The 72,089-nt window shown below is 48.4% G+C and overlaps 2 protein-coding genes across 3 annotated transcripts; both read left to right on the top strand.

Moving 5' to 3' along the window:
- Nucleotides 1-19,161: 19,161 nt before the first annotated feature.
- Nucleotides 19,162-25,037, top strand: tekt3 (tektin 3; the record flags this gene model as incomplete). Its single annotated transcript, XM_083688046.1, has 7 exons — nt 19,162-19,728; nt 20,676-20,759; nt 20,891-20,961; nt 21,303-21,446; nt 21,938-22,160; nt 23,707-23,861; nt 24,152-25,037. 7 exons carry the CDS (start codon nt 19,162-19,164, stop codon nt 24,366-24,368), a joined length of 1,461 nt encoding a protein of 486 aa, XP_083544172.1. The 3' UTR covers nt 24,369-25,037.
- Nucleotides 25,038-31,413: 6,376 nt separating this feature from the next.
- On the top strand, nt 31,414-43,995 carry pmp22b (peripheral myelin protein 22b). Of its 2 annotated transcripts, none has more exons than XM_083687996.1 (5): nt 31,414-31,603; nt 35,985-36,075; nt 36,354-36,447; nt 40,358-40,498; nt 41,947-43,995. In XM_083687996.1, the coding sequence occupies exons 2-5, from the start codon at nt 35,998-36,000 to the stop codon at nt 42,105-42,107; spliced, it is 474 nt and encodes a 157-aa protein (XP_083544122.1). In that variant the 5' UTR covers nt 31,414-31,603; nt 35,985-35,997; the 3' UTR covers nt 42,108-43,995. The 2 variants fall into 2 exon arrangements, with proteins under 2 accessions (XP_083544122.1, XP_083544121.1); XM_083687995.1 differs by lacking the exon at nt 31,414-31,603 and adding an exon at nt 35,083-35,187.
- The last annotated feature ends 28,094 nt before the right edge of the window (nt 43,996-72,089 follow it).

Genomic DNA, 72,089 nt, shown 5'->3' on the forward strand with positions numbered 1-72,089 from the left:
TATTCAACATCCACTTCTCCAGACCTTGGAGGTACCAATAGGACCTCTTCTGAAAACACCCCCATCCCCAACACTAACAGGATCCATCCTTCTCTCCACGTTACGGTAACACCACTCCAGACACTACTGTTCCCCTGATCTGCTGAGTGTCCATTGGACGAGATTCAATCCATTCAATACTTATTGATCAAATACTTATTGATCAATTGCTTTTAGTGCAAAGATGTTAACATGTTAAAGGCATGTGCATGCTTCCGATGAGTGGAGGAAGATGTGTTTACTGTACGTGTGTGTGTGTGTGTTGTGAGGAGGGGGAGTCTGTGTGGTGGGGGAGGGGGAGTGTGTATGTGTGCCTGTGTGAGTGCGTGCCTGCGTAATTGTGTGTGTGTGTGTGTGTGTTGAGCGCTGACTGGCATTGGCAGGCATGCCACGGGCCGGGGTGACATACCGTCTGGTCAGAGAGGGTGAGAGGATTGTGGGTCTCTGGGCGTTGTTACAGAAACAAAGCTAACGCTAGCCCCCCCGCCCCTCGCTCTGTCCCCACGACTCTCTCCTGGACCCCCCCTGTCGAGGACTGTCACTGAGTTCACTGTGAGACCCAGACAACTCACATGCAGAAGATGACTCCTGTACACCAACACTAATTCGCCACTGTGGTCCAACATCAAGTGCACGACATTATGATGAATGGAATATGACCTTCTTATGCATATTACTATGTCTAACTCTACTGATATGAGAGTTCAAACTCATTGAGAACTAGTTTTGATTCTGTAACGCATTTCTTCTGCAGGAAAGCGCAAATTGAAACAGCAAGTGACAGAAGTTTCTGACAGAAACTGTTTAAGAAACACAACATCTGCCACATCTTCCTCCGGCTGAACTTCTCCCTCCCCATCTCTCCTGTTCTCTGTTCCAGGCTCCTGCAGCACGGGTCTGGGCCTGCACCCTGGCTGCCTGCCCGTCCTCCAGAGCTGGCCCGCCTATGTCACCTACGTGTCCCCTACCGTCAGAGAGCTACAGGGGGGGAGGAGGAGCAGCAACAGGAGCCTCAGTCCTGGTTCTTCTACTGGCAGTCCCTCCTATCGCCTGCAGGGGGCGAGAGAAGCAACAAGCTCTACCTGCGCCTCTCAGACTGCATGGGCGTCACCGCAACCGGGACTGGAGCCAAGGCAGAGAGACAGGAAACCTTTGCAGAATGTCAAGTCATCCATTGGACGTCAGCTGGTCTCCACAGTGTCTGGTCCGGTGAATCCTGACCAATCAGATCTGATGTATAGCGCATCTCAAGCGTCCTCCGCAGAGGTTGACATTGACAGGCCACGGTCCTTCTCTTCTCCTCCTCCGTCAAGTTTACTGTCCATCCCTCTTTCTCTGAGTCCCTGGTCTCCTCCCCCTCCCTCCCCTCCTCCTCTATCGGATAGTACGGCCCCCTCCTCCTCCCTCCCTTCCCCCACCCCCTCTCCTCCCGTCTGTACAACCTCCCCCTCCCCCTCTCCCCGTTCCTCTCTTCTCCCTGAGAGCACTGTCCATTCCCTGGCTGCAGCCTCCCCCCCTCCCCCTGCAGCCTCCCCCCTTCCCTCTCAGCCCTCCCTAGCGTTGCATGGCTACTCTTTCAGGATGCTGTTCGGCAGGCAGGGCACAGGGAGGAGGAACGCTGGTCCTTGTTACAGAGGGAGCGCCAAGTATGAGTTATAGGTGATATAATGATATTGATATGATACATTATCTCTCACTCTCTCTCTCTGACACACACACACACACACACACAGGCAGGCAGACACACACACACACAGACAGACAGACAGACAAACAAAGCTACCGTGGGACGTTGGTATGATGTCAATGCTGGGGGAGGGAGGACGGTGGGCAGGGTAATAACAGATATTCTCAGTGGTCAGCATTGGCAGATGTCAGTGGAGCAGGAGGGCATGGACTGTGTGTCTGGGTACAGTAGAACAACACAACAGCCTCCTTGTCTGTCCCTACAGACAGGGGGCACTGGGCTGCCATCCTCCCCCCTCTGCCCAGACACACTGCCAAGGAGAGGAGAGGACGAAGAGGGGTGAGAGCTCACACACACGTACGCACGCACACACACACACACAAACAAAAACATACAGTCCCACTGAAACATCAACCCAGGAGATGTACTGTACAGTATGTGTGATTCCACAGAAACAAGCCTCCTGAGTGACTCTGGAGGGGAAGTGGTCTCCATCTGGAGTCCATCTAAGGAGACGCAGAGACAATGAGATGTGTTCCCTGTGGTCATACTGGACCGTGCTGGTTGCTATACACAGGCCTAGTTCACCCTGTGTTCATACTGGACCGTGTTGGTTGCTGTACACAGGCCCAGTTCACATCAGGACTGTTACTGTGGCTTCTCACACCAATCTGTTGCATTCTTTAGCGTCTGGCTGCAATCAGCCCATGCCAAAAGAGGCACGTATTAGGCTCTACGCACATTTGTGTGTCTATGTGTGTGTGTGTGTGTGTGTGCGCGTGTGTTTGAGAGAAGGAGAGAAGTAGTTTGGAGTACAGTGATGTGAAACCCAACAACGTGCCAAACAGGCTAACAGGCCTGTCTGTGACATACAGGAACATCTGTTCCCTCCCCGGCCAATCAGAGCTCAGCACCGCCCTGACACAAAAAGGTTGTGCCTCTACATTATGACCCCACCCATGTGACACGCAGAATACACCCCACAGAACCATCACTTAAGTTCCTATCCCCACACACACACACACACAAGCTGGCATACACACATACGCTAACACAGGGACGCACACAGACACGTTTGTCTCTCACCCCATGAGAAACCAGCAGGTCCTCTCCACAGTTTGGAACCAGATAAGAACAGATCAGACAGTGTTCTCATGCCAACCCAGCAGCACATCGTCTGAGTGCCTACATCAAACACACTGTTTACAATGTTGAGAGAGGACGGTGCAGAGTGTGTGCCAGGGGGGGGGGGGGGGTGTGGTGTGGTGTGGTGGGGGGGATGTGTCTGTAATAAAGCCACGTTGGGTGATGATCATACATCAAGTCTGTGTCATCTCGCATCTGTTCAAATTAGAGTGAAACAGGGAAAAAAAGTTGGCATGGCCAAATATCAAAGGCCACGTGGGATTGGCTGAGCCCTAACCGTTTGTGACAGGGTGGGCACTGTCTCAGGACTGCTGATAGGCTCATAAATGTCACTTTCTACAAAGAGCCGAGTCTGTTTAGCCAACGTTGGCATTTACTTTAACAAGTGCAGCGTCGCTCGCAATGTTTTTCCATGGGTTCTTGAGTCCGAAATCCCTCGTACGTGGTCAAAGTACTGTTCTACAGGACACCCACGCTGCTGTCATACTTAACCACACAGACTACGCGACTGCAGCTGACCCCAGCCCTGGACCCCCGAGTTAGCCCCAGACAGGGGTCCGCAGCTGTCCTGGAGAGAGGGGGAAAGGAGGGGGGAGATGGGAGAAAGGCAGAAGAGAGATGTGTGAGAGAGATGGGTGACAGAGACGGTTGAGAGACAGTTAAGTGGTCTTCGAGCGTCAGGACGGTGAAACCCAGTCCGGGGTGCAGCTGTGCCCTGCTATCCCAAGCAGCCGGAGAACGCAGCGGGGGCATGTGACGCTCTCACAGGGACGGGGAGGGATGTGCGAGGAGGCAGGGAGGCCAGGAGAAGGCCTCCTCTGGTCCCCCCCCCTCCCCGCTCGGCTCACCTCGGCTGGGGACGAGCACGTGGTGTGGTAGGAGGCCCTGGGTGGTCTCTGGCTGGTCTGTCGGTTGGTCGCCCTGAACGCTGCATGGATGGAAAAAGCTACGTTCAACAACTGCGGGCTCACCACAGAGGCTTGTGTTACACACAGGGGGCTAAGCCAGCGAGGGAGAGTCATCTAAGCACTCGCAGCAGGGAGATATGGGACAGAAATAGGGAGAAGTGAAGGGTATTTAGTGAGAAAGAGAGAGTGACTATCAATTGCACCGTCTACACACAAGGTCACAAAGTGTAAACACCATGGCTATACTCACAGCAGGGAAGACAATCCAGCAATCTAAGACAAACTAAATGAGATTTGTTGGTTTAGTTCTGTAGTTTCTATAGGATAAGGGAACGCTTGAGATCCATTTGAGGGCACCACGTAGAGGCTGTTCTCCTGGCTTTTGTGACAGACAGAGGTGTCTACAGTGGCTGTGTGGCCACCAACCCTGGGCAGTGGGAGGTAACCACTGGAGGTCTGACCCATACGGTGTGTTGGTGTTGGCCTCTGAAGTGATGACCTTGCCCACTCCTGGCTGAGGTCAGTCTGCATTCCCAGCTGCTACAGCCCGTCCTGTCCACAGACACACACACACTACGCACACACACTACGCAGACATGCGCGCACATGTGCACACACACACAGGCGCATACACACACACACACCACACCACACACATACACACACCATGAAGCCATGTCTGAGGGGCACCAGGGCCAGCCTGGGGCAACCACTGGAATGTCACACCACACATGGCCCAGGCACCTGACACACGGACATACAAATACACCCCAAATATGATCACCATCACCACTGGAACGCACTCCAATTATGACCAGCGCTTACTCTAAGAAATGTCTTAGGTTCAGAAATACTGCTTCCAAAAAATCTCCTGAGTGTTGATAGGAACGTCTCCAACAGGCGTTGATACCACATCCCTGCCCATCACTGACAAGGATATAAGGAGCACCGGGCCGCATACCTCCGCCCCTATGCCCTGGCACCTCCTGGCAGACGGATAGCATACCAGCGACCCACGGACATTTCCGATAAGCGCCAACCTCCACAACGTCCATTAGAGCCCCCCAAAAAGGAGGGAAAGCGGTTCAACTGGACTGTGACAAAATGGCTGACCTTCCTACTCGGTGTCTCCGTGTGACGTGGGCGTCGGGCTGTGAGGCTGTACAGATGGCCAATTCTCTTACTCCTCTCCTCCCTCCCTTCATCAAAAGGAAGAATGACTCTATTCTACTGGTCTGGACTTTGGGTGATGAGGGAGAACAGTTTGACATCTTGTGAGGGACTTGCTCCTCTGGCAGACACCATTGGCATTTTGGAGAAGATGGAGGGGGCAGGGCCATGGGGTCGGAAAATGCCGGTGAACAAAAAAGGCATGCTTTAGAATTCCCTTTTTCTTTTTTTTCTCTCTTTTTTTTTTCTTTTTTTTTAACCGCCCTTAAAGTTTATATCTGGATGTTGGTTGGTCTTTTGTTTGGGTGCAGAGGGAGTTATTAGAGAGGAATGCAGGGAGGGAAATTCAACAGCAAGACTTTTCGTTTTCTTTTCTTTTTTTTTCTTCTTTTTTTTACAGACAATAACACCCTGTATTCCGATATGGGAAAAATACAACTACAATAGAAAAAAATAGATATAAATATAGAAACTATATAAATGAAATTATAGAATTGGAAAAGTTCATAAGACTGAAGTTGAAGGCGATTCACTTTGGGTCGATTCGAGGGCAAGTCTTTCCAACACAACACCAAACTATTCAAACGCAAGATAGCATAGCATAGCATAGACATTTACATTACATTTATGGCATTTAGCAGACGCCTTTATCCAAAGCGACTTACAATAAATACATTTGTTTAAGTAAGTGAATCATCTATCCAACAGTCATCATAAGACAAAGTAATCAATGCTCATACCAGGGGCCATTGGCAGTCGTAATGCCAGAAACCATTATTATTTTTTTATTTTTTTATTATTATTAACAGGAGAGAACTTGTACAGGGGGGTAGTGGGGGTGAAGAGGTCTTTATGTTCTGATATGCTTAATACGTAGTGCTGGATGATGGCAGCGTTCCATGGCAGGGCGTGTCTGCAGGCCTAACTTGAGAACATGCCTGTGAACTCATCTGACACCATGTGGAATGAACTCTGACCTTTGGGAACGTACAGTATGCATACTGCAGCTATGAGCATACTGGATACAGCATTTGAGGAGTGTGTGTGTGTGTGTGTGTGTGTGTGTGTGTGTGTGTGTTTGTACACGTTTGGATCAGCTTTCCCTCTCTCCATCTCATAATTTGACAGGAGATGACGATCAGCATGCCCTGTTTTCGTTTGCTCTGGGCTAGCTTCCAGGCCTGTGTGTAGATGGTTGACCAAACACAGAGATGAGGGCACTAACACACCCCTTTTTCCCCTCTCTCCCTCCCCAGCTGCCAACCCCAGTCTGGCAGAGCCGTCCACAGCCACTGGGCAGACACACTGGGTGGACCGACCCCACACTCCATAACAACACAGGGCAGAATGCTACAATGCTACGGTGCTAATCCAGATCTACATATAATAATGTACGCCTTTTATCCAAGGCGACTTACATTGCAGTGAGTGCATACATTTAAGTACATACGGTCCCAGCGGGAATCAAACCCACAACCTAAGCATTGTTAGCGTCACGCTCCACCAACTGAGCCACAGAGGACCACGTGATCTATGCTCTCATGGCACCTGCTTTAGCTCCCAGCTCCTCAGCCCTCAGGGGCGACGGCACCCTGAGGCCCCGTTGAGGCACCCTGAGGCCCCGTTGAGGACCTGACAGACAGGTGGGTTTAACACAGATTAAAACATGAATCACTTCATTACAGCAACGACAGACAGGGCTCCACGCGCGCGCACACACACACACACACACACACACAGTGGGTTTCATCACAGCAGGCCTCGCCACTTGAGTGTTGGCTGAGGACAGTATGGTAGTGTGTGTGTGTTTGTAGTTCTGCTGGTGTCCCTGTGTTTGCGCATGTGTGTATGCCAGCTTGTGTTTGAATGTGTGTGTGTGCGTCTGCCTGCGTCCCTGTGTTAGCGCATGTGTGTATGCCAGCTTGTGTTTGAGTGTGTGTGTGTGTGTGTGGAGGAGTCTTGTTAAACACTCTGAGGACAGTGCCACAGTGACTGAGTCCATCTGGCCACAGCCGTCCCAGCAGGCGGCCCCAGCCTCGGCCCAGCTGTGCATAGTCTCTTATTAACACTGACAGACACCTCATTGTGCGGACGGACGGACAGAGGGACACGGCCCGGGCCTGGCTGTGAAGTGGATAGAGAGGGGACTTAGCAAATGGAACATTTAACAAGCCATTGAAGAGAGGGGGAGGAGGCGGAAAGAGGAGAGGGGGGAGATTGAGAGAAGAACGTGTGAGAGAGAAAGAGTAAGGAAAAGAAGAGAGGGAGAGAGAAAGAGGGGGAGGAGAGAAAAGAGAGGGAGAAAGAGAAAGACACACACTTCCCCTTTTTCCTTTCCTTCCTTTGTTTATTTGTCGTGTTACTCAGAGGGCCGGCTGCGGTTCACACATCAGCTTGAGGCCACATGTTAAAAGGTCCTCATGTTCACGCGTACACACCCCTCGCCCCCCCACCCCCAGTGACGAGACGACGCCGAATACGGGGTCCTTCCTCGTGACGAAGGCTGAAGATATTCCACTGACCACAACTTCCATGAGCGTTAGTCACTCTACAATCACATTGTCAAACATCAGTGGGTTTCTAGGATTCTTACTCACTTCCCCCCACCCCCCCCCCCCCCCCCCCCACCCTTCATGCCTGCACGATGTGTTCAGGCTGCCTTTGTCCTAATTTGGGGTGGAGGTCCGTGTTTTTTCGACCACTACGTTACACCACGCCCAGGGTGTAAACCCACTGACTCAGCATTAAGAAGATTGTATAAATACTGTTCGGCCAGAAATAGCCAGACGCAGAGACACCAGCTCTGAGAGAGTATGAAAGGGAAAAAGTCTCAAGGCATACTTCCAGAACAATTGCACGACTGACCCAAGGCATACAATACAACAACAGACAATGACAGACCGTGTCAAGTGAGGACAACTAATGTAGGGGTCTGGGGGGGTGAGTTTCCTAAAAGCTTCGTAGCTAAAGTAGTACTTTGCCTCTATTGACAGTCCAAGCCCACTCCTCCTCTGAGACGACCAGCAAGTTCTTCATTTAACAAATGTCATTAGTTCACGCACAGAAGATTGACTTCCAAACATCGATCTTCGAATTGCCATTCTATCACTGCTATGCTGGCTGAGTTGTCTGGAGAAATTAAGCACTACTTAAGCTACAATGCTTTCAGGAAACTGACCCCTGTGCCATTAAATCAATGCCTTTGAAAGTCAACTGAGACGGAGGAGGAAGGATAATGGGATGGTGGAGAACTTGGACGTTCCACGGTCTGTTCAAGCCGTCCGCTCGTAGAAAGCGAACTGCAGTGAACTGCAGCACTGCATGTAAACGCCTTGTTGAACTCCACCGCCCTGTGTACAACAGACAGACGGACGGATGGAGAGACAGGCAGAAAGACAGAGGAGACAGACAGGCAGAAAAACAGAGGAGACAGACAGGCAGGCAGGCAGAAAGACAGAGGAGGGAGACAGACAGGCAGGCAGGCAGACAGACAGACATAGACAAACAGACAAAGAGACAGACAGGCAGGCAGGCAGACAGACAGACAGACAGACAGACAGACAGACAGGCAGGCAGGCAGACAGAGAGAGAGACAGGCAGACAGACAGACAGAGCCATTCCTCTCCCTCTGTGTCTGCGCAGCGTTCTGTTGATGACTCATACCTTCCACAGCTGGCTGAGACCCAGAGGCAGGCACAGATTAAAACATGAATCACTTCATTACAGCAACGACAGACAGGGCTCCACACACGCACGCACGCACACACACACACACCTAACCCTAAAATCATTCAATGCTATAAGAGGAGAGCTCGTTCCAACTGACATGAAGATGCTTCATCTCAGGTTCACGTTCCTCCTCTGGCAGTCAGTAAATATCACCGTTGATATAGTGAATGTACAGTAAACCCAGAATAGGTGACACCGTTGATGTCCCGACGTCAAACTAGACCACAGTACTAAGATCGCCACCTGCTCCTCGACACTTCAAACCCCTCATAACGAGGGACTGAATTCAATGGCGACATCAGGTCTCCAAAGGCCCGTCAGTGACGTTACCGGACGGGACATCGCTGGATCTTCCAACTGCATTGTGGTTGTGCACTCAGTCAACCAGCCAGCCCTCCCCTCTCCTCCCATTCCTCTCCTCTCCTCTCCTCTCCTCCCCTCTGCCCTTCACCCCTTTCTTCCCATCTCCCCTCCACCTCTTCTCATCTCCCCCTTCTCCTCTCCTCTCCTGTCCTCCCCTCCCCTCTCCCCTCTCCACCATGCTGCTCTCCACACAGTGGCTCCAGTGGAATGTGATGACCATGTGCTGGACAAAGCCCTGCATTCATGCCCCGGGTCCCACTCCTGGAGCCTGCCCTGGTACTCTGCCCTGGTACTCTGCCCTGGGAGTCTGCCCTAGGAGCCTGCCCTGGTAGTCTGCCCTGGTAGCCTGCCCTGGTAGCCTGCCTGCCCTGGTAGTCTGCCTGCCCTGGTAGTCTGCTTGCCCTGGTAGTCTGCCCTGGGAGCCTGCCCTGGGAGCCTGCCCTGGTACTCTGCCCTGGTAGCCTGCCCTGGGAGCCTGCCCTGGGAGCCTGCCCTGGTAGTGCTCAGATGAGAAGTAAGCTGGAGTTCATTTAGGAGAGGGAGGGGGGGGGGAGAGAGAGAGGTAGAGGGAGGGAGAGAGAGAGGGAGAGAGATATAGAGAAAGGGGTTAGAGAGAGAGGGAGAAAGAGAGAGAGGGGAGGAGGAGGAGAGAGTAGACATCAAGTCTGACGCAGCTTCCTCCTCTCATGCCCTAACCCTCAGTCTCCGACAGTCAATCTGCCTCCAGTGATGGGGGTGGGGGGGGGGGGGGGGGAGCTGGTATTACTGGTTACTGTGATGTCATTTTCCTGAAGAGGAAATTAGGAGATAATTATTTGCACACCCTGAAGACTGTGCAGGTGCCAAGACCTGGAGATCATTATCCTTCTATCTGCAGGGCCGCCACCCACTAACATTACAACATCCAACTAACGGTGCAATAAAGGATTTAACCCCGGGGTTAAGGACACGGCTGCTAAGGCCTGCATGGAACACACAACACATATCAGCCAGGACATCTGACTGACATCTGAGGTAGAAATCGGAGAACGGGTTCATTGTAACACATGGAACGGAATGAGGAATGGTATCAAATGTGCACCTCCACCGGGCCTCTACCAGCATCCACCGGGCCTGCACCGGCCTCTACCGGCCTCTACTGGCCTCCACTGCGATGATAAGGACAATCAGAGTATTCAAATACATGAGGAGGCCAGGAGTTGCTAGGAGATACATGCCAAGTCAAAATACCATCACAATTGTTTCTGGTAAGACAAGATGTTGACATGAAGCTGTAATCATACTGTATACATTAGTTATCCCCAGCGTGAGACCAGACAGTATAAACAAATCAATAGACAATCGCCTGCTGTCTGCTGTGGTCTGCTTCCTCTGTGTCTGGTTTGATGAAGAGAGAGAGAGAGAGACAGACAGAGAGAGAGAGAGACAGACAGAGAGAGAGAGAGAGAGACAGACAGAGAGAGAGAGACAGACAGAGAGAGAGAGACACACACACAGAGAGAGACAGAGACAGAGAGAGACAGACAGAGAGAGAGAGACAGAGAGATGGAGATCGGACATTTGGTTCTGCTGTGCGTAATACAATAGAACCACACACATTAAAAACTCAGGCCTCGGAGGCATTTTCCACCAGCAGACCTGCAGACATCAGCCTGACTGGCAGACAAACATACTAGCGTGCAACCACACACCAACATGCATGAAGTCACGCAAACATTCAGTATAGTACAGACACACAGTTCCCTTCCAGAAGCATTTCTTCTTCTTTTGGCTTTGATTTGAAATCAAACAATTGCTATGTTGTTAAAGTAGAGATGTTCAGACAAAATGCTTCCTCTTTCCAATACTTGGAGGGAACTGTATATCCACACACACAGAATCAGAATCAGATTTCTTCTATTTGGCCAAGTATATTTGCACATACAGGAAATTGACTTGGTGAGGTTGGTGCATGGGACATAAAAAAACAATATATAAGCAAAATATGAACAAAAAAAATTAAATGATGGAGGCTGTACGAGGCTAAGAGGCAATGAGGCTAAAGGCTGTGAAATGGGGATGGGGCAGGTACACTATAAATTAGAATAAATGTAAATGAAGATAAATTACACTGTCAGTGCAGTGTGTGTGTCAGTGTAGTGTGTGTGTGTGTGTATGTGTGACAGGGTGGGATTGGGGGGGGGGGGGGGGGGAGTGGAGGTCCCACAGTCAGTGAGAGGCAGGGCACTTCTTTGTGAGCCCCACTGCCATGGGGAAGAAACTGTGGCGCGAGGATTTGGTCTTGATAGACCGGAACCTAGCTAGCCCAGACACAAGGGATTTCTCTCTTTTCTGTTTCACATTTCTGGGAGACAGAGAACATGTGGATGTAGTATGAGACTTATATATACAGATATTACACAGTATGTAAACCACCAAACTCCACATAAACACAGCAGACCGCTGACAACTGGCCAGAAGAGGAGCATTCCTCACTGGTTGCTCAGCAACACACTGCTCCTTAATAAACCCTTCCACAGTCGGTGAACAATTAAAACGCCCGCATCACAGCCGAGTGCCAACCAATGAAATCACCTACTTATCCAATCAAGGTTAGTTATCACAGGGTAGCCTAGCTGCAGCTAGGGGTATCGACCAATCCCTGAGAGTTACACGGCCTAGTGAGGCGACCAAGGGGATTATTTCGGTCTCACTCTCTTGAGAGAGACCCCCCCCCCCCCCAAGTCTGAAAGGTACCGAAACAACCACTGCTGCTTACGTCACATCCACTCCCATTCATTGTTCAACTCTGGCAGAATACATCACCGTCATCATGGTTAACAGCAGACAATACTAAACGCCATACAACACAGGTCACGTGGTACAACTTCCACGGACAAAGACAGAAACACAACTCTGGTACACGCACAACACGAGTCTCCTCCGAGACCCTCTCACCATACCACTCACTACTACTATAGTACCCACTGCTGACGTGGTGTCTTTGAGTACTGAGAAAAGCACTATACAAAATAAATGCATTATTATTATTATTATTATTATTGTTACCTAACAGTAGGGGTCTGACCTGAGATGAGGACAGTGATTTCCCCCTGGGGGGTCCGTGGTGGTGTCAGCAGCTTGGCAGGGGCCCCCCCATGGTGTCATCAGATGTAATGGCTGAGCGCCTCTCGTCTCCTGTGCTGCTCCAGGGGTGGGCCGCCGTGGCCTACCTCACAGGCAGACACCTCACAGGCAGACCCATGCACCTCACAGGCAGACCCATGCACTATTCATCACAGCAGATCGATCCCCTTACAGCGGTAGGAATGTGTGTGTGTGTGCGTGCGTGCGTGTCTGTGTGTGTGTGCATGCTTGTGTGTGTGCGTGTGTGTGTGAGTCTGCCAAGGCTACTGATATGAAGGTGGTAGAGGGAGGAAGCACTGATAGCCTGTGGCCCCTCATTCCGCCAGGCAGGAAGGCCAGTATGTGACTGGTGTGTTGTCAGAGAGGAGAGGAGAGGAGAGGAGAGGAGAGGAGAGGAGAGGAGAGGAGAAAGCATGGGGGCCGGAGAGGAGAGGAGAGGAGAGGAGAGGAGAGGAGAGGAGAAAGCATGGGGGCCGGAGAGGAGAGGAGAGGAGAGGAGAGGAGAGGAGAGGAGAGGAGAAAGCATGGGGCCGGAGAGGAGACAGACTAGGTCTGTTTTCACTGGATCTGAATGGTGTTTAGAGAGCTAATCAGACATCCTTCCCCTGTCTATTCTCACCTGATAACATGGTTGGGGTGAATAATTAAGGCTTAAGGACATGTCAAGACATTTCCAGTGTGTGTGTTCATTCGTGCATCCAACCCCACGCCCAGTGTGTTTAGTCAGTCACCCCAGGTTACTGTCACACACACACACACACACACACACACACACACACACTGCCCCAACGCTGAAATCCAAGCCTCTCCGTGCCGTCACCTGAGAGCACTGGTTTTGGGTTCGGCACCGTTGTCCATCTCTCCTGTCCAAAGGTGATATCGGGTCTCAGCCAGGGCCCAGTCAGACGGTCCAGAAAGGCCCCCCAACACCTCCACACCCAGTCAGACGGTCCAGAAAGGCCTCCAACACCTCCACGCCCTGGCAACACCAACTCACTCACAATCAGAACCACATGACCCACATACCTTGCCGTGCCTAGGCTATGACATCTGCCTGACCAAAACGTTTTAAGGGAGAAGTTATGGACTGTCAAAGGCCGCAAAAGACAGGAAATTCTAAATGACCACCACCATGCATAACTTCACCTATGCACTAAGGAGGTTGTTTTAATTTCGTGCAATGCACGGAGCTCGGGTTGTAAGCATAGGGCAGGGCGGAATGGGAGGAGCATCGAAAGAAGCTCAGGCAAAAACTTTAAGCTGGTGGAGACTTGCTGACAACTTCCTGTCCCCAGAGTTTACTTCCTGAGAACAGCAGCCCCCAGAGACCAGATTCTGGGTTCCGACCAGATTCTGGGTTCCGAGATTCCTTCGAATTTAATCTCACTGATGCCTGTCCCTGATAAGATCTCTGCTTTTTTTCATCTTCATAAATCCAGCTCTGCATCTGGCAGCGAACCAACCAGAGAGAGATACAGAACTCATATCTCTGAGATGGTACCCCATGGGAATACAATGTTTAGTTTACAATTCTTAAGCCCAATAACGTGGCTTCATTTTTCATTTTCATTTCACTGCCTCTTCCATGACCTCCCCTCTGTTCCCGCTCAAATTCCGCCTACTAGCTTAATAAAACAGAAAGGTGGGAAAGGCCTACGCTCGGAGTGGCGTGATCCGTCTCTGTCTGCTCCCTCAGTCATTCCTAGTATGCAGTCGTCCACAACAGACCCTCGTGGAGCGCAAGGCTGAGTATATATAGCGAGGCATGCTATAGCGTTTCACTCACGTTCTCGGCTTGAGGACCACTGGGAGAGCTAGCGAACGCCGCGAGGGAGTGCTAGCTTCTCCAGAGGACGTTCAGAACTCTATCTGAGGGAGGTATTTCATAGGGTGGGGGGGGGGGGGGCGGGGGGGGCTGGCTTTTCATGCCTTTCTAAAGGTGTATTTATAGTGTCTGAGGTCAGGGCAGTGGGAGTAGGAGGCGTGCGCCCGTGGCCTTTTTAAACCTTGCCATGTTAAGTGATGCCGCGGTCATGGCTCAGGGGGGGGGCGGGGCCATGACATGTCATTCCATTCCAAATGGGTCCCGTTTGTGACAATAGTAGCCTTCTCCCGCCAAGCTGCAGACACAGTGTGTGTGTGTGTGTGTGTGTGTGTCTCTGTGTGTCAACCACACTGCGGCCCCTTTGAGGCCACTAGGAGGCCCTGCCCCTTTAATCACTGGACTTAAGCTACACTTTATGAAAAGAAACTTGAACCTGCGAGTCAGTCAGACCTAGGCCTCACTAGCAAGGCATGGCAAGGGGAGGCAAGTTTATTTATATAGCACATTTCATACACAGAGGCAATTCAAAGTGCTTTACATAAAATAGATAAAAAGGAAAGAGCATAACAAAAAAATAATAAAAAAGCATAAAAGACATAAAAAATAATAAAAGTCATTTTAGGGTCAGAGTGCAATTATTAGCAGCAATTTAGTTTGAATTTAGCATGCTGAGGACTGTAGGAATAGCCCCGTGCAAGACACTCCCTTGGAGACTCCCAGTAATTGTCTCTTAAAAAGTGCTTAATATTAGAAACAGACACACAATATATCCTCTCTTTTTCTCCACCACATTTGTCCCTCAAGATTTGTAAAGTTCTCTCCTCCATCTACTGCTTTGAAATGACATTAAAGTGTGTTGTGGCGTTTCGCAAAATAAGCCCATGCCAGTCCAAATAACATATGAGAACTTGAAATGCAGTGGAGGAAATTTGCTCCCATAACCACTGTTTTTTTATGAGGCCGTTTACTTGAGCATTACTGTGTCTGTGTATATTTGTGTGTGTGTGTGTGTGTGTTTGTGCGCTTGTGTGCTTAAGTGTGTGTTCCTGCGCGTGTGTGTGTGTGTGTGTGTGTGTGTGTCACAGTGGGAATACCTCTTGACTCCGAGTCTGAGAGCAGCAGTTATCCTGTTGGCAGGACTCGGGCTGGGGCCTAATGGCCGTGGAAAAGCGGTAATGCACTGTTATTCTAGTGGAGAGCACGGAACCCCGGGGAGCCAATCACAGCACAATAACAGAGAGAGGCTCACACCATGGAAGACAAAACAATGAGGAGCCGTATTGGCTAAGACAACAGCCCCACATGAGGCACTGTCTATACTGGGAATAGAGCTGTGTAGCTGGGCTCAACCATGAGAGAGAATATACAGCAGTCCTTCTACAGAATATACAATATACAGCTGTATATTATAAACTGTGAGAATATACTGCAGTATACAACAGTTATACAGGAGACCTCTTCACCCCCACTACCCCCCCCTGTACTAACCCTAACCCCAACCCTTGAGACCTCTTCACCCCCACTACCCCCCTGTACAAGTTCTCTCCTGTTAATAAATAATAACAAATAAAAAAATAAAAAATTGGCTTCTGGCATTACGACTGCCAATGGCCCCTGGTGTGAGCATTGATTAATTTGTCTTATGATGACTGTTGGATAGATGATTCACTTGCTTAAACAAATGTATTGTATTTGTTGTAAGTCGCTTTGGATAAAGGCGTCTGCTAAATGCCATAAATGTGAAATGTAAATGAGACCGAACGACAGCCAACCAGCAGAGTTAGTAAGGTCAAGGTCACTGTAACCAACATGCCGTGCCAAAGCACAGGACGCTGAGTGACGTGGGTAATGAGGCTCATTGAGTCAGGGACAATGTTGTTACATCACAAGGTAACACAACCACCAGAGACCCACGTCATCCAGAGTCACCACCGCTATACAATGACGGAGGAAAGATATAGAGGGGGGGGGGGTGGAAAAAAATCCAAATTTTTCCGTGATCAGGACTGTGATGAATCTTGATGAGAAAACGGCGTTATCCTGCTCTGGGGTGCGCTTTCATCCGAGTGACTTCTCCCTGGCACACAGGTGTTGGCTACTTGCTGCAGAGGACAACCAGCGCCACATAAAAAATGATTTGCTTTTGTGTCTCTGCCTAATGGGTCTCATCACCCTGTCGGAGGGCCACCTGAGCCGGGGCCCGGGGCCCGGGGCTCGGAGGGCTGCATTGTCTGTCCCAAACGCCTGCCCAGATTAGTGTAAATGATGCCTGGGTAACACGACACACAGATTATTCTTCTGCACCCTGTTGGGTTCTGTGGGTCCTCTTCCTGTGACATGAATCATTGAGCAGGTGACTGTAACCCATCCGGAGGAGGGTAGTTACCTCAGAGAGAGAGAGAGGGGGAGAGAGAGAGAGGGAGAGAGAGAGAGAGAGAGGGAGAGAGAGAGAGAGAGGGGGGGAGACAGGGAGGAAGGAAAGAGGCTAGGCTATCTGATCAGACTGAACTCACCTGCTTCAAAAGACAAAGCTCAGATTTCCCTCTGCTAGAATGCTAGGAAGCTAACTGCTAACTGCTCTGGCCCACAACGAAATACAACTTCATGATAAAAATGTATTATCTTTGGGCATTTCAGACTTTTGGTTCTAAAATGATGTAATTTATGTCTATAATAAGTGAAGTAGATATACTGTACTGTACTGTCTTCCTTTCCCAACTCTTTGACCCCCCAACAGTGAAACATTTCACAATAGGCTAATCAACAAAGTAGTGCCACTTCTAAACACGGTGTGCAGAAGAGAGTGTTCACCTGAGTGTTAACAGTCGGCCTCACACACTCAGGGGGGGATGACGAGTTCCCTGGATTTGTGACTCGGGACAAGTCGCTGCTTGCTTGGTCGGCTCTCTGATGCCAAAACACAGTCAAGTGCCAACGAAACTCTTAGTGCAGAGTGAAGCATGCTGGGACAGGGAGAGTACAGGGGGTATGGTGTAGGACAGGGAGGGGGGAGGGGGGGAGCAGAAATGTTGCCAAGTAACCCCTGCAATACAAAAAAGTGAAAGATACTGAGAGATGGCCTAAAATACAGATACTAGTTGAAGAGAAATGTTTGCTCAATGAAGAGATCACACGAGAAACGCCAAAATCGGCAACTATGAACAAACAAGCTGTTCCACTGACATTTTACATCTGTCAGTGATTGGCCTTTGAGCTTAAGAGATCAATTTGACATTCTTACTTCGGTGATGCCACAAAATGTGGTTTATTCCTAATGCAGCATAAACCTATTCTAATGCAGACACATATGCATATGACTCCCAGATGTGCATTTTTCCTATATCACATTCCTTCAGGGTGTATCCATTGGAACATTTAGGATATGGGAAGGCTTCCAATATGGGAATGCTCATGACATGGGAATGCTTAGGAATGGTTTGGGATTTGATTTCCTCATATCGTTTGCAGACATTTTGATTTGGCTGAGGTATGCTATATCCTGAGAAGTGTGTGTGTGTGTGTGTGTGTGTGTGTGTGTGTGAGTGAGAGTGTGTGTGTGTGTGTGTGCGTGTGTGTGTGTTAATGTACATGGCTGTAAGGCATGGTATAAGGCCCAGGCAAGGGAGGCTGTCTGCCAGGATTTACAACTGATGGACAGCTGCACCAGATGTGCCACACCTCAACTAAACCAGCAGGAGCCAGTGTCCAAAACACACATGAGATATGAGTCACACACACCAACACACACGCACACGTACCTAACACACACACACAAACCTAACACACACACGCACGCACGCACACACACGCACACACACACACACACACACGCGCGCACAGTCCATTTCCTCTGCATATGGATGTAGATCCAATCATGCCACATATGATTTAGCTGAAGGGCTTATCTCCCTGACTCCCCCTAGTTAGGAACCAGATGCTGAACATTCTCATTTCACTGGGTCATTTCCTGATTGCAAAAAACTATAAAGCATTCACAAACTTTAAGGTTCAGGGCATTAACCATGAGAGAAAATACATAGTTGTTTTTTTTGTCCAGCTTGTTATTATTATATTATATGTTATCCAATTCACCAGAGTAATGTCAGTAAATACAGTATATATGGGTAATACCTTACTGCATACTCCTGTGCTAATCATGAAACCTTACATCACTAATAACGCTGCCCCAAAAGGCTTAGCCGACTGTTACTAAGTTACTAATGGCAACTGCCTCTGTGGCAACATACATTTAGGACAACTCACTTGTTATAACAGCCGCAACGCCTCCGTTAACAGTCCGTTAGCTAGGGTGCAAAGCGTGAGTGGCCGGCGAACTTGTCCATCAATAATGTATCCGAGTTTACCTTTGTAAATCCTTGAGCTCATTCTCCGTGCGCCCGGCTGTCCGGTGGAGGTGAGTGCGACTCTCCGTTAGGTGCTGGATGTCGGGGAGAGCTTTGGTTATATTCGTGAGTGTCTATTTCTTGACTGATATTGTAGGATGAGGGATGCTATGGTACAGCTAATCATCATACCTCTCTTTGCTTCCAGTCGCGCTGAGATTACCTGTGCACGTCATGTTCGTGTATTGATTTGTTGTTGGTGTGTATTTTAAAGCATTCTCTTAATTTATATATATATATATATATATATATATATATATATATATATATATATATATATATATATATATATATATATGTGCATAGACGATGTTTAACATTGCCAATCTCTGCAGAGAAATGATATTGGAGAGATGTTGACTTATGATATGCAATTGAATTTGAGTGAAATATGCTCTTAATTTGTAACTGTCTCAATGTAGCATTCTGCTCATAAATGAAAATGACGCCAGTCTGCCCTCAGTCTGGGAGTACTAGCCTACAAACACTTATTATTGGCTTATTAACAACAGATGATGTATTGTACAGAGTTTGCAGCACGCACACGCACACACACACACACACGTACAGTACCTACTGTACTGTAACACACACACACAGGCACACACACACACGTACAGTACCTACTGCACTGTAACACACATACACAGGCACACACACACGCACACACAGACACACACACACACACACACACACACATTGATCCAATCTGTTGCACGTTTCCAGGAGTCCAAACCCCTAGCTGACTCCGTATCTCGGTGACAAATGGAGCTCATAGGATCCACCCTGACCGCCACGTACGGCCGTCCCAAAACCAGCCACTTCCTCCCGGCCATCTCCACCATGGCGTCCAGCTACCGGAGCCCCCTGGCCATGACCGCCAGTGCCAACCAGCCCTGGAGGGCCAACGCCTACCACCGGACCGGCAGCGGCGCCGTCCCCGCCCTGTCCTCCGTCCAGAGGGAGAACCTGGACCTGGTCCGGGCCAAGACCATGTTCTACCCGTCCAACCGCTCAGCCATGACCACCCGGTACACCCCGGACGACTGGTACAAGTCCAACCAGAGCAACTACAGGGAGTCCGAGTCCTCCAGGAACAGCGCCGAGAGGCTGAGGAGGGATACCATCCGGCTGATGCAGGACAAGGAGCAGCTGACCAGGAGGACCCAGGAGAACACCAACAGGAACATCGGGGAGCGTCTGACCGACATCACCTTCTGGAGGTCAGAGCTGCACCACGAGATCGACAACATGGTGACGGAGATCGGAGCCCTGACGGAGGTGAAGAGGAGGCTGGAGAGAGCTCTGGCTGAGACAGAGGGGCCCCTACAGGTGAGAGAGAGAGAGGGTGTGTGTGTGTGTGTGTGTGAGAGTGAGTGCGAGTGAGAGAGAGATATTATGTGTGTCTTGTGCTGTACTGAATGAGCTGTAGGCTGTGAGCTGTACTTGTGTTTGATAGCCTGAAGGAAAAGGTTCACATACATATTCATGTATTTCTGTATGTGGGAAAAAGAGCCACGGGTGTCCAACAGTACACGTTGCATTTGCATAGAAACGCTCCCTGTTTGCAAACCTCAACGAACCTGCTGTGAGTGCCTCCAGTGCACTTGCAGTATCTGATCATTCAGCCGTATCACTCCCTTAGCGAGTGTCACACTCTCTGTGGTGACAGTGTTGTTGAGGGGGTCTGGAGGTAGTGACAGGGGTTGTTGGCCACTTGTTGGTCACTTCAGACCACTTCAGGGCATAGGGGCCTGCATTCACAAATACACACACACACACAAAAACACACGTGCACACACACACACGTGCATACATGCATGCACAAACACACGCACACAGGCACACACACACGCACAGACACACACACGCACATGCATGCATGCACAAACGCACACAGGCACACACACATTAGGTCAGATGTATCCCCTCAGCGCCGGAGATCATTTGTCTAACCCAGAGTGCTTTGGGGCGTAGAGTAGAGTCAACTTGATCTGGCAGAAGCTCTAGTGACATAGATCGACTTAATAGGACAAGATCAGGTGGCGGGGCCTGGTTCCTTTCTTAGAAACCTCTAGGTAACTGAAACCCAGGACTATGATGTGCATTGTACACACACACAAATCACATGACAGCTATTGAATTTATTGAATCATAGTTGTTCCCCTCATCCATTACAGTCAGTTACAATGAGTCAAGGCAATGAATCAGAGCCTCTGTGCAAGTGTATTGTTTTGGTTGTCCATCGGAATAACAACGACCCAATTAACCGTCAACAGGTGTCTCAAGAATGCTTATACCACCGAGAGAAGCGGATGTCTATCGATCTGGTTCACGATGACGTGGAGAAGGATCTCATAAGGGTAAAAGATCATTGTCAACAAAACCATAACATTTTTATTATGATTATGACTCAATGATAATAGTAATGCTCAGATCCACATCAATAAAGCCATTTCCTGTTTCTCAAAAACATTTCCTATTTCACCTGCAGGAAGTGGAGGGGATCAAGTCGTGCCAGGAGAGAATGAGGCGTCATCTCGACAGAGCCATCGCCCAACTGGCGTGAGTCTCAGACGCTAGATACAGAAATAATTTAACTGTTTGAAACCTGGGGACCATAACAACCCACATATTCTGAATCGCAAATTGCCCCCCCCCCCTGTAGTTCTGAGAAGACTGGATCACTGTAAGCAGCATGGTAATTGTTCCACTTTGACTTCTGATAGGCAAGTTGGAACTTAGTGTTATACCTATCCAATCCTTTCAGATCTACAGGAGTGGCTAGGGGCAAGGGCTGGGGACAATTTGGATGTCAGCAAGAGAAAAAGCAACGCATTCCCTATTGGTGTGTGTGTGTGTGTGTGTGTGTGTGTGTGTGTGTGTGTGTGTGTGTGTTCCCTCAGGTCAAACCGAGCAGCTCAACACGAGCTGGAGAGAGACATCAGTGACAAGGTGACAGCCCAGAGGATAGATGACAGGTGCCACCATCTGAGGAACATGTCCGATGGCATCAGCTACTACAGAGGCATCGACAGGCTGGACCCCTCGTGAGTGTGGGGTCCCCCCCACCCTGGATGGGATAAGCCATGCTTGTCTCATACTGTATTAATTTGACCATGGTTGGGGTCAATTCATTTGCATTTACATTTATGGCATTTAGCAGATGCCTTTATCCAAAGCGACAAACAACAAATACATTTGTTTATGTAAGTGAATCATCTATCCTTCAGTCATCATAAGATAAAGTAATCAATGCTCAGACCCGGGGCCATAGGCAGTCACAATGCTAGAAGAAATTCATTCATACTCATTCAATTCATATTTCAATACTTCAATTCACTCAATGAAATAAGTGAATTAAAAATCAACTTGAGATTTGAAAAAAAAGCCCATGAATTTGAATTTCAGTTACCTTCTGGCATTGAGTGACTTCACATTTGAATTGACCCCAACTCGGATTGACAAAGGTCTATCCGCTTTTCCAAAAAGCCGAACACATAACTGAAATATGGTAACTCAATGGTATCTACTCGACCAGGCTCTCCCTGCCCGACTCGTGGTCCAAGTTCACGGACGACAACATCCTCCACTCCCAGAGCGAACGGGCCGCCTCCCACAAGCTCCGTGACGACATCGAGGTTCTGCTGAACGCCACCTCCAACGAGATGTGGAACCAGTTCAACACGGTCAACGTGGCGTTCACCAACCGCATGTCAGAGACCGCAGACGCCAAGAACAGCCTTCAGACACACCTGGCCAAGGTGACCAACCGTTGACAGTTTAAAACAATTTGAAAGTTTTAAAGTTCATCCCATTCAACCCTATTGAAGTCAGTGACATGCAGTTCGGGGTCTTTCTTTAGGCTGTAGAGTAGCGCTTTTGTTGTCATATGACCGGAAAATGTAATAATATATAATAATGTAGAATGCCAATTTAAAACTTCCAGTAGTTCTTGCTGTCCGGAGGTTGACCCAGCATCAATGCATTTTACTCTGGTCTCTTTGGTTGATTATCGCAGACATTTGCAGTTAAGAAATGCCTATCCCCATCTTTGATCTTTGATGTATCTTAAACGGTTTAAGTTTAAACTTAAATATGTTGTTGCTGATAACAAAGGTTTTACGAGGCTATTACATCGGTTTTGCCCTTTGAATGAAGAGAAAACAAAACCTCCTTCACTTTCACTTGTTGCTCACTAGATTTGGTTCTAAAGGGAAACGACACCCAGTGGACGGGCATGTGAGGGTTTGGAACAGACAACCTCTTCACTTTCCACTACTAAACTCTGCACCAGGCTGTATCCAGGCCCCAGTGCCATCATCGTGCTATTGAGCCAGGCATGAAAACTCACCAAACCCTGTTTACTTGCTAAATTGTCTTGTCAAAAGAAGGACCCCAAAATAGCTGCATCTTTCATTGCCTGTGCCATATTTGTCCACTGATATATACCCTATGAGTGGACACTGGATCCCATTGTTCTCAGGGTTCATTGGGGGGTAACGTTTGTATCCACTTCAGCTGTTCTGTGGGCTTATATCCATTTATACCCACTTATACCCACACGCACAGACACACAGACACACACACTCTCTCTCACACACACACGACATCCACAGCAACTGTTATGTGAGGCACACAGTCTTCAATAAACCGTCGTCACTCAGCGTTCTGAGGAGTAGTGATTTACTGGAATGAGATTACAACCAATGAGAAGGGGAGGGGAGGGGAGGAAGACAGGAGGACTGTATTCTGTAGTTGTACAGGATTAGTCATCTAATCAAGGTCTAAGGTTACATGCAGTGTTTGCTTTGTAGATGCCCCCATAGCCATGGTGATTTACATTTTTCACGTCACCCAGGCTGTGTGGAATCAACAAGTCCAGCTCCTTCAAACTGTAAACCTCAAATGACTCCTTGTTTCCTTCCCTCCTTGCTGAACGTTCAAATACCTCTGTTTGCTACCTTCCGTACTCGTACCCTAGACCCTCCGACCGTCTCCCTTTTCCCGCTCAAATTACTACTCGGCTGGAAAACAGCTGTTACCAGAAGTCATTCAACCCCATGCATTAATCATACTCAACAAGAACGTGCTGGAGTAAATACTATTGATGCTGTTCATTCTCTATTTTAAACCAGAGGGAATTACATTATTTGTATTATTTGTATTTTGTATGCTGCATTGTCAAGGAACGGAGCCCAAGAATTTTACTCCCTGCACTCGTGTATGAGACATAACAAATAAACTTGAAACTTGAAATTATTCAGACAATTGAACGGACAATAAAGTAATCTTGTCTTCTCCCCTCAGACGCTCCAGGAGATCTTCCAGACAGAGATGCTGATAGACTCCTTGAAGAAGGCCCTGAGGGACAAGGAGAGCCCGCTGAAGGTGGCCCAGACCAGGCTGGAGGAGAGGACACGTAGGCCCAACGTGGAGCTGTGCAGAGACAACCCCCACCACAGGTACTGCCTGGGGCCCTAACATGGCATAACCCTAACCCTAACCCTGACATGTAACTCTATGAGTCTCTAACCCACCACAGGTACTGCCTGGGGCCCTAACATGGCATAACCCTAACCCTAACATGTAACTCTGTGAGTCTGTAAGAAATGTACATGTACCTTTGTATAAGAGACCTTGGTCTCAATGGGACTCCCTGTTAAAATAAAAGTTAAATACATTAAAAACAAAAGTCTCTCTCTCCATCCCCTGACTGTAATGTCTCTCTTGTCTGTCCCCGTTCCCTGTCCAGGCTGGTGAGTGAGGTGAGGGAGATCGAGGACACCATCCAAAGGCTGAGGGAGAGGCTGATGGAGGCAGAGAACACCCTCCATATCCTGGTCAAGACCAAGATGGCGCTGGAGCACGACCTCTCCGTCAAGGCTAACTCCCTCTTCCTGGACCAGGAGAAGTGCATGAGCATGCGCAAGAGCTTCCCGAGCACGCCACGCCTTGTGGGGTACACTTAGCTAAGCCACGCCCATGACCCACTACGATACTGTAGAGTAGCCTACTGAAGAGCAGTGTGCTGCCAATGCTGGTCCATGTACGGGGCGCAACAGGGTTGGGTGTCAATTCCATTTCAATTCAGTCAAGTCAGGAAGGAAACTCAAAATTCCAAATCTTATTCCACGTTTCCTAGAACCGTAACCCCAACCCTAACTTCCTGAGTTGACTGAATTGAAGTGGATTTCTTTCTTATCCAGGTGTGCATGCTAATCAGCTGATCCAGGGTGTTGACGATCACTTAAGACGGTGTGTTATTGCTGGGCTGGAACCAATGTCTGCACTCCCTGTGGGACCAACAGGGCTGTCGGGGGAGGCCACATGACTGAGCTGACACTCGCTAAGGGGATAGGGGATATCACTGTCACTAATCATGTGGTATAAGAGGCTAAGACAGTGGAGTGTGTGTGTGTGTGTGTGTGTGTGTGTGTGAGTGTGTGTGTGGTTTGGAGAGGGAGGGAGAGGTAGTGGAGTGAATCGGGACATACTGTATAGAGGGTTAAACTATGAAAGCAAAAATTCTATAGACACTGCAGCCTCCAGGGTTGTTATCACAACAGAGATTGATCATGGCTTCTATGTTTAGCATATATACTACCACTCACTGAGTCATTTCATAATGATGTGATTCATGACTTTTGCAGCAAAATGATTGCATCGTTGCATGTCAATACAGTATAACACTGGAAAGAACCTGAAATATGACTAACTGCCTTCCTTGATTGTGTGTCGTAAGTTTATTTAGTCAGCCCACAAGCACAAGAAGAGTGAAACTCACCACTTTAACTCGAGAAGAAAAAGAAAAAAAGCCTCTGTTGGCAGCTTTTCTTACCAAGTATGGGTATTTTGCCTGCTAACTGGTCTGTTGATGCTAGGGGTTAGATTGCTATGGGTTAGATTGTAGGTATTTGCACTTGAACAAACTGAAATGAATGGCAAGACAAAGACACTCACAAAGACAAACACAATTCATCCCCGAAGCCTAAGCAGACAAACAGAGCACAGTGATTCCCCAACTTTTACGATCTGCGGACGCGAGTGTTGGGATGCATTCTATCTCACCCCAGTGAGATTCGAAAGGTCAGAGGGTGCCCTCGAGGAGTCAAAGGTCCACAACAACATTTACTCAAATTGACTAACACAATCTCATTAACAAACACTTGGCTACTTGTAATGGAGATTCGACATTCCAGAAAAGGTTGTTTTCATTGGTAATTCCACAACGATGACAATGAAAACAACCTCCTTCCCACATGAGACTTTCGCTTATGCACAGTGTATATATACAGATATTTGCCATATGCTGTGCTATACTGTACGTTTGACAACAGAAAGCAGATCTTCTACTATGTTTGTCTTGCCCACGTCCCTTGGACAGTACAGTGTTGTCACTGTTACAGTAGGTGAGTGATCTAATCTGAACTATCTGTCTTTGCTCTCTGTTGGGGGGAGGGGCTGCGGGTCTGTTTGTGGAGTATAAACAGTGGTTCAAACAGTGTGTGTGTGTCTGTCTGTTTGTGTGTGTATGTGTGTAATACAAACAGTGGTTCAAACAGTGTGTGTGTGTGAGTGTGAGTGTGTGTGTGTGTGTGTGTGTGTATGTGTGTGTGTGTGTGTGTATGTGTGTGCGTGTGCGTGTGTGTCTGTAACACAAACAGTGATTCAAACAGTGGTTCTAGGAGCAGATGTGCAAGTAGTCTCCAGACAAACACCCTGGACCCACTGGGAGAGCGGAAAAGACAAACACACCCGTCTTAAAAGGGTCACTCAGATCTGGCAATGTCAACTAACTGCCCTGGACGTCACCTTCGTGGGCTATTGACTTACTGGGGCGAGACTTGAAGTATCAGTTCTGGATGGGTAGTAAAAGTTACAGTGGTAGCCAGGTTAAGTTCAACACAAAGCTCAATGGCTTGAGTCCCATGAAGGCCAAGGGCTTAAGACAGGTAAGTCACACAGCTTGGTACGTGATGTAGATAGCGTACTGTATGTGCAGTACACTATCTACAGTGTCCTCCATAAGTATTTGAAAGAGTTTGGATTATAGATCAAACAATATTACGATGAGGTTCAAGTACAGGTTGTCAGCTTTAATTCAATGTCTCGACACACACACACACACACACACACACACACACACACACACACGCACACACACGCGCACACAGGGAGAAAAGCATGAAGAGAAAGGGAGAAAGAATTTCCCTTCACAGCTTTGAACGTCTGTACAAAACATTACAGGAAAACACAAAAAAAAAAGCAACAACATGAAAACATCACCAGAGTAAATAAAGGATAGTTCCACAGCAGAGATTCATTTGAAGGGGACTATAAAGATTAAACAGGCTTATCTCTGTAGAAATACCTGTGTGTGTGTGTGTGTGTGTGTGTGTGTGTGTGTTTTAAAGGAGTGACACTTGCACTTAGGAGGAATTCAGGTGTGCTACGGTATATGATTGTATGATAAGCAGGGATTGCTCAGAGCTGCCTATTTGACACACACACACACACACACACACACACACACACACACACACACACACGGTGTACTCCCCTCTGCTGCACAAACGGTATTGCGCTTGACTGCGACCTTCAGGAGCAAATAAATGGGGGAGGGTCCGCTGTGGTCCCAGCTTTCCCACCCTCCAGTGTGTGTGTGTGTGTGTGTGTGTGTGTGTAGGCCCCCCCAAACAGCCCCTCTCCCCTGTCCCCAAACACATTCCTGGTTCCCATCGTAACACACACAGGCCTTCTATTGTCTGCCTTACATCACAAGACTCACGTCTCTCATTGCTTCATGATTACACTTACTGACGGACAGCACAGGGCTTAGACTCCGCCCCCCCCCCCTCTCTCTCTCTCTGCCTAGATCTCTCTACCTCTCTTTGCATCTGTTTCTCTCTCTCTCTCTCTCTCTCTCTCTCTCTCTCTCTCTCTCTCTCTCTCTCTCTCACACACACACAACAGGGTGGGGGTCTGAAGCCTCAGATAGAGACATGGGTCTCTCTCTGAACTGGACACAAATAGCTCCCCTCCCTCGACCTCTCCCAACCCCGCATACAGGGAACGTCCTCTGGAATGCTCCCCGGAGTCCAGGCGTATTGACAGTTTACTTTTATCATCTTTTCTGGTTATAGATGACCTGTAGTTCATCTGTGTCATGCATTCGCAGACCAAACTAGAGAACCGGCCCGGAGCACAGAGGAGACCCACAGTACTATTCTATATAGTTCTGGGGTTTGCTGTTTCCGCCAACTCTCCATTGACTTGACTGCCAAATGCAATTATTAAATTTTTTCATTTTTTTTATAACATTCAGTTGTGTCATTGTGAGTCTTGGAGAAGGAAGGGAGGAAATGCAATGTGAAGCGTATGATTCCAATCGATATCGTATTACTGTTAATGTTGCACTTTAGACATACAGGACAGTCTTCATCATGACCATAGCGAGCATGTGGACATCTGGGACAATTAAACCAAGCTGTGAAGGATATACAATGTCTGTGAAGGGTCTACAATGTCTGTGAAGGATCTACAATGTCTGTGGAGGTTTTGCAATGTCTGTGAAGGATATACAATGTCTGTGAAGGTTCTACAGTGTCTGTGAAGGTTATACAGTGTCTGTGAAGGGTCTACAATGTCTGTGAAGGTTCTACAGTGTCTGTGAAGGTTCTACAGTGTCTGTGAAGGGTCTACAATGTCTGTGAATGGTCTACAATGTCTGTTCTTAGGCTTCAGAATGTTCTGAAACTTTGTCTATGTTAATCTCAACAGTACAGTATACAGTGCACCTGCATCCTGGAACAAACAATGATTCCACACACAGTAGTATAGAACAACACTGACTGAGTCAAATCAGTATGGAAATAGGGTCATGACAATGTTAACCTCGTCCCCAGGCTATTGCACACACCTCATATAAGCCTGGAGTAACACCTGGTCTTAGTGGGAGTGCACCATAGCTGCTGAAACAGGGCTGGAAAGGACAATGTGAAAGGGACATATCCTAGCCAGCACAGGGCGGTAGAGGTCGGCCCTGTAGTGTGTAAAGTCCCTCAGTACTAGACCCCACCTAGTCCTCCACAGCCAGCACAAGCAGGACGCCATGACAGCACCGCGATAGATCAGCTGTGTCCAACATCCGACCCCATGATGAATGACTCAGTCCGTCTCCAAGAGAGCTTTCACACAATGCTAGAGACTAGACGGGTCCGTTTGGGCTGAACCTCAACATCAATGGGAGAGAACATCCATGGGAAGTGACTCCTCAGGGGACTTGGTTCCGTGCCAAACTCAGAGTCCTCTGAAACCCACAGCCAACCGCCGATGCAGAACTGCAGGTTGGGAATAGAGGAAATGGGATCGCGTCTAAAAAAAAAGGATTTATGGGTAAATCCTAGTCCCTCTAAGCAGTCATTCAACACGAGTTGTGACATGAATATCACGCCTTTTAAATTTGAATGAGGTCATCTGTCAGTAACAAAATGTGTCAGCGTTCTGAGCTGTGGGGATGAAGTAATAGGTGTATTTTTAACAGTTGTTATGATCTAAGTCTCCTGGAGGTACAGTACATCAAGTGTGTGTGTGTGTGTGTGTGTCTGTGTGTGTGTGTGTGTGTGTTTTTGTGTGGGCGTGTGTATGTATGTGTGTGTGTGTGTGTGTGTGTGCTCCTTTAGTGTTCAGGATGTAAACCGACGAGGCATCAGTTGTGCAATCCTGGACATGAAGAGGCCCAGGAGAAAGGAAGCTTGAGTTCGCCAAGATAAGATGGTTGTTTTCTCACTTGGTTTCCCATTGTAACTGTAAGTAATTGTAACTGTAAGTAATTGTAACTGCCATCGCCAATGAAGGCTGCAGTGGCGGTTAGTCATGCCTTACTGTCTCTTGTTTCTCAGTAATGCCACATTATCTAGCAAATAACTGCCATTTAATCTATGCATCACCCACCAGCTTACCCCTCATAACTGTGGCTTAACACACAAGGTGGCATGATAAGAGTTTGTGTGTGTGTGTGTGGGTGGGTGGGTTTGGTTGGGTGTGTGTGTTTTACTGTAATAGTTTGTACAGAGTATCAAAGTTGTGAAATAAATATTCTTTATGCCTGTCTGTGTGTGTGTGTGCATGTGTGTGTGTGTGGGTGTGTTCGTGTGTGTGTGGGTGTGTGTGTGTGTGTGTGTGTGGATGGGTGGGTGGGTGGGTTTGGTTGGGTGTGTGTGTTTTACTGTAATAGTTTGTACAGACTATCAAAGTTGTGAAATAAATATTCTTTATGCCTGTCTGTGTGTGTATGTGCATGTGTGTGTGTGTGTGTGGGTGTGTGTGTGGATGGGTTTGGTTGGGTGTGTGTGTGTGTGTGTGTGTGTGTACTTCAACTCCTATCTGAACATCAGAGTTCATTAGCTGTATATTGAATCACAGGACAGAGAGATGGTTAACTGGCAAGTGGAGGAGCCATGAGTCTGAGGATTACACTGAGGAACAGAGAGGAATGTCGAAGGGCGATCAATACGGCTGATTTGCTGTTCTCATTGTTCAGTCATCCATTACATCTAGGACTGGATGAGAGACAGCTAGGGAGATGGGTGGTGTGTGTGTGTGTGCCTGCCTGTGTGTGTGTGGGTGTGTGTCTGTATGTCTGCCTGCGTGTGTGTGTCTGTATGTCTGCCTGCGTGTGTGTGTGTGTGTGTGTGTGTGCCTGTCTGTGTGGTGGGGGGGTCAAAGATAGGCGACAGCGCTCTTTTGTGCTGAGTCATAAGCGTGGGACGCATTGAGAAGAATTCGGTTCTGCATGTCGTCTGTTTTTTCTGTTGTTTATTTATATACCCGTCACCAGGGAAACAACAGGAAGTAGGGTACTTGTGAGAAAGAAAAGAGAAGAGACTGTCCCTCACACACCCATTATACTGTATACACCCCCCCCCCCACACACATACAACCCCCCCCCCCCACAAACACACACCCACACCCACACCTACACCCCCCCCCCCCCACACACACACAGACACACACACAACCCCCCCCCCCCCACACACACACCCACACACACAGAAAGAGAGAAAATAACTATCACAGGTCATCGTTGCACACAGGCCAAACACATCACAAATGGTTCCTATAGTAACCATATCTCACAGAATTGTGCTCAAATCTCTGTTCACATCTCTCACCAAGAGGACATGGTTATCTCTACAGGATACATGTACGACGTGGGCTTAGGAAACTCAGCCATTTTGTTCTCATCGTTAACGTGGGGTTACATAACGGGGCTTTCTAGTTTTAGCAAAGGGCACCCTCTGTTGTGGAGGGATGAGGTCTTTGAAGGACAGAGGACTCTGAGTGTGTCATCCCCCTGTGTGCTTTATCTGAGACTATAATGAAAACCTGATGACAAGTGGCCAGGTACAAACATAGGTATACAAACAAACATCTCAAACAAACATGCATCATCCTCTCTCTCTCTCTCTCTCTCTCTCATCCTGTCTCTCTCTCTCCCTCTCTACCATCCCCCTCTCCGTCTCCTCTTTCCCTGTTTCTCTGAATACGCAGCATTCTCTCAACCTCCCTCCCTCCCGTCTCACACACGGACCCAATTTGCAGACTCATCCTGTGCCACTCTCTCCTTTGTGCTATTGTACCCTAACAAGTATCATGTGTTTCCTGTCTTGTGGCTGTGAACTCACTCTCTCTGTCTATCTTCGCTTTGTGTGTGCGTGCGTGCGTGTGTGCGTGTGTGCGTGTGCATGTGTATGCGTGTTTATGCCTGTGTGCATGCAAGTAAGTGTGCATTAGTGCGTGGGTGCTTGTGTGTGTGTGTCTATCTACGGCTCCATGACTTGAAATAGCTGAGCTGAGGCCCATGGTGAGGCCCATGGTGCCACATCTGGGGGCTGTGTTGAGCTGAGGGAGGGGGGAGGGGCCGTCCTGTCCTGTCCTGCCCTGCCCCAGCCAGCCAGCCTGCCCAGAGGACGGTGATGGTGGGTGGAGGGAGCTGTTGAACTAACTCTGACGGCCAACAGACTGGAGCACTTCACACTCAGATGCCAGCTAGGACACAGGGAGTAACCCACGCCCGATCACCAGCAGCAGCAGTGGCCTTCTGTCCCTGACTGACCTCCTCCACTGACCTGCTTGGAACCACAGCTGGAACTACTACATCGCTGCCTGTCCCAAAGACCATCTGTCCCAAAGACCATCCACTGTAAGTGCCAAGAGTGCGACTCACACTTCCTCATAGAGACAGGGACGTTTTAGCATTCTGTTGGGTTACTAACCTCCGTTGACATTTGGTGCCTCAAGATGGTGGTGGATCTGAGGGTGAATCTGTGTTGGTGTCACAACGTTTGAGTTCATAGATAAACCGCCGTGGAAATGGGCCATGGTTAGATCTCATGTCAAGGACTTTCACTGTGTCTCTTTATTCTGTATTTTCAAAACTTGTAGGAGTGACGACAGAGATAACGAGCTGTGCTCTCCGGTTATTCAGGGTCAAATGAACGACTCTCTCCTGAGTCAACGTCAGGGGAGGCTTCACTTCTCTTCTTCAGTGGACGTTATGTGACCTTAACCCTATCTATGGACCTGCTATGCAACGTTGCTGTAGCGTAGAGATAAATCACGGTGCGTTCATGACAGACATGCAACGTTAGACCCTGGTCAGAGATGCAACATTAAACCCCATTCAGAGATGCAATGCTGACTGGTACTCCCAGCTGGTTTTGGCCTTGGACCACCTGCTAAACAGATGGAGTCAATTTAACACTACTGTGCTGTTGGCACAACTGCCCACCCACCCAGCCAGCGACTCGGTCTCTCACAAACATTGGCATATATGGGGCTGGGGGGACGAAGCGCTAAGGAGATCTAAGTTCGACATCAGGCAGTAAATTCCTCTGCGGCACCTCTGGGACTGCTGGTGTATCCATATTAGTTAGAAGATTAAAAAAAAAAAAAAAAAAAAAAAAACTTTGTTACTCTGGAATTTGCTGTTTGGAATGTATCTGTGGAAACTCCTATATAAAGCATTTTGCAGGAGATGATGTGTCACTGGGAGTGACAAGTCAAAGGTCAAAGGTATCATCACGATGCACCCCCAGTGACCTCTTATTAGGGGATACATTGATTGGTTAACAAGGGGAACGTACAAGTCCATCTGATTGGCTAAGACAAGATTGTGGAGTGTTGAAATGCTTGCATACCATTGGGTCAATCAATGAACTGCTGAGTCAATCCTGCACACCTTAGTAAGGTAATGCTATTATGCCCATGTTCAATAAACCGCACCTGGTTTCGGTGTGGACATAGATTATCAGTGCTATGCCACAGAATTCCATAGCTCCTAAGAACAGCACAAAGTATCACGATTGTGTCGTCTGGCGTCAATATTTTACTAACTTTGCTCAAACATCTAAAATGTTATTTCCTCTCTCTCTGCTCAGAGTTTGCTTTCACCCCAGACTCCCTCTCTGTCTGGTGGGAGGCGTTTTGATTAAATTCACAACACAATATAAAATAAAAAAACCCTAGGCATACCTATACTGAGCTTGACTTTTCATGTCAATGTGAAGATCAGCAGTGTCAAAAGGAAAAATAGGTGAAAGCTCTGTTGGTTCTCAAAGTAGCCTCCTAAGTGTGAGTTGCATGAGCCAGAGTTGAGAGTCAGATGCTGACAGGGGTTATCTAAGGCCTGATTCCCTGTTAGTCTACTCTAGTACTCTACTGAGTACACACCAAGGGTATTTTCACACATGGTCCTTTTAAGACGATTTTCTTTTTCACTCGGAGTGGTTTGCCCAAATTGTCAGGGTATCTTCACATACGGTCGTTTTTAAAAGAACTGAACTGAATGCTGTTTAAGTGGAACGAGAGATGAAGAAAAGAACTGTTTTTGTGTTCACACTGCCGTCCTGTTTGAATGAGGACTTCGTTTGTTTTCTTGCTGGTCCATTTCAGCGGTGATGAGGCCTCAGTCCACTTCGCATTGGAACTCAGGCCAACTGGCTGCTTTGCATCTAAGGGTTGAATTGAATTGCACAGATCTAAAGTGACCAGAACTCAGACCAGAACTGCTGAGATGGTATTGGTTCGGTTCTCTTCAGAGGGGTCTGAGTTCAATTGGAGAGTGTGTGTGTGTGTGTGTGTGTGTGTGTGTATTCACATATGCGAACCGCTCAGAAATGTCTGACTAGGACCAACTGTTAAAATACAGAGTCCTCTTTTTTTAACTTTTTTTTTTTCACCTTTTGGTTCACTTAAAGAGGACTGAGTTTGTTGTTTTAAAGAGGACTACATGTGAAAATACCCGTAAGTGTCTGTCTCAGTCTCCTGCTGTGACATCCACCCATCAAGCAGCCTGTATTCAGCGTTCAGGCTTTAAACACTAACGTCGGTGTGTTCGTCCTGGTAACGGTCCATGAGTACAGCGGCAGTGTGTATCCTATGAGTCTAATCAATCACCACAAGGACCCTTACATGGCATCATTTAAGAAATATGTATTTTCCCCATGACTAGGCAGAAATAAGTCTCTTTAGCAAATGTAAAACAGACATTCATTGACAGTGGGCTTGAGACAAGGACTCTTGCAGCAGCCGGGATATCTAGATCTAAGAGGAACAGGTCTAGCTCTGCGTTTCATACTCAACAGAGGGATTATCCTCTAAATTCCCGAACATGGCAACACCCACGAGTTTATGAGATGGTTATCTGCCTCTGTACCTGTAAATACTGTACGTTGTGTACATGGAGGGAAGAAACGGGAGTAAACGGGGTGTGTGTGTGTGTGTGTGTGGGGGGGGGGGGGGGGTAGTACAATCCTTCATGGGGTTAGGACACCCTGACACTCCCAGCTGTAATCAGCCTTGCCAGAGAGAGGACAGAGGCTAGCCAGAGGACAGCCAGAGCCTGAGATACTATCTCCAGAGGGCCTCCCTGAGGCAGTGCACTGGGCATACCTGTCCACACTCACACACATGTTGTGAGTCACGAGGCAGACCCCCACTAACCGCTCCCAGCAGGAGGAGACCCTCCCCCACCCACAAACAATGTTTGTGTACCACGTTGCCGAGGCAACGGCAGGATGGATGACTGACTGAGTCCACTGAGAAGATGATGCTGTAGTCATTCAGTTTGTTGGAGCAAGTCCAAAATAATTTCCTGTACTGCGTATCCACCCTCTAAGTTTCAGATTGAGAGCATAGATTTGAGTTGAGCAAGGATCAGGCACAAGAAGGAATTTGACAAGAAATTCCAATTAAATGTGGTCTATCTGCTCATGAAATACAGTGTGTGTAATTGTCCCATCAAATAACACCTCTCGTAGCTTTTTCGGGGTGCACAAAATAACCTTAATGTCTCCACAACATTCATATCATAAGCCTGTCCAATGAGACAGGAGATCCAGAGAGATATGATTACATTCTTCGAATACTAAAGTCGTTATGTGTCCATGGTATCCATGAGAACAAAACAATGTTTCGAGAAATCTCCCCTGAGCACAGAGTGAGTAACTTCCATGCGGCTTTCCTGCAAACTGACGCATGTTCTCTCCGGGATATGTTGGGAACCCTGGCTGTCAGCAGGGGGCACTCCCTGACGTAGCGACGCTCGCTGGGCGTTGTTCTACCGTAATGAGACACTTTATAACTGCTGCGCTAACCCTGGCATCAATCTAGTCAGAAGCACTTGGTACCAACGGACTACAGTTAGACTCTTTTTGGGGAAACTTGCCTTTTGCGCTTTTTTCGTCAGATTTTTTTTGTTGTGGAATTACAATCACTCCGCTCTAAGTAAGTGGACTTTGCTCTCACATAGGCTAAACTTTTGAAAGATGAAATGTAACACTTCGCATGAAATATGTGGAGCGGAATAACGAAACGGGCTTTCCTCGTTCACTTGGAGTTTCTGAGAGCGTCTCACACACGCGCGGGAGCGGCAGGGGAGTGACATATGGTTATACTAATATACAGAAGTGCGTAAAAAGCCTAATCATAGATATATTCGTATGTCCACTTTATCGATTTTTTGTATAGCAGCTTATGCACAACTGTCTTTTCCAATTGTACAGCTGTAGAGAGAGTTAAATGCGGTTATGAGCTGGATTATTGAGAGGGAGTTTATAAGAAACCTGAATCAAAGTTAGCATTGGTAACTTAAGCTTCTCTCCTGCTAAACAGATAGTCGCTTAAAAGTAACTCAGGTTACAATGCTGCTAAAATGATTTCGTTGCGAAACATGGTACATTAGTATTCTGCAAATTAACCACAAAAAATGTACAATAACAAATATAATCGGCATATCATTCTAGTTATTTTAGATCATCATGAAAGGGGATCTTCTCATCTCAGTTTTACTTTTAGTGCACACTTATTACAGGTTTAATACAGGCTGGACATAAACACCATCATTTTTAGCTCTCTCCTGCAAGAGAGAGACATTCCACGGTCCAGATAAAGTTTCGGAAAAGGCGCTGTTCCGTGTTGGGAGAGGGTACTGCATTGACACGCCCATGTCCCACCAAATATTGGGGAAACATTCACCAACTGACTGTCCTCTCCTTTCATTTTCTTTTCTCATCTTTGCACAGCTGCTTTGCAAAGATGCTGCTCCTACTGCTCGCAATCATCCTCCTGCACGTCGCTGCACTTGTTCTCCTGCTTGTGTCAACAATTGTCAGCGTAAGTAAAACATTCCTTATCAACGACTGATCAATTAATGCACATATTTATCTCTGTATCTCTCAGTCCGGCTTTTCATTGAAAACATTCCTGACTTGTCATAGATGGACTGAAAGTGTGTTTCCAAAGGCATGCAATCGTGCAAGCTTTGAGATATTTACTTGATTGTGATATGTTTGGTTATACGGCAGCATTGAAATGTGCACTTTTTGATGATAACACTATAGTTATTTAATGAACTCTATATCCACTATAATGGCATATGTTGTTGATCATAGGCCTGGACGACAGGGCAAACTAGCAACTCAGACCTCTGGACTAACTGCTCTACCACCAATGGAGGATACCACTGCGACACCGCCAACACTGGAGGTAAGACTCGGCTGCTGCTCTCCCTTAAGTTTACAAGCAAGAAACCGACTGTTCTGTATGGTACAGATTGCTTTTGTTTAACAGTGAACTTGGATTCTAAATGCTTCAGATTGGTAAAAAAAATTACACAGGCACATTAAATCAAACTGGTGTCATTTCTTCCAGTATTGGTTGACACCATACACAAGATTATAGTGGGGGACATGAACTCTGATAAACTGCCCAAAGCCCCCTCGCCCCCTCCCCTGTTTACCATGCTCTGGTGGGCGTGTCAGGGCTGTGCTGTGACTCTGCTGCCATCTAGGGGTGAGAATGTGAACCTGTAGGTTAGATCTCCTACCTCATAGGCTGTTCTCTGTATAAATAGTCGTGGTGTGATGTCCATATTCAGACCCCATGTTTGGGAGTCCATAGTGACGGGATGAAGGTGCAGGGTGGGGCTATGTAGGGTATTTAAAGTGCTACCTCTAGGCAGGATCGGTGTGTGTGTGTGTGTGTGTGTGTGTGTGCGTGCGTGTGTGTGTATGACGTACATACGTACATGAAGGGAGGCCTTGGACAACCTCCTGCAGGACATAGCGAGCTGGGCACGCCCTAGTATCAGATGGTGTGTATCCCACCGCCCGTCAGATCATTAAGAAAACGAGACACAGAACAGCTGCAGAGAGAGAGAGAGAGAGAGACGGATTTAGACCAAACCCTGGAGGAACAGACGACAACACAACATATGATTACATCACTCCCCTACTCATAACATTTTTGCATACATAAGAGGAGTGATCAATTAATCTGCCGTAAACCACCTTCATTTTTCATTCATTTTCTGAGCATTAAGATCTTGAGTGTCTGAACACACAGCCCTCTGTTATTTTGCTGTGTCAGTAGCACAGTAGAATACATCATGTGTGCGTATTTCCCCCACAGTCTCTGACATCAGTCTAAGTGCTGCATTAGCTCCAAGCCTAGCTGTACTGTACCCAGGGCCTGATGATGTCATGCGTCTAGAATGAGCGGGCCCAGCCGGGCCTCGGCCAGAGTGTTTTGTCAGTGAGACGGCCCCGGGCCGGGCCGGGCCGGGCCGGCATGCCACTCTCTGCCAGGTGCTTTCATGGCACGCAGAGTTTGTTTGACTTGTTGTCATTACATCACTAACGCTCACTGTTGGTTCAAGGAGGCGCGTGTGTCTGCGGCTGTTTGTGCTGCTTGTGGCTCTAGGGAGAGGAAGGGAAGGTAGGGTTGTGTGTGTGTGTGTTTATGTGGGGGGCTCAGCCTAACGTTCAAAGCCCTCTGGCCCCTTTTCTGAGCAATCGCTAGGCTACAACTGGATGCATGGGAGCCTGGAGGCTGAGGAAAGGAGAGGAGGCGAGGCAAGCCTTCTGAATTGGCTCTGTGGACTCAGAGGGTGTGGTGTGGTTACGGAAGTCCCAACCCAAGTAGAGTAGCTTTATTTCAAGTGTTGCTATAAAGATTCGAGCCACAGTTATCACATGTGATCTGCACATGACGATAACAGTCAGTGTGTGGTGTAGCAACAAGCTGTTTTGGTTGATGCCCAAAAAGTTCAAACACTTAGGGTCAAATACTTTGACACTTTGGGTGCCTGGGATTGAGAGAGAGAGCTTATGGAATTCATTCTCATCCTAAAATTAACCACCCCTCCCCCCTCTACACATACATACATATACAAATATACAGAGTCTGACTCAACAGTTACAACAATATTTAGCTGTAGGCTTGTTGCGTACTTTGCTTAGTGACCTCCCACAGTACAGGCTCAACGTACAGGGCGTTTCCCTTCCCGTTTCTTGAAAAGATGACCAAGTATGTAAACACTATGTACACATTTCTGTTTGTGTATTATTAGACTGACAGCCACGAGGCATAAACTAAATTCTCAGAATGAAACAAATAACTGTCTCATGCAGTGCATGCTAAAATAACTGCCAAGAAGACCCGAACAAACAGCAGTCTTATCAGAGATGAACCGGCTCCCCCCAGAACCACACCTCACATGAGGAAATGTGTCCTGTCAGAATCCCCATGTACCAGTCCCTCCGAAGGAAGGAAGGAAGCGAACATGTCTGTTTATCTCCAACCAGTGTAGGTGGGGGAGGTATTTATAGCACCCAGATGACATTGCTGATGAATTACTGCCTAAAACAATAACGTTCACTGAAACGCATTCATTGAGAGCTGCTTGTAGCCTATTTGGGTTTGTTTGGCGCAGTGCTTTCGTGCAGAGAGAGAGAGAGCTCATTCCTTGTCGCGGCGAACAGACAGATAATAGAGTTATGCTTCCTCTGTCGTATCTGATGTCAAACAGCGTGCCTGAGTGCCAGCAGGAGACAGCCTTGTTATTCTGGGTAACCCGAACCCGTTGATGACCTCATCGATTCAATCAAACAACCTGTTGTTCCCCCCCCCCCCCCCCCCCCACCCGACCCATCCAGGAAGAGGATTTCTCATTGTCTTAAGTGTTTCCATGGCGATTCTGGGATTGTTGTACGGTCTGCTCCACAAACGGGTGTTATCTGAGCCGTGAGGCGTCGGGGTCGGGGTGGGCGGAGGGTTCTTCGTCTTGTGATGTGGCCGTGTGTTGTTGTGGAGGTCAACCGAGGACGCCAGACGGCTCCTCTCCTCGTCACCTGACGCTAATCAGCCCCCACACTTGGCCTCTAACGACCCATTCATTAAGGTTCCTCAGACGCTTAAGTGGTGGTGAACCACCAAGGCCGCTGTGGGACACGCGCGAGAAAAAACAACACGATGCGAAGTGAGAGCACCGGAACCGCTATCACAGTTATCATGACAACTGTTACCATGACAACTGTGATAACTGTTACCATGATAACTGTGATAACAGTTAACCCAGTTATCATGGTAACAGTTAACCCAGTTGTCATGGTAACAGTTAACCCAGTTATCATGGTAACAGTTATCACAGTTATCCGTGAGTCTAGGTTGAAAAGGAAAGCTCCAAGTGGAAGCGTTGAGATATGGGGGCTACGTGAACGACTATGACTGGGGCATATATCTATCTATACCTTCCTCTGCTACCATCCAGCGTCCTCAGTAACCCTTCCTGATGTACTGTACATGGAGGCAGGTCTGTCTGGACCTGTGGAGATAAAACTCCAGCAGAGAACATGTTGTGGCATGGCATGGAGGGGTTTGCCAGTCAGGCTAGCTAGCAGCAGACACAGCTAAACATGAGAAGAGAGATGTGTTAGGAACGGCCTGGGGATCTCAGAGAGAGAGAGAGAGAGAAATAGAGAGACAGAGCGAGTGAGTGAGAGAGAGAGCGAGAGAGAAATGGCTTAGGAAATCTGAGAGCCGAGGCAGGCTGCATGCATGACCCTTAGACAAGAAATAGACCCTCTTGGAAGTCCTGGGATTCCAGGGCTAGCTAGCTAGCTAGCATAGCGCTACAACTGGACCATACAGTACATACACATCCATCATACATAACTAAGAAGGTTGGGGCCCATGGTCTCTGTCAAAACAGGTAACTAATGGGTTAGCATGGCTTTCTGTAGTCCTTTGGCCTCGGAATGGGGGTAGCACCGGATCAATATATTACACAAAGTGTTAGGGGCGCCTGTGCTTTTAGGAACGGGATACCTGGGTACCATTATTGTGGATCCATTAAGGGATTCCGGGCAGAAACAAGCCGTAGCATGGCCATCACTTTGGCCATATATTCTGATGCAAGGTCAAATATTTGCTTTGTTTATTTATTATGGAGAGGTAAAAGATAATCCTTATCATAATATCATGGTATGCATAGTACCACGAGTCTGACAAATGTGCTCGCCCGTGTTTTGAAATAAATAATTCATTGACAATCTTTTTTTTTTTTTTTAATCTCTTTCTGTCTCTCTCTCTCTCTCTCTTTCTGTCTCTCTCGCAGAGTGGATCCAGGCGGTGCAGGCTCTGATGATCCTGTCCATCATCTTCAGTGTCATCTCTCTCTTCCTGTTCTTCTGCCAGCTCTTCACCCTGCAGAAGGGAGGACGCTTCTTCCTCACCGGAGTCTTCCAGATCCTTGCCAGTGAGTATAGAAGGACACTTCATTGGTTGACTGATGCCCTAGCCAAACGGTTAGCTCATTAGCGGTTACCTTGTTAGCTTGAACAGTTCATTCCTCATCAATACGCCTTAGGCCTAGTGGCTAACCAATGGCTTTGTCTCAGTCTATGACCAATAAAACCAAACCCCACTTTATTTTAGATAGGGCCCTATACAGTAGATGGACAGCATATATCAATATCAACCGACTTTCAACCTCAACTTCGTTGATCTGCAACAACTTGTCCTGAGGCTAAGCCCGGTTGACTTCAAACCAGCAGCACACCATCTGTCCTACTCCGACAATTCACCAGCCACACCCGAGCCCACAGACCAACAGACACGCACCACACAATGTTCTCCATCCGTGCTCAGTCTGTAGGCCTATGCGGCACACAAGGTGTGTCAAAAGCAGGCTTGTTTATTTGCTTGTCTATTGTGTCCGATGCCCTTTAGGCGGTGGTGAGAGACCTCTGCCAGCCTATTGTGCTCTCCCCTCCCTGTTGGCAGCCCTTTTGCAGCGTCCCAGGTTGGCGCTGCTCTAGATTAGACTCTGCTCACTGGGAACCGTGAGGGAGGAGACGGTACAATGGCCGGCACACAGGTGCCCACTCTCTCAGGATGGCTGAGCACCGGGCGCGGAGCCAGACTACACTAGTTGAAATGTCAAGACTGGCAGCGTGGGGGGGAGGGGAGGGGAGGGGAGGGGAGGGGGGGGGGGGTAACAGAGAGAAAGGAGGGGAGGTGTTTGTGTATGTGTGTGTCCGTCCGTGCGTGCACCCGTGTGTGTGTGTGTGTGTGTGTGTGTAAGGGGGGTGCGGTTATTGAACAACAGACATCAGCAGACCAGACCGTGCCGTGTCACGCCACGCTGCTGCAGAGCCGTGGGCGGGGGGCCGTTGGCAGAGGGCCAGGCCTATAGAGGAGAGACTGAGGAATCTAGCATGGGCTCAATAGGCCGTTAGGCAGGACAACAGAGTGATGTAACACTGGGAGAAGCCGCTGACCTCACTCAGCCCCGACGCCGAGCAGGGTTCATGTCAGGACAGACGGCAAACATGGAACACAGGCTGCAATGACTTGGCTTGGCTTGGCTATGCCTACTTCTCTTACAGCAAAACCATTTACGGTAGCAGACGCTTTTACACAAAGCGACTTACAATGAGTACATTTGTCTAAGTAAGTGACTCAACTATACGTCAGTCATCGGAAGTCAAACCTCCCATAAGAAGATTTGCCGCCGGCAGTCGCCGTGCTGGAGAAAGGGAGAAAACATAACACCCAACCAAATCTTCATCCCGACAAAACAAAACAACATATCAAACCTATTGACACACGAACACTCACAACCCTCTAACCCTCCTCTCTCTCTCTCTCTCTCCCCCCTCCTCCTCCTCCTCCTCCCCCCCCCCCCTCCTCCTCCTCCTCCAGGTCTGTTTGTGATGAGTGGAGCCATCATCTATACGGTGATGAGTCATCAGTGGGTGCCGGAGACCGAGTCCTTTGGCTTTGCCTACATCCTGGCCTGGGTGGCCTTCCCCCTGGCCTTAATCAGCGGACTCATCTACGTGATCTTGAGAAAACGAGAATGAGACCCCCCACCCCGCACCACCCCATACCACCCCCATCTCCCTGATTCCTGGAGCCCCAGTCCACCCGCAGCACCATCAACCCCCCCCACCCCCCCACCCCCCTTCCCTCCTTCCCCAGGAGAATCAGCCTCAGTAAGGCCTGAGTACCAGTGAAACACCGGGTGCACTCCAGGCCAAGTCAACCAAGATCTGAACGAGGGGGTAGAACAACGAAAAACACCGCCAGAAGCAGAAAGCGACGTGAAAACAACCAATACTGTCAGAATTTGAAGATGTATATAGTATCTATGGTTTAAAACCTATTTATAACACTTTTTACATATATGTACATAGTATTGTTGTGTTTCTCTGTTGACAAAGATACTCGTATGGGCTTTGTTTTAGCTGATTAAAGTGCCTAAATATTTGTTTGTAATGATGAAATAATTAGACGCTGTGTTTTTGTGTTTATTTTTTCGTAAACCACCCAAAAATCTAAAATGTAAAAAATAAAAAAAGTTTTTTTTGAAATATTTTAACCAAAGTGCATGTATAAAATAGAAAGCTAGAGGAATTTGTATAACTGAGCTTGCTTTACTGAAAATAACGTGGTAACATCCAAATAAGATGGTTTAAGTTAACCATTAAACTGTAGGTTTGGTTATTGTTCTGTTTATAAAATGACAAGTTTCAGACGTTTCAACGTTTTTATTTTTGTTTATTTTTCTATTTTTTTTTGTTTTCAACAAAGATGGTGCTATGCATTTACCATTCCTATTACCGATAGCCATTTTGCAATCATGAAGTCAAAACAACTTGACTTATGCCATGAAGTTACTAGAACGACAGAGGGAAGAGAACTTTGATATAATGTACATGTGCCTAACTGTTTCTGAATGTAGAAAAGGCTACTAGATTTCACTTAGAGATTTGTCAAGATAAAAGCTTTATTAATACCGATTTCCGCCACTAGGAGTGTTGGAGTTAAAGCAAATCGTTTATTTCATTGGAACACTTGATGCCATTTGGAATGTCAGTATTACATAAAACATCCTCTGTGTTTCACTTGGAAACTGTTGGGCTAAAATGACATTAACATTTGTTGTTGTTGTTGTTGTTGTTATGTTCGTTTGTGTTTATTGCATATGTATGACCAGTAAACACATTAGATGCCAACCATGCCTCTTGGATGGAGTACTGTAACAACAAATCAGGGCATTACAGCCGAATCCAAATTGATTTAGGATTTATTTTTTATTTTTTTAAATACAGACAACATTGAGTGTTAAGGCAGCGTACTCGAATCAGAGAGGACAGACCACATGACTGAATTAGGAACGTTTAGTTTGAACTACGTCGTGTGGGAGAAGACAGGGAGTGAGGTGTGCAGTTGTGACACAGATATCTGTCCCACCTACTTGAAGTTTGACATGCTGCAGCCCCCTCAAGTCCTGCAGGCCTACATTCTTTGCTTTTCCTTTCTTTGTTTGTTTTCGGAGGTAAACATTGTTGATATCACGTCAATAATAACATGTCTATGGCTATCTATGACGACTGATTCAATAAAACAACCAAAGTTGAGAATAGCGCCTCCCTGTGGGGTGTTCTATGTATTTCACTATGCTACCCATACTGTATATGTTATTGTATTCCTCTGCATTAAGGCACATAATCAACACTAACACCATTCTGTGAAGTAAATGACATTCAGTGTTGAACTGTGTATAACACACATGGTTAATATGTTGTTTAAAACGGTCCAATGTCTGCCTTGAGGAGTTAGTTACCATAAGACCACTCTAAACAGTAAGAGAGGTGTATTACATGGACAATGTGGAATCCCTGCCAATGTAAACTGTACCTGGTTGGTCTTAGATAACCGTGTGCTATTAAAGTGAATGCAAATCTCTGTTGTGGCTACGATACATCATGTCTTCAACCAGGTACGCATATACAAACCCAGACCCAGACCTGTACCATTTCTAAACAGTATATATCCTCTACTCTACCGTAGATACAGTAAGCCTGTGATACTGTGTTTGTGTATCTAGCGTGGCTTGGATATGGTGTTTAGAGAGAGCCTTGGTTACGGTATGTGCTGTGCAGTATGGGTGTGGGTATGTTAGACGTACGGTGGCCCCTGGTTGTACAGTCTGTAGGCTGTAACTCAAGGTGTCCTGGCGAGTGACTCTAACCACAGCTATGTGGGGGGGAGACGGGGGGACGGAGACCCTATGCCAGTCATTCTGGGCATGCAGATAGTGTTTCTCTGTCAGTGACCTGTCGCTATACCCCCCAATGGTCTCATATCAGGGGGGGGGGGGGGTGGCAGAGGTGTGGGGGGACGACGACTCAAGAGAGATATGATACAGTATGGACGCTGTTAACTTGTTGGCTAGCAGGGACTGTCACTCCCACGCCACTTCAAAAATCATCATGAAACAGAAACAAGTCGATTGTTGTTATTGGGAATATCAAATCCAGTCTATAATGAACACCTGCCCTGTATAGCTGTCTATAATGAACATCTGCCCTGTATAGCTGTCTATAATGAACATCTGCCCTGTATAGCTGTCTCAACTCACTGCCTCACCGCCTGTGTGTCTAGAGTGATGTCTAGTGTTGTACGAGGGTTCAGTCAGAAGAGAAGTCATGTTTCTAATGAAGACTGCCCTTTCTGTAACCCCCCTCTCTTGGTACTGTATAGCTCCCTGCAAAGTACAGTAGCTTATGTTTTCTGATAAAACCCTAAAACTGCTTTGCACATGACAAATGCTCCTCTAATCATGAACAATAAAGGATGTTTCTTACCACCATTAAGCACCTCTTTTCTATTGTATTCGATTCTATTGCTTTCTAGACTCTATCAACTACAGTGTTGGATTCATACAGTACTGTAAGCAAAGCAGCCAGGTCGAGGACTTTACTTAAAACAAGTCCCTCCACACATTCCTGGACACGTCACACACCATAAAGACATTGACACTCAGGCAAGAATGACATTTTCTCGGGCAAGAATGACTGACAGCCTAGCGCCCACCCCACACACCCCAGAGTGTGTGATCTCAAGTGATGACGTGTGGATTCCCCAGCATGAAAAAGAGCCTTGAGAGAGGGTTGGATTCTTTCTGCAGGCCTGAGCGGTCACTCTGACCCACGGCCTCCCCCTCTCCCCCTCCTCCCCCCTCCTCTCCCACTCCTCTCATACCTAGAATAGCTCTGGGTAAAACCAGGACAATGCACTGTGCTCTCTCTGTGGGTGTGCAGCCATTGAAGGGAGCAACCGTCCCATCCCAGGGAATGGGACTGCTGATCTCATTTTACATGACTTGGGTGATGGCGCCACCTTATGGCAGTGATTGGTAGCTGCACCACAACGACCTCAATTTCCTGTGCATAGCGCTTTGCTTTGCTATGCCTATGCGTGGGGATACACTGCCCCCTTGTGGTAAAATGCGAGACTTGCATGTCTATCAAGCGTATCCAAGGTCTACCCCCAGTCGCATTCATTTTAATCACATGACAGACAGACAGGGGGGGGTCTAAATCTGGTTGTCTAAACCTGAAGAAGGGGGGGTCTAAATCTCTCCCCAGGGCTTCACAGATCATTTCTTCATATTAACTCAATAAAGTGTGTTCAAGGTCATTAACTGTGTATGATGTCATTAAGATTCATTAGGGGCCCATTTTGTTTACGAGAGCCGGGAAGGGAAGGGAAGGGAAGCCCACAGTCATTTGCATGCATGGCCGTCGGTGTGTTCGCCTGCTGAAGGACAGTCGTCACGTAAGTGATTCCTCTTGTTTAGACCCCCTCCATTACCCTTCAGTCACACTAATGAAGGTCCCTCCTCCATTGTCCCATTATGCAGGTTTTATGGCACAACAGAGTTCAACAGTGACAAGACAAATGCGATTCATTTCGCACAAACTGATGGACTCAAATGGGCACATTTCATGCTGCGTTTGGTTGATATAATAATGTTTCATATATTGCCGTACGACCGTTTTCGTCATACCGTGACAGTTTATGAGAGAGGGACACCCAGAGTGAACGATCTGTGATGACGAGTTCGGTTCTAACATTACTGGATCAACCCGGTAAAACGGGCGAAGGAAAAGACGGGAATTTTGGGGAGAAGATATGAATAGTGGGGACCTGGAAGACAGGACCCCCCCCCAAACCAGGAGCCTCTGCCCCATGTACCTCCCTTCACTCTTGGGAGTAATTGATGCGGGTAGCAGGGATAGAAGCGGGTGACCCCCAAATGTTCACCTCTGTCACTGTAATCTGATCTACCACGCCTCACCCCTCTCGCCCCCTTCACCCCCCCCCCCCCCTCCTCCCTACACAATCTGGGGGTGTCTTTATTGAGTGAACCCCTACTCCCATTCTCACATACACACACACACACACACACACAGAGACACACACACACAAATACATACACACAAATAGAGACACGCACGCACACACACAATATCGTCCTGCTTCACTCATGCCCCTAGGACACAGATTTGTGCAGATGTGCATTGGGACACCGCTGACAGATATCAGACAGATTGATTACATCATTACACCCTAACGCTTTGTTTGGGATTGAGCAAATTTGAGACAATAACCAATCCTTGTCATCCGGTTGATGATGACAAAGCAATTTTCCTCTGTCTGTAGGAGGATGGGAATAACAGCTTTTTACACCTGCTCTTTCCTCCTTTAGCACAACAGGAAGGATCCTAGACTTCGATAGGTTTAAGTTCTTACCTCATACTCTCTGTTCTGGCCTTCAGCCGCCATAAAATCCACAAAATCCAAAATTCAGATTTTAGTTTGTTAATCATTCTCATATCCTGGCTTTGAACAATCATTACATCTAAACATTGACATTAATTGACTTGTAAAGGACTGATGATAAAATCAATAGATTGTGGTCATACACAGTTGGTTGCCATGTTATTGATGGACAACACTTTCCCGACACTTTGTCGGCGGGACACTCGACCCTCCAATGCTCGTCACTCAGGGGGCGCCGTTGTTCTCAGTCACAGGGTCAAGGACGAGACGGTGAAATAATCACTTTTTTTCCTCATTCATTTCATTCATTGTCCCCAAGACCCAACCCCCAGTCCACGCCCCAATGTCATTACCGCCCCCCGCCCCCCGCCCCCTTATGCTTAGAGTCTATGGGGAGATCATATTTTTTTCATTTCTGGAACACAATGAGAGAAGAGATGCAAGCAGACGGTTCACCTTAATCTATCACCGCTCCTTCAGAGGGGTGCGTGGGTGCTGGGTGACAGACACAACATTGCTCGGCCCGGTGGGGTAGAGGCCAACAGACACAATTAAGCCTCATGAAATGCAAATGGGCTTTTATTTCAAGGGGGTGTGGGGTATGTGTGTGTGTGTGTGTGTGTGTGTGTGTGTGTGTATGTATGTATGTATGTATGTGTGTGTGTGTGTGTCTCCTGGCCTGCCACCATCTGCTTGCTATCACCAGTAGTGGTGGATCCTCAGACGGGGGTAATTTGTAGCTTTTTCTCTCTTAATTAAAAACTAGAGGGGAATGAGAGAGGGGCGGACGTCCTGTGACGTACAGCTGGCTAAGACCAAAATAGTCCCATGCTTAACTGACCTCTCTCGTTTTAATACAGGCAGGCAGGCAGGCAGGCAGGCAGGCAGGCAGGCAGGCAAGCAGGCAGGCAGGCAGGCAAGCAGGCAGGCAGGCAGGCAGGCAGGCAAGCTTGCAGGCAGGCAGACAGACAGACAGACAAACAGGCACACAAGCAGGCAGGTATACAGGCAGGCAGACAGGCAGACAGGCAGACAGGCAGGCAGGCAGGTGGGCAGACAGACAGGCAGGCAGGCAAGCAGGCACTCACACACATGCACACACCCTCACACAGTTCTTGACAAGCTCTTCAAAGGTGACCCTGTCCTAAGGTGCACCTCGTCCCCCCCAGGGTTCATAAACCTCTTTGGGCGTCTGTGGTTGTTTAAGAACCTGATCCCTGGCTGCTGAGGGGTTAACCATAACCTGTAACCCAGGGACAGGTCTGGGGTTCGGGACCTGCCACTGCTGCTTCTCCCCAGAGGGTAGTTTCCAGAGGTCAAAGTGGACGGCCTGTGTTTTTTTTTACCTTTCTCCCCAATGGCTGATCCATCCATTCATCGTGTGAAAAGAAAGACCCGGGCCTTATTGAGCCCACAGGCCACACCCCCTCTCCTGGGCCTCACCAGACCGGCCTCAAGGTCACGACGGAGCCCAAGGTCATCGCCACACACATTTGACCTCCGACCTTTAGGGTGTCCATCATGTCCCGGGCAGAAAGGAAACACTCCCGGCTGATGTAGTCCCTGACTAAATCAACTTCTGCCGCTGTCATCCATCAACATCATTAATGCAAACACACACACACACACACACACACACACACACACACACACACACACAGAGGATCTAATCATTTTATTGGCCATGAGAAGAAAAGAAAGGACAAGAGGCTCGGTGGATTGCAATGACGCGAAGCAATCTGACGGGCAGCAGCTTTTAAAGGATATTCAGAGCAGGCAGCCAAGCAGAAATAGACCTCTCTCTATCCACACACTACAAGGTCAGCCAATGACTTAAGCATGACGGAATGCACCTTTAACAGCTGGGCAACATCAGTGTTATATGATGTCTGACCAATGGGTGACTGTCCTCCCCAGTGGAACATAAAGGGCTCTCCTAGCCCTCATATTGACAGCCGAGCAGAGTCCCTCACGTGTTTACCACGGGGAACGCGGGGGCCGTTAAAAAGACCAATGGCTCTGAACCTCAAAATCCTCCCTGTGTCACCAGAACATCTGTAGGGGCCAGGCATGGTCTTGTGATTCCCAACATACGTGTTGGCGTGTAGACGATGATGGATGGTACGCAATGAACACGCCAAGCTCATGCCACACAGGATGGTCATGGCATGCGCCCTCGCCGTGCCTTTTTTAGATTTCAATAGAGGGCGCTCCTCAGTGGCGCGATAGGAATCTCGTGGGTCTATATGGAGCAAATAACACTGGCAGAGTGCCATAGTAATTATAGCCAGAAGCACACACACACACACACACACACACACACACACACACACACACACACACACGTACATACTCACATGCACATGCACACACACACACACGGACATGCTCTCACACACACATGCACACACACATGATAGACAGGCTGGTTTTAAGACTTTTGGAGTATTATTGAGATTAGCAAGTAATTAATTCATTAAAAAGAGGGAGAAAGAGGGAGGGAACAGCAGAGGGTGGGAGGATGAGAGAAAAGATGGAGTGAGTGAGGGAGAGACTTGGAGAGAGGGAGACTAAGGGTATTTTCACATGCAGTCTTCTTTAAGCGAACCCGGAGGCGAACAATGTGTGTTTTATACTCACATTAAAGTAGGAAAGAGCAGGTGCTTGAATGATGTTTTATATTCACACTGCCTGAATGAGGACCCGGTTCTCTTGCTGGTCTATTTCAGGGAATTTTCAGGGTATTTTCACACTTCGTACCTTTTAGCAAATGTTTGTGAACTTAGATAGGGTAGTTAGTTAGTTAGTTAGTTAGTTAGTTAGGTAGTTAGGTAGTTAGGTAGTTAGTTAGGTTCGCCAACATTTTAACACATATGTGAACGCTCCAACTGAACTCAGACCCCTCTGAAGGGATCCTAACCGAGGCCGTCTCAGGAGGAGGTTCTGGTCACTTTTAATCTGAGGAGCTGTGAAATGTGCAATTACCCAAGGTGCAAAGCTGCCTGCAGGCAGGCAAGTTATTGTACTTTTTCGGTACACTTAAAGAGGAATGAGTTTGGTTCTTGTTAAAAGGACTATATGTGAAAATACTCTGAAAATGTGGCCGAAAAAAAAACAAAAAAAAGGGAAAGTATGAAACACCCAGAGGCCTTGCATTGAGCTGGGAAAACAGTGCTCCTCTTCATCCCTGTAGGCATGCAGACAGACAGACAGGCGGACAGGCCTCTCTGGTACAGCCTGATCTAGGACGGACGAACAGACGTTAATAAAACCCCACTGAAAGCCTCTCTATGCAGCCTCGTAAATTCCCCACACCCCGACTGTTATGGGAAAGACATACTAAGCGGCAAAGTTATTCGAGGCTCGGCTGCATTTTTAACAAGAGGATTTGAGAGCCCCATTCATTGGGGGTTACTGTATGAAGATACTTTTTACGATCTCTCTCATACACGTCTCTCAAGACACACACACACACACTGATGAGACACACACACACAAGTGCGGGCACGCAGGCATACAGGCACACACACACACACACACACACACACACACACACACACACACACACACACAGTGTTAGATAGAGTAATGGATTTAAGCAACCACAACATTGGACTTCCCATCTCCGGAAGCTACAGAGCCCTGTTGCCTGTGGGTGCAGCAGGCTTTAAATCAGGCTGATGGGCCAGGAGAAGACAGCAATATGAGGCAGAGATAAAGCACAGGCAGTTCTGGGATGAGGGATAGTAAGAGGATCAAATTAAACTGCCTCAGTACGACGGCTCCTCTCTGTACTCTGGTTCAGTGTCCCGTCGTCGGCGGTAGTTAAAGTGTGATGCCTACAAAACCAAGTTGAAGCGAGAAAACTTTAAATACGCACTAGGATTACAAGTGTTATACCAGGAAGCAAATGGGTTTGAAGAAAGTAGGAGATGGGTGACATTGTGTACACGGTAAAGAGTAAACAGCATTCCCAGAATTCCCTTGTTTGAATGTCCGACATTCACGTGTGTGACAGTGCCACTCGCTGGCCGTCTCGTGTCACTGCAACCGTGTCGTGGTTGTTATCTTTATTTTAATTAAAATTAACAAAAACATTCAGTGGTCTCAAAACAAAGGCCCCCCCGAATGTCCTAGAATTCCGGCGAGGACAAGCTTGGATGAATATCCATTTGATTTATTTACAGCGCTAAAATGTCTATACAGAAACCCATAATGACAGGACGACTCTCACTTTGAGCGACAGAGTTTAGTACATACGGGCCGATAAGACAAATGACAGAGTCGGCGTACACAGAGGCAGAGAACGAAGAAAAGAAGCTGGAACCTTAAGGCTAATGAAACTCCTGATTAGTAAACCTAATTATCAGCCAATCACCATTCATCTACATGGCGTTCAGAGTGATTAGTGGAACAAAGACAAATACTGTAATCTGCCTTTCAATGGGTCTCTTTCTCCCTCTCCCTACCTCCCTCCGTGTCCCTCTCTCTTCTGATGGGGGAGGGGAGGGGGGGGGGGGGGGGGGCAGGAGATAGTCAGGTTGGGCTGATAGCGTGGGCGCTAATGCTAATGGTTGATCTGACAGGGGTAATCAGGGCTCTCACTGCCGCATTGTCTCCTCCTCGTGCCCAACATGGCTGGGATGCTGTGGAATCCCCTGGACAAAGACAACAGACCAGCCTGAGCCCGCAGCTCAGGGAGGGCCGGGCAGAGATAAGGAGGAGGCACAGACAGGCATGAATGTGTACGCATATGTATGCCGAAAACAGACACGTACACACGTATGCACGCGCACACACACACACACACACTCACACGCACACACCCACACACACACACACACATACCCACACCTACGCATACACACATGCGCGCGCACACACACACACTAAAGGAACGTATCGATTTCACACACATTGAATTTCACTTAGCTCTTGGCTCTATTTGTCACACAAGGTAGGCCTAAGCTGCAAGTCAAAAGCCTGATGTTGATAGGCCTCAGTCAGGCACATGCATGTGTGTGTGTCCCTGTGTATGAATGGTGTAGGAGGAAAGCACACTGCTGTTGTACAGAGGGCCCGTGGTTTGTCTAACCCCCCGTAGGCCTAACCCCCCGTAGGCCTAACCTACATAAAGAGCCCTCCTCATCACAGAAACACTGCTGCAGCTGAAGGTCAGCGCTCTAAATCAGACCAGGAGTGGCCGTCTCCACACACACACACTCTCGCACACACACACACACACACACACACACACACACGCAAGCATGTATGCACGTACACACACACACCCGTCTGGATAATGTTCACACCGCCACCACTCACGGACCCCGGCATGGCCCCTGTCGGCATCAGGGGAATTCGGGGTCCCCCCCCCCGCTTTATGCTTTCTCCTTCTATTTCTCCCCTTAACAATCAAAGGCCATATGGCAAACATATTCCTACGGTTCATTGGTTTTTATGGCCTTTGCTTAAAGAATGGGACATGGGTTGGTCGGGGGTGTTTCCGGGGGAGGGTTTGAAGGGGTAAATAATATAGTCTGTCCTCCGTCCATTAAAGAGGTTTTATTTCTATTAGTCCAGTCATGTGGTGTTCAGGGACCATTCAAACCATGGCGGTTAATTACCAAAGAAAAACACGACTAGTCTTAAAAATGGCCAGACTCAGCGCAGACTGAGCACTTGTGGGGACACACTTGTTCTCTTGGAATGGTCACTTCGACAGCGTTTCATAGGCACATTCATTGGGTCTATATTTCCTTCTGTTCCTAGGGGCTTGTTTACATCCTGGACATTGGGTCTATATTTCCTTCTGTTCCTAGGGGCTTGTTTACATCCTGGACATTGGGTCTATATTTCCTTCTGTTCCTAGGGGCTTGTTTACATCCTGGACATTGGGTCTATATTTCCTTCTGTTCCTACGGGCTTGTTTACATCCTATTTGTCTTCACATTTGAGTGTGTTTATTGTGAGAGATGGCAGTGTACCTGGACGTCTAAACAATGATTGATTTAATTCTGCTCGGGTGACGTTCAATGTCACGTGAGATTGAGGTGTCCTGTAATAGTATCTGCATGAAGCCATTTTACTCTTCTTCAGTGGTCAATGACCAGCATTCTTCTTCTGTCACCAGGGCTATGCCCGACCACCAAAGCCAATATATAGCAAGGAGTGCCAATGACAGGAAATGGATTCACCCTTTTAACAACATTAAGTCCAATGTTTTCCTTTCAGCATTGGTGTACTGGTTCTAAAGAGCCGTTTAGAGAATACAACCGGTCTCTCACCGCTTAACTTTGAGTCAGAACAGACCTTTGTAACATGGAATGTCTCTGGGTAATGTGTTGAATTTACCACACCGATGACATAAAAAAAACAGAACTAAACCCAACCTCTCAGGAAAAGAGACTTTGGCCGATTTCATGCTCTTGCGGCTCATTCTGCTAGATGGAGTCTTGGGTTTGCCCTCTCCTTTCTATCCGTGGGGAGTTTTTACGACGGGCAGTAAGTCAGTTGGACAGAGGCCTGCACCCCAACACTGACCTGCATCTGGACAGCATCTGGGGTCACGGGGGTCGCGCAGACAAGTGCAAAACCATCTGGAGACTTCCTCTCCTCCCCCAGGAATGGACAGAGTGTGGAAGGAGGGATGGAAGGAGGGAGGGATGGAGGGAGGGAGGGAGGGGTGTGGGGGCCTGCAGGCAGGGAATTGAAAATAAAATAGATGTTTGGGATTTCAGAATCGACCATATGAAATCAGACCTATCCAAGTATTCTTGTGGATATAGTCATTGATTCAAGTCAGATGCACCCTCTGAGGGTTTTTTTATATAGCCTCAATGCCTGAATTCATTCTCGCTACCTTTCACAATGGGTCTACTCTACTGTATATAACCCCTTCTGAAGTAACAGCTGCTAATAAGGAAATGATTAGATACCGTTCCCCAAAGGCTCACACTGGTATTAAAAACACCCTACTCTCTTCTCCTTTATCTCTCCCCTCTTCTGTAGTCCCTCTCTCTCGCTCTCTCTCACTCTCTCTCTTTCTGACATGCATCAACTGAAAGCCAAACAGCTTCTGGGAAAGGGGGTTGAAGAGTCAAGGAAAACATTCCCGACCAATCAGAAAACAAGAGCCTTTGAGAGATCATGGAGGCCGGCTCGCAGAGGCTTCAGTGAACCCGCTGTCCAGCTAAAGAAAGCAGGGGGAAAAACATCCCAGGGACACAAGGGAAGAGAAGAGATGAGGGCACTCACAGGGGACAGATATCCTGGTGCCCCAAAGTACTTCAGACACTTGAAAGGCTTTGTCAGCGGGGCCCTGGGGTACAAAATCCCCACTCAGGATGGGGGCCATCGGTCCAGGATGTAAACAAGCCTGTAGGAACAGAAGGAAGTGTTTAAGTCCGGGGAGGACGGAGGGATGGATAAAAGAGGAGGTTAGGAAGGCAAAGGGGCGTTAATCAAGGGATGAGGAAGTTCGGCGGAGCGATGTGAAGAGGAGGAGGAGGAGGAGGAGGAGGAGGAGGAGAAGCAAAGAGGGGGAGGGAAGGGAGGAGAGGATGTGAGACCTGAAGGAGAGATAATTGATAACAGATCACCGGTTCGTTAGTCTCAGGTGCACATTGAGAGACACAGCAGGGTCGTAAATCTGGGGCTAATTGCTCCACGGGTAGCAGACGCACTGAGGCCCATTGTTACATCGCGGTTGCATCACCAGGCTGCCTTGCAATTAGAGAAGTCATTAGAACCCAATAGCAGGGAGAGACAAAGACGGCTCCTGAGAATGAGCGTGTGATTCTTCAAGGTGCTGGTGGAGGATGAATGGATGGATGTATACTGTGTGGAGTTCGATATTCCAAAGGGTGAGCTGGAGCTCTAAGTACAGTGTCACATTAGCAAGCACACCAGGATGAAATGTGGCCACTCTTTAAACACTTTTTGAGCTACGGTGCACACATACGCGGGCTCACACATGCACACACACACTCTCTTCTCACACGCACGCACACAGACTCATGCACACTCACTCTCACTCTCTCTCACACTCACACACACACACACACCACCACACCATACACACACTCACACACATCTGTCAGAGAGGGAGCGAGGCAGGGAGCGAGGCAGGGAGCGGTCCATCACAGAGCCACTACATCAGGGGCACAGCTGTCTGAGGGTACAGCAAATCACTGATAACAGGGTGGGGAAGGAGAGAGAGAAGGAGAGAGAGAAGGAGAGAGGGAGAGGAGGAAGGAGAAAGAGGCAGGGGGAAGGAGAAGGAAAGAGGGAAAGAGAGAGACCTCATAGTACCCTGGGAGAGAGGGAAGAGGGAGAGGGAGAGGAAGGAGGAGAAAGAGGCAGGGGGAAAGGGTGAGAGAGAGAGAGAGAGAGAGAGGTGATGCAGTTGAAGGAGTGAGGGGAGAGAACAGGGTAATAGTTGGGGGGGGATCAGCATGTGGCCTATCCTACACATCAGGCTATAGAGGAAGCTTGTGTCCAAACTCCATCCTATGTTCAATCTAACACACCATGTATAATACATGCCCCATAATGACCAGTCTCACCATTTTAGACAGCATTCCATCCAATCAATATTGACAGGATTGGGAAATCTCGATTGCTCGGATGTTCTTCGTTGGGTTTTCAACAAGGTGGGTCAATACCAACTGGAGACCAGAAGTGTGTTCTGAACTCTATATTGAACTGGTGTTAAATGTGCTGGGACCCTGGGATGCAGATGTCATTAACACAAACTACCTCTTAATGATGTCCGCTCTCATTAGAGCTGATGATCAGAATTGATCCTGCGGATGTTCATTGATTGAATGTTGTGTGACCCTATGGTGTCGCTGAGAGGTTAATCTGTAATCTCTGAACTGTAAATTGCCTTGCATGAGGCCAGTGCGGCATACATACAATTTGGGTGACGAAGATGATGATGATGATGACGATAATGGGGATGGTGGTGATGATGAAGATGGTGATGGTGATGATGATGAACACTCAATACCCAACATCACCCCAGTAGAAAACGTTGATTGTGATGATGATGATGACGATGACGAAGGCTTTGCTACTGCTAGTGATTATCTGGCCTGGGGGCGCTGTCTCCCAGCTGAGACCCCCAGACTGCACCTCACCCCTCACCCCACATCACACTCCCCAGAGCAGACAATAGCCTGCAGGTAAAGAAGACGAACGACCGACAGACATCCAGGGTGTGGTCACCTCGCCGCCTGCCTTCAGAGACCCTCTGTGGACCCCCACCGACTGTTACAGATAGCCAGGGGCGCTGCAGGAGACCCCCAAAACGATCTCCCCTCTGCGCCCCGCACTCACCTCTTTATATGCTAATGACCCCTGTTTATGGAGCTGTCCTATGGGCTAATTTGTAACAGCTTGGCCAATCAATGGAGGGTTCCGCGGTTACCGTGGCGATTCTCAGCAGGAGATCTTAACGGTACCAGGGTGGGTTGTTTCTCGGGGGGGGCGGCAGGTGGAGAGCAGGGTCGTTTGGGTTTGCGTGGGTCTTCTGTCTTCCGTCGTCTCCTTGTTTGCGTCTCTTCCTCTTCGCCGCCCTGGTGTACCAGCTGTGGCCCACAGGCAGGAGCCGTGACCTTTCCACAACTGCCACAGGGAGGTCACCTCGTTTCAGCGACTGGACAGGAGTCTTCCTCTGTTTTGGCTGTGTTTAATGTTATTACCGCTGCTGTTTATATTTCATCTATTATCCTTGTTACGCTCTGTTGTTGATGATGATTGGTGTTGCAGAGCTGCTCTGCTTCTGGCATTTTGCTGCATTGTGTTCTTGCATTCAATGTAATGACAAATAAACAAGACTTGATTTGATAACGGACGAAAATAAGAAACAACACAACTTTTTTCCAGGGCGGCGATCACGAGCATCATCAATCATCACAAGGTGCCTCAATCTCTACTACTCAACTATTGCCCGATTTTTGGATGAAAAAGTGTCCGTACTAATGTATACAGTAAATCATCTGGCTCGTAGGTGTACATTATTACACTTACATTATTATTACAATGTCCTCAGAGTGGCATGTTAGAAATACACAATATCAAGCTGGTCTTTTTGGCTCCAAACTAAACAAATAGTTTAGGAGGAGTTATAGCACTGGGAGTACTGAAACAGTTTACCACTACATTTTACAGTCTGTTGATCCTCTTAATTTGTTTCTAAATCCTTGCGTAAACATATTCATTAAAGTTGGTCTAACAAAATAAAGCAAAACACAACTCAAATGCAAATGGCAATACAGCCCTCTGAACAAGAGCCGTGCTAAACAGCCGAGCGACATTTGAAATGCAAATGCAAGTGAGCAGAATAAAAGAGAGGATCTCCTTTCTCCTCTCTCCCTAATCCTCTACGACCTCTTCAGCCTGAACCAACTTTCCACTGCGACAGCAGCCTGACAATGAGACCAAAACCTCCTTTCAAAGTCCCCCATCCAATCAGTCATTAACTCCTTAACGACTGGTTGTAAAAACACATTGTCTTAAAGAATAGGAAGAGGGGGAGCAGCAGGGGGAGAGAGAGAGAGAGAGAGAGAAAGAAAGAGAGAGTCAGGATGGAGGAGTGGATGGCAGACTCCATTCATTTGAATAGAAAAGTTTCACTGTGGAGAATTACCATGATATGGTGATTCTCCTCCGGCCTACACTTCCACTGAAGCCTGGGCCTCAATTAGATCAAGCAACAGAGTGTGTGTGTGTGGGGGGGGGGGGGGGGGGGGAGTGGGGGGAACAATTGGGGCTGTTCCCCATTAAAAGATGAAAGCCCTATTCTTTCTCTCCGGACCTGGTGGTGATTTCGCTAGTGTGAAGCCTCTGGTTCCTTCAGCTGTAGAACGTATGGGGGAATTGAAGGGATGGAGAGGGAGGGGGGTGGAGGGGTGGGGGAATAGAGAGACAATAGGATTAGATATCCTCTCTCTCACACTGAGGCCGACAGAGCTCTCTGCCCACTAGAGAGCCTGTAGAAAGAGGATAATGGGAGATTGATTCGGCCTAATGGACTTATTCTTTAGCTAATGCCATTGACCAAGTATTTTCTCCTTTCGCTTTTCTCTCCCCTCCTTAAAGCAAAGAGGGAAAGCACTCTCACATGCTGTAAATCAGCCATCCTCAACCACCAGGCCGGTTTGAACCTCTCCTGCACCGCTCTGGGGTTCGCTGTTGACAATACGCCATTGTTTCCAGAGAGATTTTCACCCGAAAAACATTGAGAACCCCCAATTCCACCACTACTGCCTCAACCCTGCAGGACAGGACAACAGGGATTATTATTATTTATTTTTTTTAAATACAAAAGTGAAGTTTTCAACTCCAGGGAGTTGAAGTCGCAGATGTTCCTATAAGAGAAGCAAGGTGTTCTGGGAAGGCGTCTGATAGATGTGTGTGTTCTGATCACTCGTCATCTCGACTCAGAACCACAGAACTGCAACACAACAGGCGTCCGGGGACCGTCGCTCGGAGCCCTGTGGCGTTGGAGAGGTTTTAGAGCGCCATCAATCCATCCCCGCCGCGGCTCGCGTAGACGAGCCTGTCAAAACAGTGGAAAGTTGGCACCGTCATAAAACAGCACCAACAATTTGCACTTATCAGAAATGAAAGGGACGCACGCAGTCGTAAAGTAAACGTCACGGAATTTAAGTGCACTGCTGCGGTTCCACAGAGGCAGCGAGAAGGGGGGAAACCCCCCCCCCCCCACCAACCCAACCCCCCGTAACACCACCTCCGCCCCGAAATGAGCATCATTAACCCCGAAAATAAAACCTTACAAGCAGGTACACGTCGTACAAAGTAGCTACTTCAAATTGGCTTATTCCACTGCCGTGTTAGTTATTACCCCGGAGGAGAAGCTGAAGGGCCAAAACACGTGCTCTGTGAGAGGGGGGGAGACGGGGGACGGGGGGGACGTGATGCATCGAACCGAGGGACCCTCAATTACTCAGCCTCACCTCGGCCCTGCCGAAACGTCCCCCCCCCCCCGCCTCACCCCCTCGCCTCACCCAGCGCCGCCCGCCCCGTGCCACTCATGATTTGTAGTTGCCAAATTAGGAGCCAATTAGAAGCAATGGGCCTTGCAGTGTAGGATTTATTGCCATACGGATTTGATTAAAAGGGATGGTTCGGCCTGTTTTCATGGCGAGGTGAAATATCATCTTACCCCGAGTTTCCCTCCTAGGCCAATAGTGAAAGCTTCTCCCGGTCTCGTTTCTCCACGTTGCCACCGTTACCACAGGCACCACACTGTGTTTGATGTTTCTCTGAGGAGATTTTGGTGCGTCATTCAAACGATGCTGACTTGTGTGTCTGTTGGAGAGGGCGCTGCTAACCGTTAGCCTGTGCTGCGGTAGCAAAGTGGAGAACCGGAGATGCGATCACTACTGGCCTACGAGGACACCAAGGGTAAGATGATACATCACCAAAACATGAAAATAGGCTGAACCATCCCTTTAATCACTGTAGGAGTAACAGTCTGGTTGTTCTGGCAGAGGGCACGTCGCATGGTTGTTCCTTGTTCATTGTTTCCAGACAACAGAAGTCTTTAGGAAGCTTTAGCTACTTCATCACAGGCCTGGTTCGGTACAGTATATTGTGAGGATGTGTTTGAAATACATACTAACTGGGAGGGGAAACTGAAACAAAAGCAAATGGAGCATTATAATGGTCTTTGTGATATTACTACAAATGTCTGAACTGGTAAAAAAAACAGTTATGAACAATGGATTCAAAGTGTTGGGAGTGAAATTATAGAGTATAAGGTGGCAAAAGATGCCGAAATCTCTTGGAAATCTGTATTTTAAACATGGAGGACAGATCTGATGTTGAGTTAATGAGTGAGCGTGAACTAAAATTAGTAAGTTAGTTAGTTAGTTAGTGTAGGTTTAATGGAGGGGGACGGCAGTGCCTGATCCTCTGTCAGAGTTCAGCTGTGTTTGGTGTCCAGGGTGCACAGGTTAACACACACACACACACACACACACACACACACACACACACACACACACACACACACACACACACACACACACACACACACACACACACACACACACACACACACACACACCATCATATCCATTCTTCCATCCTTTGTCCATCCATCCCTGCACAGACTTAAAGGAGGCATTGAACAGACCTGGGCTGAACTGCAACACACCCCAGTGCACATGAAGAAGCAGACTGTGCCTTTTCTCTCCTTTAGAGGTAAGCTCAGGGCTTGGAGGTCCCCTTTATGTCCCTGCACTTTGACACAAAGGCCACAATGAGGACCCCATCTCCACCTACACCGCAGCCCCAGAGGGAAGGGCCGGACCTGCATTCAGGCCACCATTAACCCCTCCGCGCTGCCTTTGAGAGGCAGGAGAATGGAGGAGTTCCACCGTGGATCCCCTAAACTAAACCCTATCCACCTCTACCATCCACCAACCTCCCATCCAACAGACCACCCCCCCCCCCCCCCCTCCCCTCCTCCCCTCCCACCCCTTTTGTCCTATTGTCCCCCGAGTGATGGATTCTGGAGGAAGGGAGGTAGAAAAGGAACCGCAGAAGGGTCCACAGGCCTTGATTGGCAACTTCTCTCCCCAACCTGTCAAGAATGAGGGAATGAATAAGAAGGCTGGTTTAACGGACGCCTGGCCCCTGACAGAGGGGAGGGCAAAGCTGACCACAGCAATACATAATCATAATGATAAAGAAAAGACAAGCCCCGATGGAGAAAAGCTGAGGGTCCCGGTTGGCCTTTTCTCTGTCTCTCTCTCTCGCTCTCTCTCTCTCTGGTGGTTTAACCTGATTTGTACTGAATACTGATGGAGGCGGCGAAGGCTAGTTAATACAGAGCAGGCAGGGGATGAGATCATGCAGATCAGAATGGTGTGTGTGTGTGTGTGAGTGTGTGTGTGTGTGTGTGTGTGTGTGTGTATAAAGGGGGCTGTTCGAGACTTTTTTGTCGGGGGGGTGGGGGGTGGTGGGGGGGGGGTTCTTTTGAAGCATTGGGGCATTATAAATGCTAAATCGTGATCCAGGCCCAGCTGATCACCATGGCCTGCGGCAATCAATAAGTGAATGGAGACCAGGTGGTGATGGTGCTATTTAGAAAGAAAGGGGGGAGGAAATAGACTTCACGAAGTAGGATGGAAGGAAAGCACAATGGAGAGGGAAAAGAAAGAGGGAGGAAACATGATTGCACTCTCATGCACATGTAATACCCAAAGCTTTGATTAACCACAAGCCAAGGCAGGGGAATCAATGAGTGTGTGTGTGTGTGTGTGTGTGTGTGTGTGCGTGTGTGCGTGTATATGTGTGTGTGTGTACATGTGAGTGTGGAGCCCTGAGGGTAGACATGGTGTGTATGAAGGTTGTCTAACCCAACCAAATCTGGTGACTGATCAAATCAAAGTTCCTCGATTATGGAGATGCACTGAATCACTCTCTCCTCCATCTCTTTCTGCTCCTCTCTCTCCATCTCTTTCTGCTCCTCTCTCTCCATCTCTTTCTGCTTCTCTCTCTCCATCTCTTTCTGCTCCTCTCTCTCACAGCTCTTTCTCTTCAGACAACCTTCAACAGACCACAAGTACTAATTCGTTTCGTAGCTGTTGCTATACTGGATCTACTCAGCCAAAACAAGTGCTTAGTACAGAATTTGGGATTCCTCTCAATCTCAAAATAACGACGACACTAATTTGGCCAGTTTAGCTGTCTGTAAACGAACGGGAGATCTGTTGGAAGCAGAAGCAGAGCGAGGCTGTATCCTACTTGCACGAACCATGTATGAAGTAACTGCAAGGAACAACTTGTGAGGACGAATGACAAACGCTCGCTAATATGCGTCCTGACAACCTGCGCATCTCAGTGGCGTTTTAAACCACCCGTTCCATAATTCCACACGTTTCAGTCGCACTCCTGGTTTTGTCCGATGAAGAGCATCGTGTCCTCATTTAACGGACACAAGTACAACTACGAGCACAAAGGGATCAGCACACCTCCACTATACACACTGTGATTGCTAGCACACGCTATGGCTAATCAGGCTAATTGCTAATTGGAGAGGATAGCTAATATTTACTCCAGTTGATGAGCCTCAGCGACATGCGTTGAGTAAATCCCAGGTGCAGGTATTTAGTAGTCACTGAACACTGTAGCTACCTCATTAGCTCATTAGAGCTCTCACGTGAGGGGAATCTCTAGAACATGCTGTGGGTCTCTGTTTGGGGGCACACGGCCTCCCAGTTCATCAGTGTAATGTTTTATGGATTATGTGACTTTGAGCACTGCAACCTACTTCAGATACAACCCCATATAGAGGTGGTCCTTTGTGGCTCAGTTGGTGGAGCGTGGCGCTAACAATGCTTAGGGTTGTGGGTTTGATTCCCGCTGGGACCGTATATACTGAAATATATGCACTCACTGTAATGTAAGTCGCTTTGGATAAAAGCGTCAGCTAAATGGCATATATATATAGAGACTCTGTCTCTGTCTCTGTCTTTTTCTCTCTCTCTCTCTCTCTCTCTCTCTCTGCAACCTCTTCACATACAACCCCATATGAAGAGCTGCACCCCCCCCCCCCCCGCACCCCTCTTCTCTCCCTCCCTCCCTCCCCCTCTGCCCTGATCATTCCCGGATCTCTGTGTTACTTGGTGCTGCATTCATATGTATATTTTCTCTTTTTTTTACCATATGTGTGTGCATGTGATACCAGGCCGCTGGTATAGCGCATGCCTAGCGTGAGCCAGGTATGGGTTAAGCCTGTCGTTAACACTAATCCACAACCATTTAGACTCTCTGTTATGGGCAACTGTAATGCAACCATCATGTACAGGCTTGTAGGCAGGCACCCACTGCTTCATGTTGTGGTGTTTAAACTGGAGGAAAAGGAGAGGCGGGGGCGGGGGGAGGGGTGGCGGGGGGGGGGGGGGGGGGGACATTAAAAGATAAGCCACGCTCGTAAACCAATAACATGGATCAGGTGTAATTCTCTCTCTTCTTTTTCCCCGTTCTTTTCTTCTCTTCTCTTCTCATCTCATCCAGCGGAACTGCCCTCCATCAAGAAGGAGCGAGAGAAGACTAAGCCTCTCCTCCTCGCTCTTGATGGTCTCATTTTGTCCACCAATCAAGCCTGGTGTTTACTGTTTACTGTGTTTACTGCTCTGGTTTTAATGTGTTTTTAAGTGAACGTGCTGGAAGGCGATGGAGTCATGTGCTGCTGGGCGCCGCCCGCGTCTGATGGAAGTTAATCAAATGATAAATAACAGACTCACAACAGATGCACGACGATACTCATCTGGGCTGGTTTAAGGGTGGTGTGTGCATGTGAGTGTGTGTGTGTGTGTGTGTGTGTGTGAGAGAGTTGGGTAGTGTTTGTGTGTGTGTGTCTGCATGTGTATGTATGTATGTATGTATGTGTGTGTCTGGGAGAGTGTGTGTGAGAGAGTTGGGTAGTGTGTGTGTGTGTGTATGTATGTATGTATGTATGTATGTATGTATGTATGTATGTATGTATGTGTGTCTGGGAGAGTGTGTGTGAGAGAGTTGGGTAGTGTTTGTGTGTGTGTGTGCGTGCGTGTGTGTATGTCTCTGTACACAGTTGGGAGATCAATAGCTTATTTGGGTCATAACTTCCATGATAAACTACGCATTTGAAACACTTCATTAGCATGGCCAGAAAATGCATTTCAATAAATCAGGTGCTTCATCATTCCCTATAAATCTTTATTATGGACCACACTGTACTGTAAATGTTAATTGTATAAATTACTGTATGTGTACTAAGCATAATAGTTTTACGAACAATTAATCAGCATTAGTTACAAATGAGTGCAATCCATAATTTCATTCACATTTACATTTCAACTGTACATTAATATCTCTCCCGGATTACATGGCTTTTAATAAACTAAACATTGGTGGGAACAATTAGTGAGTCATTTTCATGAACAGAATGTTAATCATATTCCCCCCCCCTCCCTCTCTCTCTCTCTCCTTTTTAATTAAAGTGGTGCAACAAGGCTGCCCCATTCGTGAACGTAACCAATTATAATTTCTCAGAATAATGTGAAGATTTTCTCATTTACGAACACGAGGTTGAGGAGGAATGTTGGAGTGGGACTTCGGGAGAGCTAGCGTAGGCTGCTAATAAGGTGATTACTGTCTTGATTATGTATTAATAACTTCTAGAATCAATAATGCGTGTGGAGGAGCTCATTTCTCTCAACGGTGGTGGGGAGGAATGATGGGAGGGAGGGAGAGGGTGGTTATGGTGGGGAGGAATGAGGGGAGGGAGGGAGGGAGAGAGAGAGAGAGTGGATATGGTGGGGAGGAATGATGGGAGGGAGGGAGAGAGTGGTTATGGTGGGGAGGAATGATGGGAGGGAGGGAGGGAGGGAGAGAGAGAGAGAGTGGATATGGTGGGGAGGAATGATGGGAGGGAGGGAGGGAGTGGTTATGGTGGGGAGGAATGATGGGAGGGAGGGAGGGAGGGAGAGAGTGGTTATGGTGGGGAGGAATGATGGGAGGGAGAGAGAGAGTGGTTATGGTGGGTGGTGGGGAGGAATGATGGGAGGGAGGGAGGGAGAGAGAGAGAGGGTTATGGTGTAGGGAGACAAGCATGGCGGAGACAGATCAATGCAGGTATAGATGGTGCTAAGCACTTAGTCTCGTAGAAGACTAATGCTTTATTGAATAGCCTGACCTTTCAGTCTGACTTAATTTGTATTCTATACAGCAATATGACTATGTAACTGTTAGGGGGGGGGGGGGGGGGGGATTTGAGCAGGATCAAAATGAGTAACTCTAGAGCTGAAGATCTTCTTTCCAAATCACTTTGAACATTTAAGTTGTGGAGTGGAGAGAGACATCGGGAGCTGTTGGCCTTGCTGATTAGCCAAAGCTCCCCCCAGCGAGAGGGAAATTAAGACCCTCTGAGATCTCCATGTAACAGAGCTGAGGGCCAGCATTTGAATAAGCTCTCATTTAGATACCTGGAAACGGGCTGCTCTGTGTACGTTCCACATCACAGGGTCTTTCATGTCAGGGAGCAGAGATAGGGAGAGAGAGAGGGGGAGAGAGGGAGAGAGAGAGGGAGAGAGTGTAAGAAGGAGAGAGAGAGAGAGAGGGAGAGAGTGTAAGAAGGAGAGAGAGAGAGAAAGAGGGAAGGAGAGTGGGAGAGAGAGAGAGAGAGAGAGAGAGAGCGTGTAAGAAGTAGAGAGGGAGATGAGGGTTCATTGTGCTGTGGCTGCCCTGTCGTCTTCAGACTATTCCACATCCCTTCCTGACTGGAGGATGTTGATGCCAGGTGCTTGGATCAGCCTCCCTACCCGCCTTACCCGCCCTACCCGCCTCCCCCGCCTCCCCCATAAACAAAGTCACCAGACTCGTCTTGGGGATTTCACATTTCAAAAGATCAGGAGGGCCACGCTTTTCAGGGCCGCTATTCTTCGCGCGCTGGAGATTAAGCACCATCCTGCCGGCTTCTGTAGCCCACAGTACAGCCAGGTAGAGCTTTGCTCTCCACTTCAAACGGTTGTGAGGAAAGATAACATTTCAGTCACAAAGCAGAGACTGAAACACAACAGAGAGATGATCGTTTTAATCTCAGTCTTCCTTTCTCTTGCCCAGCGCTCTTTTTAAAGGGGTACCCCTGCTATTTTTTCTGCTGGCTACAGTCACCGGCTAAATGTTAAGGGACACAGGTGGTGGTGCAGTATACAGTGTGTATCAGTGACGTCCATGTTGTTGACATCCATGTCCAGGGAGTCTGTCATAAACATACGGTCATACTGTCGATTAAAAACATCCATGTGATAACACCGCCATTGAACAGGAGCGGTGGCACCGGTTGGAGAGAGAGATAGCGAGAGAAATGACCAGAATATCGAAAACTGTAAATATCTCCACACTCCTCCTCTCCCTTTCCCTCATCCTTTTCTTATTCCGTTGCCCTCGTCCTCTCCATCCTAGGCCCTGGTTATCTGTTGAATGTTTGTCTGGTCCTGGCCTTGTTTGAGGGGATTGGAGGGGCCAGATTGCTAATCCCAGACTTTGAACATGAATCAGCGTCCGGAGGGAGACCTCCTGGATGCTGGGGTCTTTCTTATGATAATGGCCCAATCAGAGCTAACCGCAGATGAAAATGCCACCAGGCTTATCTCTGTGGGACAGCTTTGCACTGTGTGTGTGTGTGTATGTGTGTGTGAGTGAATATGTGTGTGTGTGTGTGTATGTATGTATGTATGTATGTATATGTGTGTGTGTGTGTGTGTGTGTGGAGGCCAGGACACTCACATCAGCCAGGAACCAGCCTAGCAACACAGGGGTTTTTCTCTGTTATGATAATATTCAACACAAGTGTGTTCACGGTAGGGGAGAATGCAGGTATCTGTGTGTATCTGTGTGTGTGTGTGTGTGTGTGTGCGCGCGTGTCTGGGAGAGTCTGTGTTAGAGAGTTGGGTAGTGTTTGAGTGTGTGTGTGTGCGTCCGTGCGTGCGTGCGTACGACCCCTGTACGACTCCGTGCTCTCTGCAGTAAAGTACAGGTGGACACATTCTTCCTCAGAACTTTGATATGCGAGCTCAAGTGAAGCCGGCTTCAATGGCCGACCTTCTCCTTACAAGGACCGAGGGAGCTTTCAAAGCGCACACAGACTCACTCACCGTGCTCACACAGCATGTAGGGGCATCTGTTAAGCATTGAGGCCATCTGTTGAATGTCTCTGTATTATTCCCTACCACCCATTCATTTAATAGCTCACTGTTATCCACCAGTATTACTTTACATTGTCATATATGTTCATTCTGATTTATTCATACGCTGAAGGACATAACAAATTCCTCTATTCCACCCCATCGCAGTAGCCCATGGTAACACACACCAGATACAGTCAGAACAGCTGACAATCATTTATTTACTGGAGAACAAAAAAAGAGTATTCCCTCTGCTGTCATGTGCTGCACTGCGCTGTGCTTGAACACTATGCTTGTCTATGAGTGTGTGTGCGTCTGTGTGTGTGCGTTTATGTGTCTGTGTCTGTGTCGATGAGTGTGTCTGAGTGTGCGTGTGTGTCTGTGTCTATAAGTGTGTATATGTGTGTGTGTGTGTGTGCATGGTCCTCAGTCTCATGGATGTGAGAACAGGTGCCTGTGGTTGGGGGGGTACACTGTGGGAGGGGGGGGGGGGGTGGGTATTCAGGGGGGGGGGTACAGTACGAGGGGTGGGCATGGAGAGCTCAGCCAATGAGGACAGAGCTGGAGCAGTGGGTCTCATTCCCTCCCCATGCTGACGGTGAGAGGGATTTGATACTGTACCACCCCATGAGGGGAGACAGCGTGGGAGATAGGGGGGGAGGAGGGGAGTCATCACGGGGGACGAGGTGGAAAGCGCCCAGCGGAAGGGTGAGAGAGAGAGTGAGAGAGGGGCAGAGGAGGGGGTGTGAGATACACTGTCAGTCTGTGTCTGTGTGTCTGTCTGTCTGTGTGTCTGTCTGTCTGTCTGTCAGGCCATCTCCTGTGTGTACATGAGGGGTTGTGTTACTGTGGGGGTATTAGGGCAGATTAGGGGCGAGGCAGGGGGCGCTGCCTGTCTCTCTGCTGGCTGCCAGGCACCACTCTACAGGCCAGGGTCCCGCTGGACACACAGCTGTCACTGCTGCCCACTCTCTAGACTCACAGGCGTCCGTCCGTGTCCGTGTGTGTGTGTGTGTACGCGTGTGTGTGTATTCATGCATGTCTGTGTGTGCGCGCGTGCATCTCCCCCTCCACCCGTCCCTGCTGTGCGACAGGGGGGTATTCCTTCCTAATGTGCCGATCCTAGCTGCCACCCAATCCCCTCCCTCCCTGCGCTCTGGGCTCAGTCCTAATGAGAGGCCATTATCACTGGGGAGCTCAGCCAGGCAGGGGGCTGGGCAGGAGATAAGGGCTGCCCAGCCTAGCAGAGCCTAGCATAGCCTAGCCCAGCAGCCCAACAGGCCTGGTCACAACACAGGGATAACACCATGGTGCTAACGCTAGTGCTCTTAGCTGTAGCTCACTCCCTGTTTATCTCGGTCTGTCTCTCTCTTACAAACACACACAGAAACGCAAACGCGCATACACACACATATGCACTCTTTCTATCTTACACATACAGAAAGACACACACACACACACACACACACACACACACACACTGCTGCTCCACCCCTCTCTCTCTCTCAGCTTTCCAGGGAAAGCAGAGGAACCAGTCTGCACGGCGCTGTGAGAGGGGAAAGAACAACAAGCGGACAGACGAGCCTGATGCGCCCGCCCCCCCCCCCCCCTCCAGATAACCCTATCCCTCCCCCATCATGCGATTGGAATGGCATGTCCAGTGTGCCCAGCCGGGAGGGAATCCATGAGCTCATCCGTCTATAAGTGTGGATGAGAGCCGGATGAGACTAGAAGATGAGAGCAGGGGCCTTCTACGTGTGACCTTTGGGTCGGTTTACACAATGTGTGACATTTCATTGTGACATAATGTACATAGTCATTAACAGCAGCGCTTTGCCCTTTGCGAGGCGAGGGTTGGACTCAAAATGGCCGCCCGCGAATGGTTGTTGTTATTATAATACGCTTATTGCACTTGCATGTTTAAAGGTCATTGCATGACTGTACGGACCCATATGCTGCCGGATTATGTGAACTATGTGAAAGATGTGTAAAAACCTATAGAAATGTGTTGGATATGAAGAGGACTCTCTCTATCAAACAGAAGAAAATTCCAATTACTGAACCTATTCCCAGTGAAAGGACACTTGCAGCTCTCACTCTTTGTCTCTTTCCAACGCTTCGCTTCGGAAATATCTCTATAGTGCGTTTCAGAAGTTTAAATCCCTTTTCCTTTTACAGGCTGAAGAGAGAGAGAGAGAGAGAGAGAGAGAGAGAGAGAGGATCTTCTTCTTTTTCTCGCCGACTTTCATTTGCCCTGTCAGAAGAGCCCATTTGCATAGGTTTGGTTTTCCACCACTAATAATAGCGGTGGTTTAGCGGATGATTGTGTGGAGGAGCTGGTAAAGTGGATAGGAGGAGTGCTGAGCCCAGCGCTGAACCCCGCCTTCAGACTGCTCTTCTTACTGCTCTTATCAGCTGCTCTCACAAAGCTGGGGCTCAACACTTTGAAGCAACGGAGTCGCTTGCTACACACACACACACACACACACACACACACACACACGCCACACAAGCTCACAGACGGATCATCCACACGGACACTCGGAGGCAGACACACGCAAGCAGTGACGCATGCACACACACACAAACTCAGATGCAGGCACACACGCACGTGTGTATACACGCGCGCAGGCACGTACACACACACACACCAGATCATGCTCACAGACATTCAGACGCAGACACTCCTCACGCATGCACGCGCACGGCCACACACACGCACGCACATGCACACACACAAACACAAACTCAGATGCAGGCACGTACACACGCGCGCAGGCACGTACACATACGCACACTGGATCATTCACACAGACATTCAGACGCAGACACTCACACACACCCCCGCGCACATACACACACACACACTGAGTTGAGAGGGGACAGAGGGAGGAGAAGGCAACAACGTCCAACATAAACACACAAGCATGAGATCCATCTGACCGTCTCTCTCTCTCTCTCTCCCTCTCCCTCTCTCCCCCTTCGTTAACATCTGCCTAATGAATCACGGCTCGCATGACTCAGACCGTTGGCCCTGATTAGCATCCGACCCAGATTAAACGGGAAGTGCTTTTTTCAAGGGTTCATTATGACGCCATTGATAAACGATCAACGAACGGCCAGCAGCTGATGCATTGTGGGCCGCGGCGGTGGCGCTGTTGTGTTAACAGAAAGGACAGGTGTCCCCTCTGTCACGACGGCTTTTCTGGAACGGAGTGTGTGTCGCGTTGAGAGAAAGGATACAGGTCTATAGTGTTTACCTGTCATGCCCGGTCATGGCTGTCTCAGTGGGTTGGAGCACTCATTAATCACATTGGCTTGGCTCGGTTTCTTTACACACACACACACAAACACACACACACACACACACACACACACACACACACACACACACACACACACACACACGTGACCGCATATGCACACACGCGCACACACACACACACACACGGTACACACACACACACACACACACGGAGGCACACTCACACCAGCATATGTCTTCACCTGTGGCAGTGTGCCAGGAGGACAGCCACTCAGGCCACCCGTGTCCACTGTTCCCTCCTACCACACATGTGACACATGCCACACACCCACCCACCCACACACACACACTCTCCTGCCACCAGTCACTCAAACCTCCACTCTCAGTCTCCCCCCTCAGTCACCCGACCCCCTCAGTCACCCGACCCCCTCAGTCACACCACACAGCAGTACACCTGGAGCTCTGAGCTCACCGCCTCCCCACAGAAAACACTCCATTACAGCCTTCATCACCCCTTCTCTCCATCCCCCTCAGGCTCCCTCCGAACACCCCCCCACCCCCACCCCCTCCGCCCCAAACACACTCTGACACTCAGGACGTCAGCGGACTCGGGACGCGGCCTCCATCATCAATCATCCATTACCTCAGCTCTTTATTTGTCCCGTCGAACATAAACATTTGTACACCCCGAGCCGCGACGCTCCCTGATCCAGGCCTTCTCTCGGCTCTCGGCTTCCATTAAGGGCCGATTCTCCGTGGTGACGCCCCGTTTTTTGGACCAAAGTACAGATGCATGGATTTCAGAGAGAGAGAGAGAGTGTGTGGGAGAGAGAGAGAGAGAGAGAGGAGGAGAGAGGGAGAGAGGGAGAGAGAGAGAGGGAGAGACCACTTCCCAGCAGCACCGGAGAAGGCCGCGAGCAGGTGTGAAAACAAGCACTGGGTTGGAGGAGGAGGAGGAGGGAGGAAGGGGGAGGATGGGGTGGACATGTTCCTGTTAAGGCTATGGGGCCCAGGCTGTGGCTCCTTCATGGTAGAGGAGACCATTAATCACTCCTATCCACTGACAGGCACTCCAAACACCCCCTAAAACACACACACACACACACACACACACACACACACCACCGCTACTACAACACAGAGGGGCACGCCGTGACTCTACCCGAACATGCCCAACAGTCACCCCTTTCCACCCCTCCCTCCACCCAACCATCCATCCCTCCATCCAACCATCCCATGACAAAGGCCTGGCAACAGCTGACATGCAATCAAAACCTCTTGTTCTTCTTCTTTTTCTTGTTTACCTGTGGGCAGCCAGCGAAGGCGAGGCCAAGCACCAAACGACACCGCCTGAGGACAAACGCCCAAAAAACGCTAAATAAACAGCGAAAATCAAGACGAGACCGGAATGAAGAGGCGTAAAAAACAAACCTTGATTTGTGTTCCGTTGCTCAGCGTTGGGTGACGGAGAGGGAGTGGAAAGAGAGAGAGGGAGAGAGGGAGAGAGAGAGAGAGAGAGAGATGAGAGTGGAAAAGGGAGCGATAACCTGAGGGTGATTGACTGACTGACTGGCTGACAGACTGGCTGACTGGCTGACTGACGAGGCTGTTGTTTGGGGAGTGTTCTGTTCCATGATTCAGAGCTGGTGTTTAGTTAAAAGCCAAGCAGGGCTCCGTGTTCTCAGGGGTAAGGTGAGGACAGGCCCTGCCACTCAGAGCCTAGGCTCCTCCAGTCATGAAAGGCTCTCTAATCCCCATGCTTCCGCTTTGTAAAACATTACCTGAGCAGACCGGCTTTTACAATAAGCAGAAGACTGTGGCTATACCAGAGTCATTGGGCAGAACACATGTACTTGAGCTGATCAGGCTTAGAGCTCTCTATTGAGGAGAGATAAGACCCAACATGGAGGACCGTCCAGCTGAAACAGCCAGAGGGGGGCGTTGTCATGGGGAGGATGGGAGAGGATGAGCTGCTGAAGTGGGTTTAAGAGGGTGCCACTGACCGGGTCCAGGTCTGGGTCAGTCGTCTCTCTCTGTTTGTCATGATTGATTCATGCAATGTGCGTGTCTGTGTGTGTGTGTGTGTGTGTGAGAGAGACAGGGTTAGTGAGTGGTTATTAATGTACTCTCCAGACCTCACTCACATCTCTGGTACCCTCTCTCTCTCTCTCTCTCTCCCTCCATCCCTCCCTCCCTCCATCTCTCTGATCCAGGGATGTCTTTATCACAGTATATTTGTT

This window comes from Argentina silus (assembly GCF_951799395.1).
Source record: "Argentina silus genome assembly, chromosome: 16".
Classification (NCBI taxonomy): Eukaryota; Metazoa; Chordata; class Actinopteri; order Argentiniformes; family Argentinidae; genus Argentina; species Argentina silus.

Bases quoted from the DNA above. Each gene is read 5' to 3' on its own strand.
- pmp22b (XM_083687996.1), top strand. From the start codon at position 35,998: ATGCTGCTCCTACTGCTCGCAATCATCCTCCTGCACGTCGCTGCACTT. The intron at 36,448-40,357 runs GTAAGACTCGGC...TCTCTCTCGCAG, and splicing joins CGACACCGCCAACACTGGAG to AGTGGATCCAGGCGGTGCAG. The intron at 40,499-41,946 runs GTGAGTATAGAA...CTCCTCCTCCAG, and splicing joins AGTCTTCCAGATCCTTGCCA to GTCTGTTTGTGATGAGTGGA.